The 72,089-nt window shown below is 37.9% G+C and overlaps 1 protein-coding gene and 1 pseudogene across 22 annotated transcripts; one reads left to right on the forward strand and one right to left on the reverse strand.

Annotated features, from left to right (window-relative positions):
* Nucleotides 1-862: 862 nt before the first annotated feature.
* On the reverse strand, nt 863-40,117 carry LOC144373648 (uncharacterized). Of its 22 annotated transcripts, none has more exons than XR_013433243.1 (7): nt 39,966-40,117; nt 21,377-21,547; nt 18,553-18,658; nt 9,500-9,571; nt 6,295-6,376; nt 4,981-5,156; nt 2,048-4,147 (listed from the first exon to the last, which is right to left on the reverse strand). XR_013433243.1 is itself a non-coding variant. In XM_078036678.1 (7 exons), exons 5-7 carry the CDS (start codon nt 9,508-9,510, stop codon nt 3,656-3,658), a joined length of 585 nt encoding a protein of 194 aa, XP_077892804.1. In that variant the 5' UTR covers nt 9,511-9,571; nt 18,553-18,658; nt 21,377-21,547; nt 22,719-22,820; nt 39,966-40,117; the 3' UTR covers nt 2,048-3,655. The 22 variants fall into 22 exon arrangements, 19 of the variants coding, with proteins under 19 accessions (XP_077892813.1, XP_077892818.1, XP_077892821.1 ...); XM_078036678.1 differs by lacking the exon at nt 4,981-5,156 and adding an exon at nt 22,719-22,820; XM_078036677.1 differs by lacking the exon at nt 4,981-5,156 and adding an exon at nt 22,719-22,913.
* LOC144373649 (testis-expressed protein 38 pseudogene) lies at nt 10,792-12,634 on the forward strand (annotated as a pseudogene).
* Nucleotides 40,118-72,089: the final 31,972 nt, after the last annotated feature.

The following is a 72,089-nucleotide window of genomic DNA, read 5'->3' on the forward strand; positions in this document are numbered from 1 at the left end:
GCCATCAATACCATCCCCTTTTAGGGTGTCCAATGATGACCAGTCATTTACATCTTGAGCCATTCTGAAATCCATGTGGATTTTCTCTTCCTCAGAGGTCTATAAAAACATGAATGACAGGTGATGTCACTGAACAACAAAGATGGGAGAGGACAGCTTGAAGAGCATGGAGAGGAGCCAAGCAATCAAGAGAAAAAATAACACAAAGAGTGGAGGAGGCCAACCTCTGTCCAGAGGGCTCTGGGAAGAGCCAGCCTGATTTCCTTCTGGGACCTGCTCTTGGGCACTGGCCTGGGCAGGCACCAAGATGTGGTTTCACCAGACTGAGGTTCTGATGGACTTGGTGTCTGGTGCAAAACTTTAATTCAACTGTTAGCTCTAAAAACAGGAAAGCATATTTCTAATCAATAAAATTTTCCCTTTTTGACAATATTATGGTACAAAATTCTGATGTCTTTTTCAGATTTAAAAATGTAATAATAAAATATAATATTATTACAGCATAATATTTAAAATAACGCAAAATGCAAGCATGGCTTTAGATTTCTCACAAAGCATATTTTCCCCCAGATTAAATTTTTATTCAAATATGTCATTTATATATCTTTATGGAGTATATCATGGCAACTCAATAGACGTATACAAGTTTTATCACGCAACTTTGATATTACATCCAGGAAGTCCCTATAATGAAACCTGAAATTAGATTCATTGTGATGAATTCATACTGTGAATTCATTCCTAGAATTCATACTGTGACAGAGTCTGAGAGACTGTCTCTTCAGGCCCTTCAAGAATTAGGACATTCTAGCATTTCAAGCAGGCATTGATGCAGGAAAGATGAGTCTGGACACCTGAGGAATTTGGAGGAAGCAGATTTATTTAAGCTGCAGCAACCCAGAGGGGATAACACCAAACAAGCTCTGGACCCCAGGTCTGGAAATTCTCTAACATTGCAGTGGGTGGTTACACAGCACAATGTTTAATATAACTTAACTTTGTTCCACATTCATAGGTTGGACAGAGGTTTCACAATGTTTTACACAGAAAACAGAAATTTTCGCACATCAAAAAACTTGGTCGGAGACTATTTTCTTTTAGGATGTAGATGAGCACAATACCTTTATTTTTATGTGGTGCTGAGAACTGAACAAGGGGCCTCACATGTGCGAGGCAAGTGCTCTATCACTGAGCCACAACCCCAGCCCTGCAGGCCTAACTCTTACAAGAAAGAGAAACCTGGCCTTTACAACAAAAAGGAGCTCAAAGCACAATGAGTGCTCTGGAAATTTTGTTGACTTCTTAAAATAATCTCTTCCTGATTAGGAGAGAGACTTGTGTGTTACAATTAAGGTGGGAGTCTTTTGGAAACTACAGCATTACCCCCTTTGATGCTCATTATTTAATCCTCTAAGTCAAAGGGCATTATTATCTTCTTGGCTTAAAGCTTTATATAATGTAATATCATAGTTGTTGTTTCTCTTTTTTAAAAAGGAAACCTGCTTCTATTGTAGAACCACTAGTTTTAATGAAAAGAGGAAACAAACATGGAAGCAATACACAAGTTCAGAGCACAATCCATGCTATGTCAATTAAGCTTTTGAATCCACCAAGAAAAGGAAACCATCCTCCAAATAGTGAGCTTGGATCTCAACTGCAATGCCCTTTCAGGATTGAACTGGTACATGCGTTTGTTTTCTGATATTATTAACTATGTGTTTGATTGTTATCAGTCCTAGAGTCAAGAAAAAACAAAGGACTCTGTATATGGCAGAAGTAAGGGGTGGCAATGACAGTATGAGAGCTGTCTTAAAGAGTGAAACAGTCCATTTTTCCTTTTGGTTAGTGTATCTTTCACCTTGTACATCCAACCCAGAGTGGCTGAAGCAGGGCTGATGTTTCCTCAAGCTTTGGGCACATTCAGGCTAGTCAGCTTCCAGAGTGACTTGAGCAGGGTTGGTGTCCTTCGGATCTTTGAGTTTCTCTGGTGTTTCCTTCTTCCTGATGCTCAGCTTAAGGGGTACCAATTAAGGAGGGAAAGCTGCAAAAGAATGTACGTAAGAATAAGAGATTTTATTTTCAGGAGGTCCCAAAGCAGGCTAAAAGGAACAAAGTATTACATAATGTATATCTCTGCCTATGTACATACATGCGTTGACATATTTGGTGACACTCTAAAAATTAGAGTAAGGGATTGTAGATAGTGCTCTATGTGGGGGTGTGACAAGAGGTGGGGGATATCCCAGGAGGCTTGCACTATGTAGATTTAACAAATTTGAAAACAGCCTATAATTTCACAAGCCTGACCCAACATCGGCCTATGATCTTCCATATATTATTATTTCATCTAAAAAATGAAGTAAATTCAACCGCCTGCTCACAGGTCAGTTGCCTTCCAAAGGTGCACCTCTAAGTGGGTTGACTTTAATCTCAGAATATATTTCTGCATGGAAATCATGTCAAATGCCTTCCTGGCTCCCAAAGTTTAGGTACTGCTCAACAGCTTAATTTTACCCCTGGCTTATCCTCCTCACCCAACTTTACTCTACCAGATGCAAACCCAAGGTTGTACCTAGTTCTGCACCCTGGTCAAGGTCACCCAGTTAAGAGGGATTTAAATCCAGCTCTACCCAATCTGAAGTCTTTACTTCTCCTCAAACCACCCCTTAGCCAGACAAACTTGCTTACTTATGTTTTTCCTTTCTTGATAATCTCTTGGAAGAAGCCAGTGTTAGGCTAAATTTGGTAGATCTAGGAGGGTATTTTCCCAATAGGCTATTTTTCCTACAGGTCCAGGTATGGCCAGTCTGGCTGTCCCCAGCCTGCTGCAATGTACTGGGGCCTCACTCCACTGCCCAGAGACCCTGTGCCCAGATGACCCTATGTCCAGGACACAGAGTCTCCTCAGGGAAGAGTGGAGGAGTAGGAGAAGGAGACACCATGGAAAGTTCAGGAGAAAGAACCAGAAGGTTCTTCCAGGGCTAGACTTCCAGAGCAGCCAAAGATCCCTCGCTATCTTGCCCTACAGGATCAGGTCTAGACCTTGCCAGCAGCTCCCAGGCTCTAACCCCACCCTCTCACCAGTGAGCTGGACCCACCTAGTCCCACCCACTGCCTGCTGTGAGGACTGCAGCCTTTATTGAGAGTGCTCACTTGTTTATTTGGATGAGTTCCCTGAGTTAGAGCCACAACTCCTCTAGGGTCCTGAGGACTGGTGTCTGGTCCTGGGGTGACAAAAGGCAGGCAGCATGCAGTGGAACTTGGTGAGGTGACTGTAATGGAGAACGATCAGTTTCCCAGCTCTTATACATCTTGAGCAGAGAAGCATCGTTGGGGTCAATTCACTGCAATGGCACCATCATGAAATGGTGGCATATGGTGGCAAGAGCAGCATCCAGCTGTTGTGGGCATAGGGCATCAGGCGTCGAAAGTCAGGAGTTGAGTATTGGTGTGAGGTGGGGGCGACTGTGGCGGTGTCAGCATGCAACTCTGATTTAGGGGAGTTCCTTGCTTCCTACTCATGGTGGCGGTGACCGTGGAAGAATCCAGAAACAGTGGTTGTAACAACAGATGCTTCCAGCCATGAGTGTTTTCATCTGCCATAGTGACAAGGGTTTGGCTGCAGTTGCAATGAAGTTGGCCCCAGTACTGAGTGTCACTGTCTAGTATCCACGTTAAAGTCTGGTGGCAGCAGGGTGGAGCTCCAGAGTCTGGCAGGGGCGGAAGCAACATACAGCTGCATCAGGGGTCCAGCCTCTGTATAGGGGTCGGGCAGCAGGTGTGGTGTAAAGTACAATGACATTGGGGCCTTATTGGGCATGGTTGGTGTCCATCTGGAGTTTGGAAGTTTGAGTGCTGCACAATGGTGGTGGCACCATAAGAGTTCAGAAGCAGGGGCAGCAACAACAGGCAGTGTCCAGCAGTGAGCATCTTCATCCTGCAGAAGTAAGTGGGGGCCAGCTGCAGGACAGTGAAAGTGGCATCCAGTGGCCATGTGGGGAGTCTGTTTGGCTGCAGCGAAGAGTTCCAGGCTGGCATGGCAGCAAGGGCATGGAATAGTGGGTGTCAGAGTGATAAGGTAACCAGTAGCTGGGATGTCGTCTCTGGTGGAGGCTCCAGGCCGTGGTCTTGCGCCTGGCCGACTGGCCTGCTCAGGAAGAAGAATGCGGGAGGCAGTCGTACCCAGGCAGATGCCCAGGACCTTATGCTTCCCCCAGCTGCCATGTCTCGCTCAACCATGAGGCCACTGTGTGGCTGCTCACGCCATCCCCTGATATAGCCTCTCTACTGAGGAACTAGGTTGTCTGCTAGGTTGGGGCGGTCTTGGGAGAGAACCTCACCATCCCCAGCCACTTCCTGCGTGGACTGTGGGTGCAGTGTACAAGTGTTGTTCAGTCATTTAAAAGGAATACACATTGTGGTGGTCACAAACATACACCTGTAGGATGAACTTGCAAATATACTAAGCCACATGAATTCTTCACTGTGGTTTGTCAAGATCATCCTGATTCACAAGGACCCGTCTTTTCCCCGCCTTAGAGGGAACAGACCCCAAGTCCTGGAAACTGCCTTTAAGACTCCAAACAACAACAACAAAATAACAACTAAAGATATTTTCACAGGATATTTAAGTGACCATGGACTCTATATGCTGTGCCTATGGGCCAGAAGGATTACTTAATCCTCCCCTTCTAGAGAATCCACTGTCCTGTCTGTACAGGAAGGGGAGGCTTGGTATGCAAGTTGCTAGATAGATTTTATCTACAGCTGTTAAGCCAAGGGCTGCAAGATGTGTTTAATCCTGCAGAATTGGTAGAATCACTGAATACTGAGTAAAAACTTACTGCCAGTGTCTATTCTCTACAACAGTCACTGGTATACACTGTGGTCCATCAGAGTGCCATGTGTGGCACTGATAATATATAATTTCAAAATCACTAAATCAAGAGAGTTAAAATTCTTTATTTCCTAATTTATTACCTGTAATGAAAATGACAAAATCAGAATGTGTCTCTGATGAATTAAACCTTAGTAAGAACTATTATAAACAGCAGTATCAGCAATGTACATGCACGAGCACATCCAAAACAAATGGCTACTTAAAGAGGTCGTGTTTTAACTCCAGCGTTGCAAACCTGATGTTTTAATTTTGAGATCTGGAAGGAAAAAAAAAAATCAATTTTTGGCCTCCTCATGATTGATTCTACTTCAGATAGGCCAACTCTTTCGTCAGGTTCTCAGTCAGCATCTCCAGTTCAGCTCTGGCTAGGGTCAGCCCATATGGCACCTTTTGCAGGACATTGCTGTCAGCCAGGTCATTCTTCTATCTGAAATGTAGTTTAGAAATGCAATACACTGATTTGGACAAGGACACTGTCATCTTCAGGGCTATCTGATGCACAGATCTATGTGACTCTTTTCAAATAGCAGCACTGTAGTGTGTGATATGTGTTCTTGCTTTTGTAACTCCCTTCCTTCTCTCCATGCCTTCCTTTTTTCAGTATCATGATTAGTATTTCAGTTGGAAGGAAGGAAAGAGAAAAGTCATGAGATGATGCTTTTTCAACAGCAATGAATCCCACTAGCACTGTGCATCCCCAGGAAGGGATTCCACTTTGGCTAGCTGTTGTGGCCTTAAAAATAGCAGCCCCTGTATTTGTGCAGTTTCTAATGGTGTCCTAAAAGCAACTGAAAATTAAATAATAGTTATTCTTTTGCTGAATTTTCTTCATGATTTATTCAATTTAAAACATTGGTACTTCTTCAATATATTTTGCCAAGATTTTATAGGCTAAAGGCCATCATCCTTGGAACTTCCTGTGTGAAAATTCTGTAATCCAAAAAGTTTGTATTCCTTATGTCAGGAAGTATGAGATATGGAGGAGGAGATGAAAATATAAAAACAAGTGGATGGATAAAATTTCAGGTGTATGTGTATCAGGAAAACAATTTTTGCACTTAACCCCTTATCAGATACATTATTAGTTCATTGAATGCATTGAAAATTAAAGTTTAGGGCATTGGTAGGGTTATGTTGAATTGTAGGTCATTAAAACTATAGTGATCCATAGACTTAAGAGTAATCAACTTATTTTAACAATGTGTAATGTGAATTATGTTTGAGTCTAAATACTTTTTGGAGTGATCATCCTATTTCCATTTGTCCAAACACCAAATATAAGGAGAATGTGAACTTCAGAAGATTCAAAATATGTACTATCAATGGAGGCAGGAAAACAGGGAATAAGAGGACATGGTAGGAAAGGTAAATTATCACCTGTCTATTCCACTCACTTCATTCTGAATCCCATGCAGCCTATTTTGCATTGCCAATCTGCAAGATGAGCTAGGCATTGCCAATCGTGGCAGAAAGGATCTGGCAAAATAAAGGAAGTCATAGATAACAAAATTCTAATATGCTAGTAGTTTACAAATGTATTTTTGACACAAAATTTAAGTGGTGATGTTAAATGCTGTTTCACTAAGAATTACAAAAAAAAAAAAAGGAAAAGAAAAAAAAAAGAAGTGGTGTTAAAACTATGAGCGAAGGATGCAAAGTAAGGGATTATGGTAAAGCCCTACTTTCATTGTGGGTTCTGAAAACAACCCTTTAAGATAAGTAGTATTATTCTCATTTTATAGAAGAAACTGAGATTCAGAGAATTCACCCAGTTCACATTTGGCAGAAGGAGAGTTCAAAGTCCTGGCTGCATGATGCAAATGGCAGTAACTGAAGAGGCTGTGTACAATCCTAGGTAAGACTTTATTATACTTTAGCTTTTTCAATTAGTCCTTCCCTGCATGCTACTCTATTGGTCAATGTTTCTACCCTTCCTTAATGTTACTTCATTTCTTCCCTTCTATTGATATGTTTTATTTCCTATTGTGGTTTCACACAACTGAATTATGGAAATAAAATGTTAAGTCTAAATTTATCCAGCACCTCTTTTTTTTCCCCAGTAACTGAATAACCTTAAAATGTTTTAATTCTCTAAACTTTTACTGTGTAAATGTTATTATAGTATTATATATCTATCTTTCTGAGTTTTCTTTGAACACACACAAATCAATTTTAAACTAGGACTTTACCTTGTTTTAACATACCCTAGCAGTTACTCATTACTTATGAAATCAAGGCTTACAGTGCATGCCCTATATATTCATGTAAGCATGTTTGTAATTCAGACACCCTTGATGATAGCTTAGCTGGGAATCAAATTCTACTTTGATTACTTTGGCACGGTTTAAGCATACAGTAGAATTTATTCTGGTTTCTACTACTGGTATTGAATAATAAATAATACATTTATGATTTGTTTTTATAAACATATTCTTCTTCCAATTGTTGTAAATTTTCTTCTTCCTAGTATTCTTTTTTTAAATGTCTTTTAAAAAATATTTTTTAGACACTGATGGACCTTTATTTTATTCATTTTATTTACATGTGGTGCTGAGGATCGAACCAAGTGCCTCACACATTCTAGGCAAGCGTTCTACCACTGAGCCACAACCTCAGCCCCCTAGTATTCTTAAATCTATAATATGCCTAAGTGAAGAATTATTTTCATTGATCTTAGTTAAATTATGATTTTCAAACATTTCAGAGTCTTTTTTTGATTATTATTCCCAACCACATTTTTTCTAAGGAAAATTCTATTTGATATACAGCAAGATTTTATTTTGTCCTATAATTTGCTGAACATTTACTTTCTTCCCTTCCATATCTTTATGGCTCTCAACTAAACCATGGATATTTTCATGTATTTTCTAGTTAAACATGTTCTTTGGGTTTAAACCGCTCTTTGGTACTTCCTCCAATTTTCCAATTTTCCTTTATTTTTGTGAAGTTTACCATTGTTAAATATCAAAATCTAAATTGACCTTTTAATTCAACATTCTCATTTTGTTTTCTTATGACTTTTATTCCATTAACAATTTTCCCCTTTAAGCATACTTTACTATGGAATTTTTACACCATTTCATTCTGTAAAATTTTTGAATGTCTGATCCTGATGTCATTTGCCTGCCGATTCTCACTCATGGTGGATTATTTCCTTACATTAAAAAATCATAAGTAAGTGCTCTGATATATTCATGGATATTAGAGCTGACAGTGTAAGAATAACTCTGTATTTTGTGGCTTATCCAGTGTTCATATTACTTTATAATGCATCATTTGTCCATGTTTTTTAAGGATAAGTGGCGTAAGAGAATCTTTTTTTATATTGTCCCTTTTAAAAACAGTAAATCATTTTTAAAAACAGAAAACCTCTTCAGGCTATTCAATAATTAAACATTTTGATAGGGCATAATTCATATTTGATTTGTGTTGACTCCAACATGGCAACAAACACATAACTTGCTACTTTCATATTCACACTTGAAGGGGCTTTAGGGGCACACTAAAATTAACCTTGATTTAGTCACAGACACTAATACTTGATTAGGAAACTTAATCACGATTTCTAAATCCAAATGAAGAGTTCATGGTCAAGGGTGAGAAACATATAGATCAAATTAGTTGTCAAGGATCAGAAAATCCTTCTAAGTTGAAGTAACTGGAATTAAGTGATTTTGCCAAGGTGAACTGAGGATGTTATAGATTCAGATGCAAAACTAAAACCATCATACTATTGCTTCCTGGTTATCACCATGTCAATCACAGTTCCTGGAGATGGATATCTGTGGGCTCTCTCTCACCCAGTGAGGAGGTACATGGTACAGGTTAGAGGAGTGTGTGGCTGTACAGTTGCTAATCAAGACCTTCAGAGACCAAGCAGGAAGCGGGTCTGATTTTATTGCACAGTTACCATGTATATAAACTTAGGCAATAGCTAAGCAGACTATAGGCAGCCACCAATACAATTTCTGTCCAACTGTCCTGGCAGCGACCAGTCAAGGAGGGGCCATGGACCAAGTGCTGGTACTGCAACATGTGGCCTCATGCCTACGGCTGTGCCTATGGGGTGAATGGTATGCTACTCACACGCCTAGCACAGGGGAGTGCTTTGCCTCTCAGACACCCTTAAGGTATGCCATGTATGCAGTACTCCATGCACTTATCCTCACAGATTTCCATGTTCATGATTGTTTTTAACAACAACAACAAAAAGCTGGTGTGTATCTGTTTTTTTCACCACAATGACAGTTAGCTTGATAATTTAAAAATTAGGATGTATGCTCCATCATCTTAGAATCATTCAGGGTGCTAGAACATCAACACTTAGAATCTATTTAAAAGCCTGTGGCCAGTAGCCACACACCCACACAGCACCGTTTACAGTCTTAGTGGCATTTACACAAGTAGGGCAATAAAAAGGGAGGAGTCTCTTCTGAGGCACCCATATCCTAGGTGAAGGGACCCTTCCTCTCAACATCAAGACCACTCCTGCTATCCCTGCTGGGCAGCAGGCTCCACAAACAGATGAGGTCAAGGAGACAGCTGGGATGGAGCCCCAGCCCAGAGACTTAAAAAACTCCAGGATCAAAGGAGTGATACCTGCAAACCATGGACACTGTGTTCTTGAATATCTGTGAATCTCTAAGGCTGAGGAGCACTCCACACAGCACTCTATAAAATAAAATAGGAAAAATTAGATACAAGTCAACTGGTTATGATTTCTTAATTGTAGCAATAATTGATCTTTCCAAGGACCTTCAAATAAAGATTACGTCTCTTTGTTAACTGTTATTCCTACATAGTCTTAATGCATCAGCCCTAACTTTATAGATAGATAGCGAGCTAGATACAGACATAGATATATAGATATATAGATACAGATAGATAAATATAGATATGTGTGTATATATATATTATATATTTATATTATACATATATTATAGACAAACACACATATATATGCACATCTCAACAAGTAATATAGATGTAGAAAATGCTATTAACATTTTTTCAAGAGAAAATTATTAATCAATTTTTAATTGATTTAGGCTTCCTATATTTTTTATTCAATAACTAAATACTGGGTTTCATCCCTAATATCAGAATCTTATATAAATACAATGTATATGTACACACACAAATCCACACATAATTTCTGTTGGATGGATATACCCATTTGTTTATCTGTATATTAGTTGATAAACAGAAGTTTAATTGCTTTGAAAGCAAAGGAAAAACACAGGGGACTCTTGTCCCAGAGGCTGTGATTCTGCACATCAGGGGGAACAGAGGGTTTTTAATGATGTGATTTCAGGTGTGCCCGATCTTCTTCACGTGTTAATCTGGGATATAATCATTTTTTAAGTCTTCTGCTGCCATCCCCAACTCTGAATTTCTTCACTCCCATGGTGGGTGTGTGCTCAAGAATAGATAACTGGATGGGGATAAAAAGTAATCCTGTTTCCCCCCAGGTTGGGGATGGTGAGAGGGGGATGAAAAAAAATATGTCAATTTTAAAATACGACTCTGTGGCAGATCATCATGCTGGGGTTTTTCAGGTTAATTTTTTTAAAATTTAATTCATACTTGACTGAACTTTAGTTGTTCATAGTGGGCGGGTCGTGTTATTTCAAAGGGCACCACTTTTATACCAGTTCAAATAGAGCAATTTTCTAAAAATAATATATTAAATCAGCAGAACACTATGTTTTCCACTTTATACAAATTTATAGTTGTTGAAATCACTTTTATTCCTGTCACTGGGACCAATTTGTTTCAAATTCATCTGCTTCAGAGTTCTAGAAACTGGGAAATCAACTGAAACGACTATTTGTCTCAGAGAAGGGGAGTTGACCACCTGGGAGGATAAGGAGGTGTTCAGTGTGGTGGAAATGTGGTAAGCAACACTCCTGAGTTAGGGAGCGGAGCAAAAAGTCCAGAGGGGGAATAAGCAGGGTCTGTGGGAATCTGGCATGCCCAGGGCAGAAAGGTATATGACGGGTGGGAAGGGAGATGGAGCTGGAAAGAGAAGCAGGATCACATGGGGGGAGGTCCCCATGGGACCTGATGATGCCAAAAAAAAAAAAAAAAAAAAAAAAAAAAAAAAAAACACTTCTTGAAGAAACAAAACAGGGACGGTAGGAGCCAAAGGAGGAGGTTTGGACCACTTGGTTCTTCTGAGAGATGTTTTGTTCCCTGACAACTAGGTAAGATATTTATTGAGGGTATGGCTGTCCAATGCTCACTGTCCTCCCTGCCCCACTCCCCACTGGAAAATGGCTCCCTAACAACTGAAAACACAAGTAGAAGCCCCTGAGGGTGTAAGGGCCCTTTCCTGGAGGCTGCCCTGTGAGTTCATCACACAAAGTTGGGGACAAACAATTCTATGGTGGACCAGTCTTTCATGGAAGACAATATGCTCATGAGATGTCACAAGATGGAGTCCCTTATTCCATCAACCACTCTACAAGCACCAGCCATAGAATCCTGAGGTTCAGAACCCGGAGACCTCATCTTTAGAGAACATTGGGACTGGGCCCTTCTGGGGACTCCCAGTGCTGGGCAGAGTAGCGGGTGGGTTCACTCTTTCATAGGCCTGGTAACCAGAGTGAACCTTATGGATTTGCAAAAGGAGGATCTGGGCCTTCCAGGCCATACGTACACCCAGACTTTGAGTGTGGAGGACAAACTTTCAGGGAAGATCCTTTGCATGCATGGGGTGGTGGCTGTCTGAATGGAGTGCTATTAGTTAAGAGACAGACTCCTCTAGGAAACTAAGGACTCCTCGAAGGCAGAGACCATGTTCTTCCCAAGCAGAAAAGATACAATTGAGGTCCTTGCTCTTCATGAGGCTTCTCAGTCTGAAGGACTGCATGGGGCCTGGACTGGAGCCAGAAGGCCTGACTTGAGTCTGAGAAGGTCATGGCCCCTCTACACCTAGTGTTCCTTATCTGTAAAAGGCTAATGGGGTCTCTTATGTGCCCTGAAAATATAGCTTTGACTGAATCAGGAAAATTATTACCCATGTCTTCAAGAAGGGTGGGAAGGGATGAGAGGAAGAATGAGCCAAATCCAGGAGAGGAATGAGAAACTGTTCAGGTCCCAAGCTGGAGCTGTCAGTCAGCTTGCCTCTTTCTTTTTTTTCCTGCCTCAGTGTGGGTCCCATGGATCTTCAGATTGTTGGGGCTCTGCACCGTGATAACTGGTGGCTGCATCCTCTTACTACGCTGGAGGAAGAACCTGCAGAGGAGGCAGCGTGCCCAGCAGTGGGTGGAGGTGATGAGAGCTGCCACCTTCAGTTACAGCCCACTGCTGTACTGGGTCAACAGACATGGGTCACACAGACATGGCATGACTGCCGCGATCAGAATAGGCCCTCCTCAGGCTGTTGCCAATATTGACACTCAACTCCAAATTCCGGATCTTCCATCAGAGCCGCACCTCCATGAAGACAGGCATCATGCCTTCAGAGGCAGCAGCCCCCAGGCAGAAGCCCCTGTTCCCCTGCAGCCTGCTCTGGTGGTCCCACAGCAGCCCTCACCTAATGGGATGCCAGAGTGATAGACCCCATCCCCCTTCCCAATTGTCTTTCGGGAGATCCCCTCTGCCCCAACCCTCTGCAGCCTGAACTTTTCTCCCATACTGGACCATTCTGCCTCCTACCCCTTTCTTGAGGGTCCTGAAAGCCATGTCCACTTCTATTCCCTTTCCACACTGACCCAAGGGGTGAACTGACCCAATGTGTAGACTTTTGCTTGAGGGCTGTAGCCTCCTCTCACTGAAAGTGACAGTTTCAGGTGCCAGGTATTAGAAAAAGGAGCCAATCTTGATCTTGACACACAGGTCAGAGCCCATTTAGAAGTTAATTAATGTCAGAGTCATTTGCATCTCATTTGCCAGGAGAAAGGCAATCTCCTTCCCCAAGTGTGATGGTGGCACAAGTCTCACCAATACAATGAGGACTGGAGGCTGGCTCTGAAGAGACACATTGAGCCAATATTTGTGGATGAGCAAAATTCCCTCCAACAAGTATTCAATGTGTTCAAGACCCTGGGCTAGGTCCCCAAAGGCACTGCTGTTCTGCAGGATGGGAAGTAAACTTGCCACAAGAGTAACAGTGCCTGAGGGTACACATCCATGCCAGTCCACAGTGACTAACTATGCCACTTGCCAAACAAGTCATCATGAGGTCAGTGAATCTCACCACATTATGAGACTTGGTGATACCTATGATTTATCAATTCTTAGCTGATTGTTTCTCTACATTATTTCTGACAGAACAACACGGCAAAATGGCTATTATGATTTTTCTTTTACTGATGAGACAGGTACCAAGGGCATATGCCATTTTCTTCTTTTTTGTTATTTTCTCTGAGCCTCTTCTCCCATTTACATCTGCCTGGCATTACACTTTCTGGTCTTTCCACCCCATGGTATCCCTTCCCTAATCATGTCTTCTTAAAACATCCTTGGTGAATGAATGCTTCACTGTGTATGGAGTGTCATCAGCTTGGTCTACAGATTTGCTTACTGAAAGGGCTGGTGGTAACCACCTAATATTATATGGAGTAACACATCCAAAGCATGTATCTTAAGATATCCATGGCTACACGAAAGTTGAGTCCCCTGTAATTCTACTACATGGGAATATTAATAATTTGTATACTTTCTGGAAAAGGTCCAAAAAGGAGACACAAAGATAATTATGAGATATTTGGCTCCACTTTAAAGATAAGAAAGCCTGATTCTGTCACACAAATTTTTCCCATTTATTTTGAAAATGAACAAAACAACTAACCATATTTGATCTAAACTTTTAAATGTAGATGTCCTGAGAGAATTGCCAAGTTTTGCCTATTTTGTGGAGTGTGGTGTGTATGATGGTGATTCTCAAAAGTAAGTAAACATGTAGAGCCGCAGTCTGGCTGGGCACGAATAACCAAGCCACCACAAAGCCTTGTAGGTTCAAAGAGCAACTACTTTATTTCAACTCTCAACTGCAACTACTTTATTTCCCTTCTCCCGCGACACACCACACACCAACCGGAAATCCCTCCTCTGAAAATCCCCCCCTCCGGCACTTCCCCAACCAATGGGAACTCTCCCCGGGAATCCCTGGAGAACTCCAAAGTAGCAGGCCCAGGAGGACAGCAGGGATCTAATTTATGATTGAATACACAGCTTAACATAACCATTATCATCTAAATGGCTTGCTGGCATACCTCTCAACCACTCCATTCTGGCAAAAATGCAATGCATCATTCCAACTCCGCTATGGCCCTCAGCAATGTAGTTCATTTTTTCCCCCTTGTATGGGCTAAAGGGCTTAGGTCCAGCAACTGCAAAGAAAGCCTGTGTCCTATCTATATGACCTCTAGCAATATATTTTAAGCCATTTTCTTTTACTTTTTAAAGTTATGTGGAACCATTTTTTCCTTGTGTAAACATGATCTTATATTGTATCAAAATACAAAGCAGGACTAAGCCCATCTTTTCTGGGAGAACATGGGCAGAGATTCACTTCTCCCTCACCTTGCCCCCTCTTCACCTTGCCCCCTTCAACCCTGCAGAGACCTAAAGCCCCTGACCTATAGTCTTCATTTCTTCACAACCAATAATACTCTAATTCTGAAGGTAGATTCTAGAACACTAATTTTTGGCCAATGATCAGTTAGGCTCAGCTTTCAAAGGAGGATAGAAGCCATAAACATAGGAATAAAAAGATTTTTTTTTTCTCTTTAACAACCAAGGGAGGGGGGTGCTTTGTAAGACACAGTGAGAGAAAAACAAAATGTTTTATTCAGATTAATTAAAATGGCTGCCACTGATATGAAATGAAGCCCAAACTGAGTTGAATTCATTCCCTAAACTGAACCAAAATTGCTTATATGTTACCCAAATAGCTCCACTAGAACAAAGTAGATTTGCATTACTTCATAAGAGAAAATAAGGTAGGTGAGATTCATATAACAAAAAAATGCATGATCTATAAAATTTCAGGATACCCAAATGTGTTCTGGTTTGGGTATGAAAGAAACCAAAACCAGTTTGTGTTGGTAAGCAAGCCTATGAGATACACAGCAAAAAAAAAAAAAAAAAAAAAAAAAAAAAAAAAAAAAGCTGTCAAATAAAAAGTACTTGACAGGCCATTGACCCCATGGGAGTTAAAATTCTCCACTGTGACCAGCAGAGCCACCACAGGAGGTTGGAGGGGTTATGTGCAGCAATGCAAAGAAAGGAAACTGCTGTAGAATGCAAAACAGCCAGGAACAAAGGAAAGGTGTCCACTCCTCAGCTTTGTTGCCACAGACCCATTCTTGGGTGCCAGGTATGTTGCAGCATCTTGAAGCCAGGCACTCTATTCCTCTGGGAATTCTACAGGACCTGTTGCCTCTCTGAATAATGGAGAGGCTCTTTAAACATTATGATGCCAGGCATATATCAGTAGAATAAAAGGATTAGGAAGCAGTACTTAGGGAAACTAAAGAATGAAGCAGTAGGAGCCACCACACAGAATAGCTAAAGCATTGCAAATGAAAACCAAATTCAGACCACTACCCAATCTTTCTCAGAGAGCTGAGAATGTGGCAGGTGAGGCTTGACTACAGCTCAACACAAGGACCAGGTTGGGTAAGTGAGGACCCCATACAAATATAAATCCCACAAGAACACTAAGAAATTGGTTCCTGGGGCTTGTAAGCTGGTGAATCTTCTTGACTAGAACAAAGGAAGTTGAGATAACGACCTGTGTCTGTGAGACATGGTAGTCTCTCAGGCAGGATGACAAGGGATTACAGGCCTGAGTGCAGAATCAGTGCATCTGGCAATGACCCAGCAATTCCATTCGTAGGCATATATTCAGGGGAAGAAAACATAGCTGCAAAACCCCGCACAATAATATTCTCACCAGTATTATTCCTAATAGTCCCCATATGGAAACAATTCAAACAATAATCAACACATGCTTGGATAAATAAAATGGGCTGTGTCCATACAATGGAATTTTACTCAGCCAAAAAAGAAATGAAGTACTGATACATGCTACAATATGAACAGACCAGGACAACATTACACTACAAGAAGCATACACGCGCCCACTTATTATGATTCCATTCATATAAAATATCCCAAACCCAGTAAGGAAGCTAGGGAATGAATGATTGTTCTATAGGTACAGAGTTTCCTACTGGGGTGACAAAAATTTTGTGGAATTAGATAGTGGTAATTGTCGTGTAACTCTGTGAATATACCAAAAAGCACTCAATTTTACATTTTAAGAGGGTGACTGTTATGTGAATTTGAAATTAACCAAATTTTTGGTTAATTGAAATTAACCAAAAAAGAACTCAAAGATTGAATATTTTAAATTTTGTTGTTGCTGTAGATGAACAGCATTTCTTTCTTATTTTCATTTTTATATGGTGCAAAATTTCCAACCCAGGGCCTCATAAATGCTAGGCCAGTGCTCTGCCACTGAGCTAAGGCCTCAGCCCCAAAGACTGTATCTTTTCAAAAGTATTCTCTCTCTCTGCACTCCTCCACACTCACCCCTTCCAATTTTCTTTCTGGTAGTTAAGAAACAGAACAGTGCCACCAGATGATCTGTATCTTTTTCATTCTCAAGGCAATATTTCAGCCAACAGGATTAGAGAATTTCTACCAATTGTCTGACATCTAAAAGGACTTCATTTTGTTCTCACAGTCGAAGAGAGGATTTAGTCTCCAACACTGAGGAAGATCAATGGAAAAACCAGATGGAATACTGGTTTAGAATGCAAGTTTGGTTGCAAAAAGTCTCAGTTTGAATTCTGCCTTAACTAGCTCTCTAGGGCTCAGAATTAGACATTTTCCCTATCAGTAAAATGGGCTTAATGCATGAATACTCATGTTCCCAGGACAGGCACCAGGAGTACATGAGAAAATACATAGCAAGTGTCCATAGGAAGTACTCGATAAATATTAGATGCATTTTTCATAAATTAAAAATCATTAAAAAGGTATTACATTACACATTCCCACAATTATCCCAAAGTATAAAAATTTACTTTCAACACTAGAGATTCCTGGTAAGAAGACAGCTGCCTTAGTTGGGAAGCTTTCTCAATTTGGTCTCCAAGGAATTCTGAAAATTTTGGCAGTGCTGATGTCTTTAACATGAAACTCTGTATTCATTCTGTAACAACCATGTGGTTTAGTGTGATAAAATCTAATACCCAAGTATTAGTATCAAGGGTCACCTTGTAGGGCAATTTCTATATATTTAATTTAAGAGAAATATTTGAGAATTAAGTAGCATAGTGATTATGTGAAATTCAAGGCTTGGACTGAGATGTCCATAGACAAGTGAAGTGAATCAAGGTTACATTAAGTTTTCAAATAGAAATCCCACTGGAATATGTTCAACAGGTCGAACATTCCTAATTAAAAAATCTGAAATACTCCCAAATCTGAAAAGTTTGAGTGCCAGTCTGATATGACAAAGGTAGAAAATTCCACATATGACCTCCTGTGATGGGTTGCAGTCCCATGAAGGTGTATCCAGCATGGTGACCCATTCATTCCTGTAGATTCCTGCAGCTCAGGAGGCTGAGGCAGAAGTATTATGAGCTCAAGGCAAGCCTCAGGAATTTAGTGATGCCCTAAGGAATTTAGTGAGTCCCAGTCTCTAAATAAAACATAAAAAGGGTTGGGGATGCTGCTCAGTAGTTAAGCATCTTTGGGGTCAATCCACAGCATCTACCAAAAAAAAAAAAAGTTTCTAAAAATATTGCATAAGATTATTTTCAGGGGCTGGGCATGTAGCTCAAGGCAGAGTGCTTGCCTACTCCATGCAAGATCCTCAGTTCAAGGCTCAAAACAGCAAAAACCAAAACAATAGGGAAAAAATTGTCCTCCTCTACAACAACTTTCATATATGCGTATAGGTTATATATGAAACATAAGTAAGTTTCATGTTGAGACTTGACTACTAGTATCCAAGACATCTCATTATCATATATAACACAAAAATATTACAAAATCTGAAAATCTGAAACATTTCCAGTTCCAAACATTTTGGATAAGAGATACTCACATCATAGCACAATTTAGCATTATATATATTTAGATGGAAAGAGTTTAAGCAGCCAGGTGACAATAGCATAGAAACGGGATATTGAAGATCCTTAACATTCTGAGAGATGTACAATAAGCTTCATCTGGGAGTGCCTGCTACAAGATAAGATGGTGCTAAAAGAGTGTTACCATAGATCATGTAGCACCAAATGTCAGGACAAGGCCTTTCATTCTAGTTTGTTTCCCAATGAAAAGAATCCAAGGGAGGTTTCACTGCTCTTTCACACTTGTTAGAGGAGGGAAAACAGACCACACAGTCTAGTGCCTTAGTTAAGTCCATAATGGAGGTAAATGCATCTGCTAATACCAATTAATTATCTCCCTACCCAAAGTTAAGCACCCTACATAAAAACAAAAATCTTAATAGACCAGATTACAAATCAGGTACAAAAGGGGCTTTTTCTAAAAGGAAGCAAATGCTCAGGCATCCCTCACTTGGTTCCATCAGTGCTGCTGAAACACCTTTCCCACTCCCTATGTGGGAGCAAGCAAACTGATGAAGCCTTTGTGAAATATTCAGAAGCCAGCCCAGTGCTCACCTTTGTCTGCAGTCTCTGGAGACCTGTTGCTCTCAGGTTTGAGAGAGCACTGATGAGCTGCACTCTCTCCCCTAGCTTGGATACCTAAATTTGGACCATCTTTCTTCTGCAAAAAAACAGAAATCAAAGAAGATTTAAGGTGGAAGTCAGTCCTCACCTGAGTCTCCACTAGTACCTGACACTAGTAGAATGGACTGGTCATTCCTACATGATCTATTTCCACAATTTCTCAGTAGCACTAATGGTGTGGGACTCTCCAAAATCTATTACATGCATAAAGATTCATAGCTACCTTATGGGAGAACACAGGCTTTCCTGTCTTTCTGTAACAATCTCAGGAAGGGACATCTCTAAAACTGCTCCTTTACCCACAGTGTGGAAACCCCACTAACAAAGACATTAGCATAATCTGTCAGGGGGGAGATGTTGAGAGCCACATTCAAGTGGGAATGATGCCTAGCATTTTGCCAGAGGGAGTGGTTGAGAGGTGCTGCCAGCAAGCCATTGAGATGATAATGGCTAAATTAAGCTGCATATTCAGCTGTATATAGACAGCCTGCTGTCTGCCTAGGTTGCCCAGGGCCCCCTGCTACTTTGGAGTTCTCCTGGGGATTCCTGAGGAGTTTGTGTTGGTTGAGGAGGGATTTCCAGTTGGTGGTGTTCCTGGAATGGCACTGGGAGTTCGGGCAATAAAGGACTTCCTGTTTGTACCTACAAGTGCCTCCTGGCGGGTGGGTTATTTTGTGCCCAGCCTGACTGTGGCACCACATGTTGCAGCATGCCCCTACAAGCTGTGACTTGCCCTACAGATGAGACCCAGTAGGGTCCCCACACTGGCGTCTCACTCAGACCACTCTGAGGAGATAGAAACCATGGATCTACTTAGAGAAATGACCCATGAGGGTCCCAAGGCCTGGCATCTCCCTCAGGGTGCTCTGAGAAGGTGTCCCTAGAGATGTGACCCATGAGAGTCCCCACACCAGGCTTCTCCCTCAAGCTGCTCTGAGGAGAAAGGGGTTCCTGGTGATCCTAGAGACAAGACCCAATGGTCCCCATCCCTGGCATCTTCATCAGGCTGCTCTGAGAAGGAAAGCCTAGGCGACCCTAGAAATGTGACACACAAGGGTGCCCAAAAGGGGCATTCCCCTCAGGCTGCTCTAAGGAGAAAGGAGCCCCAGGCATCCCTAAAGTCAAGACTCACAAAAGTCTCTAAGCCAAGAGTCCCCTGCGGCTGCTCTGAGAACAAGGGAGCTCCCCGTGGAGGCGTGACCATGAGGGTCCCCAACCTGGATGTCTCTCTCAATCTGCTCTGAGAAGGGAAATCTGCCCTGTGAACTAGGGCTCTCCTGGGTTGATCCTGAGGGGGAAGCCAGCTCCTCACTCTGAAGGAGGTATCATTGAAGATGATGGCAAGGCCCAGCCCCTTTGGCCACAGGCAGTGCAGGAGCTGCTCATGGCTCAAAGGCAGGGCCTCTCCCAGCTCCCTGATGAAAGTCAGTGCCTTCTTCCACCCTTGGCGGTTACTGAATAAAATCTGTTCCCACTGCTGTAACTAGGTCTGGCTGTGGCACCATGAGGAGTGGAATCTCAGGAGAGGAGAAATGGAGTCCAGGAGACCCCTCTCCCTGCACTCCATCAGGCCAAGTGCTGCAGCAGCCTGAGCCAGGCAGGCAGAGGCAGAGAGGAAGGCAGCTACAGGGAGTCTAGACCTTCACTCACACTTCCAAGGACAGAGGTCAGAAACAGACCACCACAGGGACTTCTGGGACATGTAGTCTTTGAGACAAGAGTGACTTAGCCAGGGACTGCTCTGTTTTAGAATCAGGGGTTTTAAGAAAATCTGACAATTCCCAGCCCAAGGTGACCACTGTAGGAGAGCAGAAGAACCTGAGTTCAGACCAAGTTCCCAGTAGCCTCTGAGAGCATTCTATGTAATTCACTCTGTCCTGCCTGTCCAGCTCTCACCATGGATGCTCCTGGGAGCTGTAGGCTATGCAGATTCAGGGTTCTCAGGGATTCTGGACAGTGTATCTGGTGCTCTGCCCACACAGTATTTGCCCTTCCGGACCATGGAAGCTGTGTGCCATGTGCTGGCCCAGGCATCCTGGAGGGCGCTGACAGTGGACTCTGGTGTTGTATTCATGCAGCCCTCACCCTAGAAGCCCAGGGGCTGCAAGTAGCACATTCACCTTCATACCCCCAGGACTCTGGGTAATGCAGTCTTGTATTCTACAACACAACACAGTGCAGAGGTCTCTGTGAGCTGCAGCCTACTCAGGCACCCCTAGTGATTCTGAAAACAGTGTAGTCTGGCATTCTTCCCCATTCAGCCCTCAAACCAGAAGCCTATGTGGGCTTCAAGTAACACATTCACCCTCATAACCGCACCAAAGATTCTGAGTAGTGTAATCCAGTCTTCTACAATGCAGCCTGCACTGCAGAGGCCTCTAGAAATTTCAGGCTACACAGTCAGAGGCATACCTAGGGATTCTGGACAGTGTAGTCTGGTGTTCTGCCCATGCAGCATCACTACAGTGGATTCTGGGAGCTGCAATCCCCAAAGGATCATGGGTATTACAGCCTGGTTCTATGTTCAACTGTACAGTGACTACTTAGAGCTCGGTGCCCCCAGGAATTCTGAATATTATAGTCAGTTCTACTCAGTCAGCCCTGACCCAGAGGTCTCTGAGAGCTGTGGGCCATTGATTATCCTGGGTAGTGCAGTCCATCCTACCTAAGTGGACTTCACCATCAAAGCTCTGGTAGCACAAGCCTACCTAGACACTCCTGGGGAGGAGTCTGTGTCATGCAATACAAAACTTACCCCAGCAGTACTCAAAAGGAAGGTGTGTGGGAAATGCAGGCCCCCAGGGATTCTGGGTAGTATAGTCTTGCCTTCTGACTCCATAGCCCTCACTGTGGAAGCCTCTGAGAGATCCAGGACACATGGACACGCAGTTCTCACTATTGCAGATCCTGGAAACTGCAATCCATCCTGAGGATTCGGATAAGGCAGTCAAGTGTTTTGCCTGCATGCCCCTACTGCAAGGGCCATGATAATTGAAGGCCACATGCTTGCCTTGGCACTGAAGACCTCAGTGTGGAAGCCTCCTGAAATTGCAGGCAGCACATTCACCAGTGTGTCCCCAGGAATTGTAGGTAGTATAGTCTGACCTGCATAGTGCACAGCTCTAACTTGGGAAGACCCTGGGAATTGCAGGCTGCATACTCACCTGGGAACACATCTCACCAAGGACTCTGGATACTGTAGTTAATCCCTCAGTCCAACAGTCCTCACAACAGAGGATCCTGAGAGCTGCTGGCACCAATATTTGTGGGTAATATAGTCCTGTGTTTTTCCTACTCACTGCAGAAAATTCTGAAAATTAAATTCCCCCTTAGGTTTTGTGGGTAATGCAGTTCAATGGTTTGCCCACACACCACAGATAATTCTGGGAGCTGTAGTCCCTGAGAGTTCTGGATAATAAAATCTAGTGTTGTGCCTGCACAGTCTTGCTGAGGATCACAGGAGCTGAAGACTCCATGCTTTCCCTGATACCTTGGAGATTCTAGGAAATGTGCTCTACCAATACAGCAATCACCACAGAAACCTCGGGGACTTACAGGGTTACAGGGTGTGTAGGCATCCCCAGAGGTTCTGAGCATTGAAGTCTGATATTCTGCCCTTGCAATTCTCACCCCAGAAGCTCCTTGGCAGAGTAGGCAACCGAAAGTAATTGGTATCATAGTTTGATGTTTTTGTCAGTACAGCCCTCTCCACAGAGGTCTCTGCAAGTTGCAGGTCCCCAAGAATTATGGGTAGCACAGGCTGCTATTTGACTCATGCTTCCCTCACTGCAGAAGGCTCTGGTAACTACAATGAGGATTCTGCAGTTACCCAGGATTCTGGGTAGTGCAATCCATCATAATTTTTGCCTCTCTCATCCTAGAGGCTCCTGTGAGCTTCTTGTTGCCTTTTCATCAGCCCTTACCTGCAGGCCCCAGTGAGACTCCAGGCACTGGGCCCTCCCTGCACCATCTTGAGGGGGCATTTGTGTCTTCAGACATTCAAGCCACACAAAATTCATTGACATACCATGATATAATGAGCAGCCAAAGCCCCAGTAAGAAATACTGTTGTAAAATAAGTTCTGCTAAAATATTACCTGAGAAAGTAAAGAACATAGCAGAAATAATCCTTCTCAGCACAACATGCAGTGCACAGGAAGCTTCTTCCTCATATTTTCCTCACATGGACCTCAGTCATCCTGAATCCACAATGGAGTCTCCATGAGTAGATGCCAAGGAAAAGGAAGTTTCCTCTGGTCCTCACCACAGACATATCCACCAGGCCATGGTATCTTTCCAGGTGTGTCCCAAGGATTAAAAAAAAAAAAAAAAAAAAAAAAAAACAAAACTCTCGTCTACACCTTTGATAGAGCCCCTAGGAGTCCCTAGATGTGGCATCTCTCAGATGGGTCCCCAGGAGAAGGAAGTTCCAGTAGGGCACAGAACACAGCCCCCAAAAGCAGTTGATCAGAGAAAGTTGTTCTGAGTGCCCCCTGCTGGCCACTGTGGTCAGTGCAGAATGCTGGGTGTTCACTACTCAGAGCTGCACCCCCTTTTGCTAGGCACAGTGAAGCTCTGAAATTCAGAGTTTTGACTATTCCAGGACAGGATTTTGGAAATCACAAAGAAATAGAGCCTACCATCCTATGTCTTGATCAGAATGGATGGAGATAGCAAGCAGCAGAGTGCATGGCCCATAGACAAAATTTCATTGATTTCCTATATTTCAGCAATCACGTAGAGGAAACAGTGACATTTATAAATTGGAATAAGAAAAATTTTAAAGCATTAATATTTAAAATAGAGATCCCAAATTTGAAGTACTTTCATGTAAGTCTTGAAGTACAACCATACTTTCAGAAAATCTTGCAATGTTTTGAAAGAAATAAAAGGAAATATGGAAATATAAATAAATGCAGAGATATTCTTTGTTCAAGTTTCAATATAATTAAGATGAAATTATCTTGAACCTGATCTGAAGATTCAGTGCATTCCAGAAATTTCCAACAAGCTGTTTTTAAACCTAGACTAGACAGCACTGACTGCAAAAGGAAGCCACACATCTAGACGCCAGAACCTATCAAAATACTCCCTAGACTTGCATTTAAAATGTGAAACTGTAAAATGCTAGAAGATGTGCATGACCACATGTTTCATGATGAGGTTTTAAATACAGCCCCACAAAAAAATCCATGAAAGCTGGGGATGTGGTTCAGTAGTTAAGCACCCCTAGGTTCAATCCCTGCTACCAAACAATCACAACAAAAAATCCACGAAAGAAAAACTTGATAACATAAGACTGTATTAAATTACTCTGTAAAAAATCATATAAGGAAATAAAAAGAGAGGTCAAAGACTGGGGGAAACTTTGGAAAGTATATGTCTAAAACAAACCTGTGTACAAAATATAGTAAGACTCAACAATAAGACAACATAATGGGTAAAGATCTGAAAAGACAACTGACAAGAAAGATATGAGATGGCAAAGAAGCAAAGAAATGATTCTTTGCATCACCTGTCATGAGGAAAGCACAAACTAAGACCCCAAGGTGCACTGCACACCTTCTAAGCTGCTAAGGTCTTTACTAAGTGTAGTATCAACCATGAGGATGATGAGCAGCCACAGGTACTCTTGTGCATTGCTGGTAGAGCACACAACAGCTCACCCCTATCAAAAAACTGACTATTTTTCCCCAAAGTTTTAGACATGGTGTCACCACCATGTTTCTAAAAATATAGACAACTGCCTCAAAAATGTACATGCAATTACATACAGTAGTTCTATTCACAATGCCCAATACCTTAAGCAATCAGGATGCACTTCAATGGGTGAACAAACAGCATAACTGCTATGAATCCATGCCATGGAGGCCCTGGTGTCTCTCAGCTCCCCCAGGCCTCTAGTCTGGACTCTGGACTGCCCTGACCTTTGCACACCTCACAGAGGAAAAAATGAATTCTGAGTAGAAACACCTGTATATGCAGCTGATAAACTCAGGCTCAGTATGAAGTTGTTGCATATGGATAAAGAGATTTAAAAGTTTTGGATGTGGATGGTAAACTCAGAAAAATGCAAGCACAACAACCCAGGCCTGCATCTTTGTCCATAGGAGCTTCCTGGGGAACATCAGGCAAACATGGAGGCAACTCCAGGATCCCCACAGAACCGCATCTAGGGGAGAACCTGGAGGTGACTGCCATTAGGGCCTCTGTGACCCACCTCTGATTAGCTTAGAGGACATTATGCTACAGCTTCATACCCCCATCCCAACTTTTAATTTCATCTCTTTCCACAGGTTACAAATGCATCCCGAGCTTAGATTCTGTTGATTTATTAGCTTGTTTAGTGTTGCAGAGAGAGCTGTGCCACTACCTAATCCTGATGCACAACCTCTGAAATTCACGATTCTAGTTATTCAACATACATTTGCATATTTTAGCTAAAGTAGAGCAATCATCCCATGTTTTGATCGAAAAAAATGGTGCTATGGTTTGAATATTTTCCACCCATATTTTATGTCCCCAAAGCCCTGGAGCCCAGAAAGTCCAGGGCTGAACAAACCACCCCTTATATTCTCTTTCAGCTCCCCTGTTGTCATCCACACTCTGGAACAGACAAAATATCGCTTTTAATCTCAGCAGGGAGTCCCTCAGGAATGTACAGTAGATGATACTCCACTTGGTCATGGTGTCTCACCTGTGCCCACTGGGCCCAGCTGGCCCTTCAAGGGAGTGAGCACAGAACAAGCTGGGAGCCACACCCATAAGAGTGGTGCAAGACAAAGTCAGATGGGTGGAAGGGAAGGGGGCTGACTGTCAGTATACTGAGAGTAGACACCTTTCCCCATAGGGGCTGAGCACAGGGACTAAGGAGAGAACTCCTGCCTCCATCCAGATGACCTCTGGACACTGCAAAGTTACCCCTTCCCAGGAGGTCCTTTCCTACCTAGTCAAGGGTCAGCTGCAGGCACTTGAATCCATTTTCCTCAAAATGGACATGATGAGGTCAGATAATGAAGTTCCAGGGTTCTGGAAATTTCAGGACAGAACCCACTGCCTGTTTAACATAGGAAGCAAAAGGACCTTGAGGGTCATCGCTCAGTCCCTGTCTCTAATTGACCAGCTCCTCACAGGCTTCACCCTACTTAAACTCTAGACCCTCCCCCATCTTCAGGAAAGGCCACAGGCTGAGGCTGGGATGAGCCCAGGGCTCTGAATGTTTCCTGAGAGGGCTGAGAGCTGCTACACCCTATACCAGCCTAAAACACAGTAGTCACTCCCTCTGCCCTGACTCTGGGAGAGACTTCCTGGTGGGGTCACAGGGGCCCAGTGCAGCTGTGGAAAGCAGGCAGAGAGCTTTCCCCCAACTCCACACACCCTGCTGAGCTCAAGGAACCTGGGAGGCCAGGACTAGTGCCCTCCTCTTCCTCCAGGATTGAGGATTACCTGGGGCATGCCAGGACATAGGTGAGAAATGTGATGGCCTCCCAGAGGCTAGACTCTGAGGCTCCCTGTAGGGTGTTGACACAGTTCTGGGTCAGCTATGGTCTCAGAAAACAGGTTCAGCACTCACTCCAGGGCAAGTAGAGATCCTGTCTCCAAATAGTCACATTCTGAGCTACTGAGTTAGGATTTCAACAAATGCACTGTGAGCCTGGAGTTAGCCCATCACACAGATTGGGCTCATTCCTCTCCAAACACTGGACCACTGTGAGAAGTTACATGATCCAAGCCATGAAAATTGCTTAATCTATATCAAAATGGTAAGGCCATTTTGAATTATGCCAATACTGTGAAAAGATTTTAATCAATACCAATCCAATAAGGCAAATTTAATCTATACCAAACCAGTAAGGCCACTTTAATCAATACAAATCTGGTAAGGCAACTTTAATCTATAATTGAATCTATAATCCTGTGAGGACTTTTTACTCAACACCAGTCCTGGGAGAATAATCCCATTGACAGGAGTCCTTTCATCAAGACAATGTGGAAAGGACATTTCCCCTGTACGTGGTTGAACTGTTCTGCTCTAACTTCTCAGGATAATACCAACATATGTCCAATTACTATGTGATAATTAGGAATAAAATTACTTTTATAAGTTAAATCAAAAAACTCACTTAGGATGTTAAGAAAAAGACAAACTTGGGATGGGGTAGTGGCTCAGTGGTAGAGCCCTTGTCTAGCATGCATGAGGCACTGAGTTCGATCATCAACATCACCACATTTTAAAAAAATATTAAATAAACAAAATAAATGTATTGTGTCCATCTGCAACTAAAGATCTGGGAAGGAAAAACGGACTTAAGGGGAAACAATCCTCCCCAAAATAGGAAAGAGAATCTCAGATAGCAGCAGTGGACTTGACTGCTGCCACCCTCTGAAAACTAAGTCAGAGTTACCTGTCTTCTACACTGTCAGCAGCTACACAGATGGTTCCTAAGCAAAGGAGACAGGACTGCCCACACCCTGGCTAGCTCATAGCTGGCAAAGTTGCTGTGCTTAGCCAGGCCTGCCTATGAAACCTCCTCTCCAAGCATTTTTTTTTTCCTGGTCTAAAGGGCAGGCTGGGTGGGGCTCCTTTCACAGGGAGTACTCAGGGACCCCATATTCTAATGCAATGGTTGTGCTTTGCAAAGAGTGAGTCTCTGATTTGCTATAGTCCACAATGTGGAATAATTCTCCTCCTCCTCCTCCTCCTCCTCCACTCCTTTTTTTTATCTTCTTTCACTTTCTCTTACTGTTCCTCCTCCTTCTCTTCTGTTCCTTCCATCCTATGACTTTTTACTTTTCTTTCCTCCTCTTCCTTGTCTTCTTTCCCTGCCTCCTCCTTTCCCTCCACCTCATTCATTTTCTCTTAGAAGTGAAATAAGAGGAAGAATCCATTGTGCTTTATGTCTATGAATGTGGACACCAGACATTACCCTGGGATTTCTTCTGCTAGTTCACCTCTTTTTTGACTTCTGGTTGCTTCCCTAAGGAGCTGTGCCAGGCACACTAATGAAACTGGCATTGAGAAGAGAATTTGCTGTCAGTGCTCAGCGATGCAGGATAATCAGAGGAATGACATTCTTCCTGGGGGCAAGGCCTTCCAGAGGCTTCTTCAGGTCTTACTCCCAAGCTCTGAGGCTGGTGGGTGTCCCGATGGCTATACTTTCAAGGAACCAAGGTGCCCATCACTGCTCTTGAGAGGCCTCTGGCCTCACACCACTTACCGGCAATGTCCTTAGCATAGAAGGGCCTATTGTTAGTGGTTGAGGATCTGACATGTCCTTGAGACCACAGATCCTGGGCACCCAGCACACCATTCCCCTGCATCTATTCTACCCCCACCTCAGACAGATTGGTCTTTTTTCCACAGAGCAACCTCTACAGTGAGGATGGCTTTGGGTTGGCAACACACAGCACAATATACTGTCCTGTCCTCCTGTCTTCCATGTTTCTCTCAGCTCCTAAGTCATCTGTCTCCATTCTGCATCCCTGCCCCATGAGGGCCTGGGTGGCCCTTAGGGACTTCTCTTAGGAAAGCAGGCATCCATGATGTCCAAATCACTTCAACTCCCCAGAGTCCTATGAAATAGCCATCAGCCACGTGAAATTATTTTCATTCTAAATAATTAAAACCAAAAGTCTATTTCTAAGTCTCCCCAGCCACAATTCACAAGCTCAATGGCCACATGGAATAGACACTATCCAGGAAACCAAAGCATGCTGGGCTAACTCTGCCCAAGACCCTAAAAAGACAAATTCTCTAAAAATTGTCATTTCCTCTGACAAAATATTTGACCCTTACCCCGAGATGAGGTTTGTGCTTCTCCATCACTGCCACTCAGCTCCTGAGGGTGCACGGATTTTGCACATTCATAAATAAGTGGTTGACAAAACAAAATATCACAATGACTCATTCTCAAAAATTCAGCTTAATGAAAAAATTTACAGAGAATTTAAGCATATTCATAGATTTACTACTACTTTAAAGGGGATACATTTCTAAAAAAAAATCTGAAAGGCATTTAAATGTACTTGTGTCACTCTAGAATTTTGAAATTCAAAAAGGCCTTGAGATATGCTTTAAAGATCTAAGGTCAAACAGATCAGATTGGTGGAACTGAATTCTCACTAAGTGGAAATGGAAATTCAGGAAATTCAGTATTGGGGGTGGAGTGTCATCCTCTTGCACTTTAGCTGACCAAAGTCAGAGGTACTCAGCATGTGCACAAATAATCACCTCAGGGAGCAGAGCCTAGGGGCTCAGGCTGTAATGCAAGAGGCTGCTGACAGCCCATATAATCATATATGATGCAAAATTCTAGGCAGAGTTGGGGAGAAATCACTTTGAGTAATCTTAGAGTGTGGAAGATGAGATGGAGTTACATTACTCTAACCAGAATGGGACAGGACTAGAGCTCCCAGATGACACTTTGGGTTATCCATCTTCAGGGAAGTTGCCAAGAGGGGCTGTCCTCAGGATTGATTGGAAAGCCAGGAAGAGGTGCTGAGGGTAGAAGAAGAGGTGAGGAAAATTCAGGGACAAAACTGGGGGAGGGATTATGGAGAGTCAGAGACAGGTGGTCAGAAAGGTCAAGCTGCCACTGCACTTTGCTCCACATTATATGGAAAGATCTCCCAGTACACAGGCAGGATAGCCACCTACATGTGGAGTAGGTAGCCCCAACACAGGGCTTGCCAGAGTCTGACAACCAGTGTGGTCAGGGCTGGTACCCTCTGAGGCTTCTCTCTGAGCTTGCAGATGGCCTCCCTCCCTATGTCCTTATATTGGTACCTCTGGGAATCTGTGCCCAGTTTTCTCAGCTCTAAGGACACTGCTTGCATCTGAATGGAGCCACCAGAAAGCCTCATTAAATTTAATAATCACTAAAGAAAAACCCTGTCTCCAAATACGGGCATATTATGAGCTACTCGGTTAGGACTTCAAAGTAAGAATTGTGAGGGGCTAGGAATCAACCCTTCACACAGACAGGGCTCATTCCACTTCAAACAAAAGGCTACTGCAAGAAGTGATGCAATCCTATCCCTGTGAAGACAGCTTAATCAATACCAACATAGAAAGATCATTTATATATATATATATATATATATATATATATATATATATATATATATATTATACATACATACAAGCCTGTGAGGACAGTTTAATCAATATGAATCCTGTGAGGCCACATTAATCTAAACCAATCCTATAAAGACACATTAATCTTCACAAATCCAATAAGGAAATGTTAATCTATGCCAATCTAGTAAGGCCACTTTAATTTGTCCCAATCCTTTGAGGACTTTTTAATCACCACCAGTCCTGTGAGGACAGTTTCATCTACATGAGTCCCTTCACCAAGGCAAAGAGTGGAGGTCTTTGACCCTGTACATGTTGATTAAACTCTACTGCTCTAACTCCTTTGGATAACACCAACATATGTCCAATTACTATGGGATAATTAGTAATAATAATGCTTTTACAAACTAAATTTTAATACATTAAGAAAAAGAAAGACATGAGGGGAAGAAAATCCTCTTCAGGATAGGAAAGAAAGTAGCAGTGGCCTTGACTACTGCTACCCTCTGAAAATTTGGAGTTGAGGGCATGGGCCTGCTAAGCTGCCCAGTAGCTCCTCAGATGGTCCCTAAACGAAGGATCCAGGTCTAGCACTACACCGAGGCTGGCTCATGGCTGGTGGAGGGTGCTGTGCCTGGCTAGGCCTGGTCATTCTGCTTTGTTTTCCTGGTCCAAAAGGCTGGCTGGATGGGGCTGCTTCCACAGGGAGCACTCAGGAACCTCATGTTCTTATTCAATGGTGGTGCTTCCCAATTATCAGGTCTCCCTGACTTGCTTTCATCCACAACGTTCTTTTGTTAAAACATGAATTCTCAAAATAATTCTCTTTGCTTAAAAGGAAAAATACAATTTTGGGGAAAAAAATTAATTTTGAGGGACCTGTGTCCTGGCAAAGCAGCTGGAGTTTCACTATGGTGCTAGATGTCTGTGTAGACTTTATTCTTACCTCCTTCTCTACCTCTTTATAGTATTGTGTTTGAGAAGAATGAGGAAGCTGTTTTCACCAGTTTCACACTTGCTTCCTGTTGGTGGAATGGGAAGCAGTATGGAGGTTCCTCAAGAAATTAAAAAATAGGCCTACTATACGACCCAGCATTCCCACTTATGCTCAAGTCAAAACATCATGTTACCTGCCTTAAATATACACAACTTTTACTTGTGATTTACACATGAGTTAAGCTAGAGAACAGAAAGTTGGTAGAGAAGCAATAAAACAATGCATGATTGGAATACTTCCATGCAGAAATCTCTGAACAGAAATGAAGGAGGAGAAGGTCCTGCTGCTTTTAGACCTTCCAGGTGTCTTGTCCCTCATCCTGAGACTTGGGGGAGAACTCCTTTGTTTCTGAAAAAAATCTCTGGTCCCAGGCATTGATGGATGCCTGCAGCTTTGGTTCAGCTGGAAGCCAACTTTGAGTCTTTGGGAGTCTTAATGAAGATGCCAAAGAAAGAAAATAAAACTTCCCAGATGGTCTTCTGTCTAAGTATTTTTGGAAATGTAAGGAGATAAAAATCTGAGCTCTGTATAGCCCTGGATGGATTCTGGGAAATATCACCTAAAGGAGATGCAGTAACCTAACCTAGAAACAGCAGGCCAATGTGTTCCATTCTCAAGTCTGACATCTCTTCTGAGATAATGTCCCTTTTCTTCCTTAAGAAACAAATAATATCCTTTTCTTTACTGTCTTTTCAATACTTTGGTCATTAAGTCACACTTACATGGTGGAGATAGCATTCCAACGGAATAGAAAAAATGTTTTATTCAGCTTTTTTTGCTGCTGTGATTAAAGGACCTGACCAACACGATTATAGAAGAGGAAAAGCTTATTCAGAAGCTCATGGTTTTAAAGGTCTTAGTTCATAGAAGGCTGGCTCTATTTCCCAGGAAGCAAAGTGAAGCTGAACATCATGATGGGAGAGTGTGGCAGAGGGAAACAGCTCACATCATGGTGATCAGAAAGCAAAGAGACAGACTCCACTTTCCAGATATAAATAGACACTAAATCCTTGCCCTAATTCCCACCTCCTGTAGACATACCCTACCAGTTCAGTTATCACTCAGGTAATCCCTAGCAGGGGATAAAATTATTGAGTTAAGACTCTTACCACCCAATCATTTCTGAACCTTCTTGCATTGTTCCACATGTGAGCTGGGGGACACCTCACATCCAATCCATGACAAAAGATGAATGACAAGCACCTGGAGATGAGGTGATAAATTATTCTTGGGAATTAAACTATCTCACTTATACGTGATGCTTGAGGCAGCAAACCTACAAGGAATTTACCTAAATAAAAGAATCCCACGAATACAAATGACCATACAGTCAACCTGAGTTGAGTCAGGCACTACAGAGAAGTTTAATCTCATTTAATCTTCATATCAACCTCAACATGAAGGGAGTATCAATAAATTCATTTTCCACATGGGAGAAGAGGGCCAAGTGGAAATTAAGAAATGAAAACGTGATCCCACAGAGGTCACCATTAGCAAAGCACATGCTAACGCTAATAAAGAGAATCATTTTGATATCTTCTGTCTCCCTTCTTCATTTAGGAAAAGCAAATCTGGAGGTAGCAGATGAGGGCCTCTGAGGCATGGGATAGTTGCTCTCTGCTCTGAATGATGGGACAATTGTCAGGCTCAGCATAACCTGAACAAGATATTCATCACCTCCCATCTCGCTTTCTTTTATAAACTCATGAACCAAAAAGCATCTGCCGTCTGTGTGGAGGAGACAGAATCAACCAGGAGACTACTGCCAAAGTCCAGATGAGAGATGGCAGAGGTGGTGCTTATTTGAAGAGTTTTGTTATGAGGAGAGATGAGACGTGATTCTGTGGGTTTGGACTTCAAGGACTGCTGGCTTATGTTGGACACAAGAATAAAGTTTGAAACTTGCTAGATTTGGATGCCTATTTGAAAGCCAGAGAAGTACTCAGTAAGAAGGTGGGTATGGAACACTGAGGTAGAGGTGAGATACTCCCATGTAAACTTGAGAATGATTAGCACATCTCTGGTATTTAAAGGCCCAGAGTGGAAGAGATGATTTGGAAAGTGTTGATTTTAAAAAGTGTATAGGAGAAAAAATAGGAGAGTATTGTGAAGAAGCTAATTTAAGAACAAAATTGTTTTTACAGGAGTGAATGAATTATAGGAGTGTACTGTATTGTTCATTGCAGGTAGTAGAACTGCCCAAAGATTTTGATAACGTCATATAATTTGCAATGACCTTAGGCAAATGATGTTAGTTGACAGAAATAATCAGGATTGATTTTCAGCTTTTCTAATGCTTTTCTTGACTGTCAAATATTTTGAGTTGGCCATAGTAGCTTTTCCTGTTTCAATTTTATGGCCACATTTAATTTTCAGAACATTTTCTAAATCTCAAAAATGTGCTAACCATTGGAGGGTGTTAACATTGAACAATGAGGAAATAAAGGAAGGATTATATATTATATATTCAAAACTTCAGAAAGCCATTGCAATCTTGAGTTTGTTAAAATTGACTCAGGGTGGATATAGTGCCCTGGCAACCCCTGAGAGGGTTCTGGTGTGATCACATGATTGTCTTCAATCTATGTTGAGTGACTGAGTTAACCCCAGGCAGGCCTACCTAGTTAGGTTGAACAGCTTCTTCCCTTGAAAGGGACCCTGGAAGAAGAATGAGCCCTCTATCCCCTGGAATTGGCCATTTCCCTTTTTATAGTCCTCTCATTTTCTTTTCCCAGATATCTCTGCTCCCAACTAGAACAGATACCCAATGAGTGAAGAGCAGTCTAAAAGACTCCACCAGTTAATAATAGCATTTAGAGAAGAAGGATAATGTGTATCCTCTTTGGGAAGAAAACCAGGTTGGTGTTTGGCAGATAATAGCTGCATGACAAATGGCTATGGATTACTAATCCAATAACCTTTCTTTTGCAAACCAAATGTACTTGCAGCTTGAAAACTGATTCCTGCACTCAAGCATCCATCTGAATTGGAACCAAGAAGGTTCAAGAATGGTGACAGTTGAGTGAAGGACATACTCCCCCACTTCACATCCATTTCTTCTTTGGGCTAAAAACTAATCTGGATTTATATACTTTACTACATACATGGGCATGGGCCCAAGAGTATCCAATTTCCAAAACTAAAGCACCCCATAATATTTATCACATCCAATTTTTACGAAAAATCGAGATTTTATTCTTTTAGTTATTGAAGAGAGGAGAAATTCTTTAATTCTGGAAACTTCTATATAATTCTACCAGGATTTGGGGATATAGCTGTGCCAGTTACTTGCAGAAGATGTCCATATTTCACAACATATGCCTTAAGGGGAATAGAAATTATCCTAAATATTAAGAGCCTTTATGTGGTTTTAGGCCTGAGATTTTTTACTTTGCTTTTGCATCCAGTTTAGGTATCCTAACCCATTATAAACATTGGGGAGGATGACCAATATAATTAAATTTGTGAAAGAGTTTCCACTATAAGCTTTGATTTGAGGACACTTGAGAATTTTTAAATAATTCCCCTTTGGTTAAAATTTTCCATTTTCAGTTTTTGCGCAAAGGTAATTTCTTTGTTTTTGTTTGATTTGGAAAAAAATGAGGGAATTTAACAGTGAGGGTTTGAATATATTTACTTATGATTAATTTTGATGAATACTTTTATAAAGTATATTCTAAATGATGTAAATTCCCTGAATTTGAAATTACAAACTTGGAAAGTGAAATGATCATTAGAAAATTTTAAACTATAGTAAATAATTGTAATGAACATTTGACTTAAGAATGATCATACACACACAGATGCATAATTTTGTATTAAATATAAAGAATTTAGGTCAAATGAATTTCTACTCACATTCTGTCTTATACCTACAAAATCTGAAGAATGTACCTTCCTGAATTTAATTAAAATTCCATAAGAGAAAATTCAACCTTATTCTGTCAACTTCCCTATCTCATTATATTAGAGTAAGGAAAATAATCTCTTCCTCTTAAATATTAGTTTTTGATTTTTGATTAAAAAACAAAAACAAAAACCTGTCCTCCCTGCATGCTTCCAAAGTAAATTTCAGTAGTGGAGATAAGCGTTTTTTGTTTGTTTGTTTCTCGTTTTTTAATGAATCTAAAGATGTCAGTTCCTATATACAAAGATCCTGTATTTTGTCATCCCTATTTTACAACGAGGAAAATCAGATTACAACTAACAAATAAACTCCAATAATTTTTCTTACACACACATCAGAAAAACAAATTTCCAGGGCAAACTGCCTCCCCCAAATCTGAAAAAGCCAGGGATTCAGAGAGTCCCAACAGAGACTTTGTTGCCCAAGATCTGAAGCAGAGGTCACTATAGCCATAAACTGGTGGAGAGATTTCAGTAGCAACTTTGAGAAACTGCTAGAGGCTTAGTGTGAACTATCAGGAGATGACTAACTCCTGGGAGCTGCAGCCTGAAGGTTTGGGGTTGTACCTCTATGTTTTCTATGAGGTTCTCATGGTAAATAGAGCCAGGAAAATATTTTGAAAAAAATCCTTGTGAAATTACCCTAGAGTGTTCTCCCTAACAACAGTCTACTCTTCAGGGACTGGAATGGCATGGGGTTGGTTAGAACAGAACAGAAAATGGAAAAACTGTCCTTGCCACAAAATCTCAGGTAGAAGAGGAGCACTCTCTCCATTCAGCCCCTTTGACATTACTATTGCACTTTACAGAAGAAAAAATAGTGTGAAGGTCAGATTTCATGGATATGGACACACTCATGACTGGCACTTAGTTTTGAGATTAAGGATTCATTACCATCACAACAACAGAGCTCTAGTATAGTGGGCTACAACTTAAGTTATTGAAAGATCCAGACTCCCTGAACAAGAATATTCAAAAGAGGTCAAAATCAAGACAGGATACAAAGGTAAGAACCAAGAAGTAACTTAAACTCCTTGCATGGTCAGCGAACAAAACTATATAAATTCCAAGCCTGAGAAAGACTAGCAACAATTTTCACACTATCTGCCTTATGTACATTAAATCTATTAATAAGTGTTCATCATTCAATGAAAAAATGTATAATAAGGATTAAGACAAGAAATAAATAACAGTGTGAAGAGAAGAAGCAAGTAGCAGAACCAGATTCAGATACATCAAAGCCTCTAGTATAAAAGGCAGAGAACAGAAATGCAAAAACAGACAGAGCATGGAGATGTGAACTCAGAAATTGTTATGGTTTGGATGTGAGGTGTCCTCCAAAAGCTCATGTGTGAGACAATGCAAGAAGGAAATGATTGGGATATGAGAGCCTTAACCCAATCCATGGATTAATTCCATTGATGGGATTACCTGGGTGGTAACTGAAGGCAGGTAGAGAACGAATGGAGTAGGTCCCTGGGGACATGTCTGTGGGATATTATTTTGTATCTGGCTACCAACATTCCTCTCTGCTTTCATCATGTGAGCTACTTCACTCTGCCACACTCTTCTGCTATGATGTCCTGCCTCACCTCAAAACCTGAGGAATGGAGCCAGCTGTCCCTGGACTGAGTGCTCTGAGACAGTGAGCCCCCAAATCCACTAATTGTTCTTGTAAGATCTTTTGATCATAGCTGCAAAACTGCTGACTAAATCAGATCTCAAAAATTCTCCCTCTCTCTCTCTTTCTTATATATAAGCAGAGATGAACTCCAGCAGCCAGATACAATATCAAATACTTTTCACCTACCTATATCCACCTCAAACTACAGAAAACAAAAGACAAGGAGAAAATCTTGAAAGAAGTCTAATGGAAAAAATACTGCACCTATGGACAAGCAAAGTTAAGAATTATAGGGACTGGAGTATAGTTAAGAATTATAGCTCACTGGGGTATAGAATACGTGCCTAGCATATCTGAGGCCCTGGGTTTGACCCTCAGCATAACTTAAAAAAACCAGATGAATTATTTCAACTTATTTCTTCTTTCATCTAAAATTATATGCAAGCAAATGAAGAGTACAGTGAAACATCTAAAGTGTTGCAAGAAATCCAAATTAGTTTCATATCTACAGTTAAACAAAACCTTCCCACTGTGTACAGTGACTTTCTTCAAAATATTGAATAATGGATTAGGATTTAAAAAACAATACTGTTACACCAAAGAAGCTATATGTACCACTCATATATGATATATGAAAATGACACTTTATGTCTGAGATTTTTCTGGTAAACACCCACAAACCTGACTTAATCATGGGAATATAGCAAGAAAATACCAGTTAATTGACATTTTGAAATAATATTTGTATTATGAACTCTTAATACATAAAAATGTATAGATCTGTACTGTTCAATATAGTTACTTCTGGCCACATATGATAATTGAATGCTTGAAGTGTGACTAGTATGAGTTAAGATGGACTATACATGCAAAATAAACCACAGGTACCAAAGAATTAATATAAAAGAAGGGATACAATTAGTCATTAAACACCGATTATGTACTGAAATAATAATTTTTATATTTGAGTCAAATTACATTAAAATTAAATTTGTTGATATTATTTACTTTAAAATGTTTAATCAGCACATAAATCTATATATATTCAGGTATGCAAAACGATCGTATGTATACACACATATGTGCACATATCACGTATTGATCACCATGGTCTAATTAATATAGCCATTACCACTCATAGTTACTATGATTTCCAGCATTTTATATGTAGTAATTGGAACATTTCAAATTACATATCGTCCATGTTCCATCATGGACCATATCTATTTGATAGCTTTATACCTAACTTATAAATCTTAATTTTCCTTACCATGTTCATCCGATCTTTATAGAAATCTCTTAAAACATCAATCAGTATAAATGTAAAAAATATCAATACCTTAAGCATACCATATTCAAACTGTGGATAACCAAATATAAAGAAAAATAAATTGAAAGACGTTCTATTAAAAAAAAAAAAACACCTTAGCTCTTTAGGAGAAAGCATGGAATTTATCAGACATTGTTAAGAAACCTTACAAATAAAAAAACACAGCAACATATTTAAAGCTTTGAAATATAAAAACCACCCAAATAAAATTCTGTATTCAGTAAAATTATCCTTCAAATGTGAAGCAGAGATCAAGACTTTCTCAACAAAAATTGAGGTACTCTTTGATAGTATACCTTGCCCTGCAAGAAGTATTAAAAGGAATGCCTCAGAGGAAAAGAAAATATCACAGCTCAGAAAACAAATCTACATAAAGACATGATGAGTATTAGACAAAGTGAAAGAAAAATGCAAAAACAATTTTTTCTTATTTTTAATTAGTCTGACTCCATTGTGCTAATACTAATTAGCTGTATTTAATTCACATATATACAATTATACATTTTGCTCTCCAGCTCACATGAAAAACCATCCAAATCAAACCACATTCTGGATCATAAAATACACCTTAACAATCATACAAGTAGAAATTACACTGCCTAATCTCAGATCACAATGAATAAACTAGAAACTGACAATAGGAAGATAGTGAAAAGCCCTGAATACTGACTGGAAGGGTAAAAAAAAAAAAAAAAAAAAAAAAAAAAAAGACTTCTAAAGTGACATGAGACAAATATGAAATCTCAAGAGAAATTTAAAACCATTTCAAAATAATCAAAAATCAAATTACAAGTTATAAAAATTTGTGGGGAACATTAAAAACAGCAGGAAAATTGGTAATGTTGAATGCATATATTAAAGAAGAAAGATCTGAAATCAATAACCTAAGCTTCTCTCTTAGGAAACCAGAAAAAGGAAGGCAGACTAAATCTTAAATAAAAGGAAAAAAAGAAATAATTAAAATTAGAGCAGAACTCAATGACATTGAGAACAGGATACCAAAAGAGAAAATTAATAATAAAAAAGATGGTCTTTTGAAAAGATAAAATTTGTAAGAATCTAATCAAGGTAGCTAAAAGGAGAGAGAGAGAAGGAGAGGAATAATAAATTACTAATATTGGAAATGAAAAAGAGGCCATTCCTAAATATTCTCTGAATGTTAGAAGGATAATAAAGTAATATTATGAATACTTATGTAATCAGAAATTTGAAAACCTAGATGAAATGGAATAATTTCTTGAAAGACAAAATCTACCAAAATGCCTACTACAAAAATAAGTAGATGATCTGAATGGTACTGTATATATTAAAGAAATTGAATGAATACCAACAAAGGATTATTGTATTTTAAAGTTAAAAACAGTATATTTCTTCATTTTTTCCATGTCTAACCCCTCTCCTCTATGGATCAGCATCCACTTATCAGAATATTCTGCCTTTGGTTTTTAGAGATTGACTTATTTCATTTAGCACGTTACTGTCCAACTCCATCCATTCACATGCAAATGCCATAATTTTATTCTCTTTTAATGCTGAGTAACTTAAATTGTTGAGGATGGGGATATTGCTCAATATCAATATCCAATAGAAGCCAAGATCCTGGAAAGTAAGAAACTGCATAGACATCTACCTTTCTCAAGTGCCACAGGTTAATTTTATCTTTGAAACTATCAAATCTTGGTCAGAATGGCATATCCCATTCATGAGAACCTTATGTGATAATTCAATCAAGTATTTGAAAAAAAATTCCTTCATGTTCTCAGAATAATAAACTAAATATGAAGTAAAGGCAAATGTAAAAGACATGGAAAGAAAATGATGAAATGAATAGATGAAACAAGGAGGAAAATATTAAAATTATTTCTAGCAAAATTAGTTAGTCGTTGATAAGTTCAAAGCCAAATAAGATATACTTTAACTTGTGAGGAAAAATGGTGATAAAACTAGATTTAAAATATTTGGATTAAATTTTAATCATATGGTGTTTTGTGTACAAGCACATGTAAATCAAGACCTGACAGGTTACATTTTTCAGGGGTTCTTTTTGTCCTTCCCTTCATATTTTTTCCTGGTTCCTCCTGAACTTAGTACTAGCTACCCAATGTTATCTTACATTAGGATCCTGAAGCCTAACTTTCAGATACCTCAACGATGGATATACTGGATTTTGGGAAAAACAATTTTCACAAGACAAAAACATCGTTTAGATTTGTCAATAACAAGAACAACTACAAAGAGGAAAAACTCACTATAAGAACATTCAAGACTTGGGGTGGGGGGGTGCTTGGGTTGTGGCTCAGCTGTAGAGCCCTCACCTGGCACGTGCTAGGCCCTGGGTTCCATCTTCAGCACCGCATAAAAATAAATAAATAAGGTATTTTGTGCAGAGCAGCACACCCCAGCAACTCACCCTCGACGTCTTTTTCTTTTAAAGGTCTTCTCCCACAAACACGAAGAATGGAATCCTCAGGCCAGATGGACCAAGTATTTGTTGAAGATCAGTGTAGAAGACTCGCAGTTCAACACACTGCATCTTCTCTGCCCTTGTCTTCTCTGCCGCCGCCGCCGCCGCCGCCGCCGCCGCCGCCGCCGCCGCCGCCGCCGCCGCCGCCTCTGCCGCCGCCGCCTCCTCTGCCGCCGCCGCCGCCGCCGCCGCCGCCTCCTCCTCCGCCGCCGCCGCCGCCTCCTCCTCCGCCGCCGCCTCCTCTGCCGCAGCAGCAGCCGCCGCCGCCGCCGCCGCCGCCGCCGCCTCCTCTGCCGCAGCCGCCGCCGCCGCCGCCGCCGCCGCCGCCGCTTCTACCGCTGCCGCCGCCGCCTCCGCTGCCTTCTCCTCTGCCGCTGCTGCCTTCTCCCTTCTCCTCTTCTGCTGTCTTCTTCTGCTGTCTTCAATCTTCTGAGAAATGTGTCTGGCACGGGGTCTTATATAGCCCTTGGGTTACTGTGATTGGCTCAAAGTTATGCTAATTAGGGTTCGAAAAATGTACCAATGCTATTGGTCCAGATTTTGGCCAATCAGGTTTGGAAATGATCTAATGCTATATTCCCACCATTCATTCATGTCTGCCCCACTTCCATTTTCTCAATGGAGGTTGAGTAGTGGGAAGTTGAGGTTGTGGACCCAGCTGCAGTGATGCATGGCATGGGCTTCTGCAGCAGGCCTCCCTGCTGTGCCAAGGCCTGGCTGCTGCAGATGACAGGTCTGACAGGTCAGGGAGCCTTTACTCCCTAGGCACTGGCTCCAGGCAGCAGCAGGGCCGCTGGAACTCTGACCCACCCAGGCCAACACCCCACCTCTCTTGCTTCTTGGCAGGGATTAGTAGACAGGCTGTGTGACTTTGTAGCCAGGGCCATCAGTGCTTAAATACACAAATAAGAGAGACTTTAATGGCAGGGGGAAGTCCTGATAAAACTGGACTTAAAATATTTGGATTAAATTTTAATTATATGATTAGGTGTATACGCACATGTAAATCAAGACCTGACATGTCTTGCAGAAAATGAGCAACAACACTGAGGACAAAGCCAGGCACAGTATTGGTACTCAATAAATTTGAGCTATTGGGTATGCATGTGTATCTGGAATGTTTTCCTACTAGAGGAGAATGTTACAGTCAGCTCTTGCTGTGTAACAAGACAACTCAAACATCCTGTCCTCTCTTCCTGAAGTAAGGTTAGCACTCCTGTCAGTAATTATAAGTCTGGTACCTGGCACCTTTCAAACATGGAAGACATGGAGTACAGGGTCATCTGTGAAGGACTTCATTCCCAGATCCTGATTCAGGGCCCAACACCATAGAAATAGACCACAGATGTCATCATCAAGAGTGTTGGCTCTTGTGTTGTAGCCTCACCTTGTTCCCTTCCTCCTGGTATGGGCTGGAGGTTGCAGATTCCCCAGGAAGCAACTACTGGGATGGACAATGTTCAGGACATTTAATGGGATGGGAGGGAGGAAAAGGATTGGGGCTGGAGGCTGAGGATGTCACTCAATGGCCGAGTGCTTTCCATGTGCATGAGGCCCTGGCTTCTGTACCTAACAGCAGGATCCCTAAAAAAAGCAAGTATCATAGTGAGAGAGACTGGGCTGTGATGAACCTCAATAAAGCCATCAGCCAACCCTGTGAGGACTCTGAAGATGGGCCATCACTCTGAGTGTGGCCAGGGTCTGTGTTATTATTACCAGGCTTTACCAGTCTTTGGAGGCCTGCTGTTTTGGAAGAAGATGTAGCCTTGAGCAGAGGGGGCACTTCAGTGGAAGCCAGTGCCTGGAGAGAGCTGGAGCTGGAAATATCTCTCTGACACCATGAGTGCAGTGGAATATGTCCTTTGTCCTGAACTGGATCTGCACAGCCTGCAAGAGTGACACTGGTCTAATATCTCTGGACTTCCTGTTGTATTTCGGTGATGAAGAGAAAACCAGTACACCTTCTTCCCCAACTCCCAAGAAGGTCTTAACAAATAAACCTGGAAATGCCACCAAGTTTCTTGGGCTGCTGTGCCAACATTTACACAGACAGGCTTGGGAGGAGGCACTGCTGCTCCAGGAAGGGACACCACACCCTACAAACATGAGGGGAAAACACAATATTATCTTGATGGGAAGCCCCTGTGCATGGGTTCAGTACCCATTCTGGGTTCTCCAGGCTGACAGATCACAGTGGAAGAACTGAGCCTCCTGCTTTCAGATCTATGAATCCTTGCTAAGTCTTCTGCTTCTAAGACAATGATATAGCCAAGGTGCTTTGGTGGATATTTGTGTGACAGTGACAATGTTTCCTGATCACCAAGATCCCAGTGGCTATTGGGCCATTCCCTGACATATCTATCCAGGCAGCAAAGAGAATGAGAAGTTTAGATCATGGGGAAGAATCTGGGCAGGAAAGGCTTGTAAGAGGCCATCCATGGGGGATCTGTAATAATGGCAGCTTTCCCAGGCTGAGACCAGTCTGTTAATTTTTAATGATCATGTGCTATGTACCAGGCTCTGGGCAAAGTCCTTCAAGTACTTTGCCTTGTTGAATCCTCAGTACCTTCCTACCATTTTGCTGACAATAGAGCTGAAGCTCACATAACCTCACCAGTGGCAGTGACTTCAATGGGATTCAACTTTTGGAGATCTGGATCTACAAAGCCTAGGTTAGCTCTCAGTCACTAGATGCATCATGTAGCCTGGCTAACATCTGTACATTGAGGAAGTTCTAAAGTGAACTCGGCCCATCTTGTCTTTAACTGGCTGGCCATGTAAAATGACAATAGCATTGTGACACAGATAACAATGCTATACATGTTTCCCCTTCTTCCTGCACACTCTTTCCTCTGTCTCTTACTCTCTCCCTCTCTTTCTTCTCTGCTCATTGATTGAAGGTCTATGTTATGTGAGACACTGCAGATATACAGAAACTGAAGCCACTTGTCCTCTCCTCTCTCTATCTTCTGGGAGCTGCAGCCCTAGGAAAACCAGACACACAGACAAATGTTTACAAAGCAGTGAGAACTGTGAGAATGCAGAGATTCAAAGAGAGGTCCTCAGGAACATGCAAAGGCAACTTAAGTGCCTGGAAAAGCTTAAGCAAGGAGCCTCTTGAACTTTGACTTGACCTGGGTAGACAGAGAGCCCACTGGAAAAAACAAAGGAGTGGGGGAGACCTAAGCCAAAGGAAGGCCCAGTACCACAGCAGGTGTGCATCCATGTAGAAGCAAAGGAACTGGTAGACTGGGGAGATCTGGGCTTGGGTGAAAGTCTCAGATGTGAGGGGAAGATGGCAGGGCTCCAGAGAAAGCTCTTCTGGTTATGACAGGTCTGGAATGCCATGCTCAGGTGACCAGACATAGGACTGGTGATCCATGACAGATATTTAAGTGAGAAGGGATAAGATGGGTTTCATGGCTTGGAAAGATTAGTAAAGAGGTGTGTGTAAGCTGAACAGAGGACAGGAACAAACTGGGGAGAAACTGGAGGCAGGGAAATGAAGCCAGAGATGGCTCAGGTGGAGGGGGGGGGTCTTCTGTTCCCCATGGCCCTGGCCTCTGAAAATCTGTGTGTGCCAATGGGTTCAGCAGGGCCTGCTTTGCCCTCTGCAAGCACTTGCCTGTGTGAATAAGATGGGGCTAGGCAGCCCTGGAAGAAGCCATCCTAGGGTGGGCTTTCAGGCTGCCCAGTCCATAGAGACGTTTCAAAGTTCTTTGAACACTCTCAGAGACCACCATGTCTTCCAAGCTGACCTTGCCCAGGTTCTCTGTGTATTTAGCTTTATTTCCATCAAAGACCTTCACTAGAGTCAATAAACAGGTTGGGCCAAAATGGAGGCCACCCCGTTATCTTATTGAGCAGCCCCATAGCTAGTTTGTCCCCAGCAGAGAAGAAAGTGTCTGGCAATAGTTTCTCTCTTCCACCCTGAAATAAAAGTCAATGTGGCTGGTTTTTTTCTGCTCTCAATTTTTCCAGCCACCCTCACAAGCCAAGCCTCAATCTATATTAATACTATTACTCGGGATGACATTTTCTCCTACTGTCCTTCTGTCTTTTTTGTCTTCCTCCTTCATTCCCTAATTTGCCTAATGTGCATAATTCAAGCCTGTGTATCAAGTCATCCACAAAACTATCACATTACTAAGTTCCTTCCTCTCTATCAACCCCATCTCTGTCTCTCACAGAAATTAGAGGGAGGTGACTGCAAACCTGCAAGGGCAGGAAATAGAATTATGAAATGTGTTAATTGGGACATCAAGTCAGCTTTTATTCCAGGCACTTCCATCCCTAAGCCACTTTGAAGCTTACCCTTGTGACACTGATTCTCATTAGATGGTGCTGTTAATGGTGAGTGGTGTTTACACATGGTATACATATGTCATGCCTAGGCCGTAAGACTGGTGGGTCCAGATGATTGGTGGGTCCAAGAGGAGGACAAAGACAGCCAAGAGGGTCCACGTAGTAAAGGGCAGAGATGGCAATGAGAATGGGCATTAGGGAGAAAGCATGCTGGGGAGGTGAGGTGCGGGCTACAGAGATTCCACCAAAATACATTGTTTTAAACTTTCCCCTTTGCATGAAGTTCAGGGTCTGCAAGTTCATTGGCAAAATACATTACTTTATTTTCCTCCTTCTTTTGTGTTCTCCTCATGCTCTTCCCAGCCAGACATGGACCTGCTGCCTGCTAGGCTTCTCGGGAGTCTAAGCCAACACCTTGCAAAGTGGTTGAAATGAAAGTTTGTGCACATTGCAGTGGGTGGGGGGTTTCCCATGGAGCAATGGGATATACAGTCAGGCATAGGATAAAAGCCTTTCTCTCTGCCTCCTGGTAGGGCTTAACATTAAATTTATCTGTTACACACAATTCAACACTGCCCAATATTATTATCATTCTTCTTGTGTTTGTTTCTTTTTTAAACTTATATTTAATTTTTTGTATGTAAGAAATTATACCATATTGTTTCTTGTAGACTATATTTACATTTTGAATATTAAATTCAATAGCACACAATTATTATAGAAATTTTAATGAATTAAAGGGAAAATTACACACATTTTAAGTTACTAAAATTACATGAACATTGGATATTTTCAAGTTCGAATTATAGAAATTCACAAAAGATTTACTATGGAGACCAAGCTAGATAAATTGAAAACTTATTTTAAAAACATATTAGGCAATAAAGAAACCTCCCCAAACTAAATCAATATTTACTTTTTTATCTGAATGACAGATTAAATACAACAGATCAAATAAAATGGAGGGTAAGAAGGAATAACTGACATTTTAATTACTTTTAAAGCTTAGAATTCTGGGGGGTCCTAAGTACAGTCCACTAACCCTAATCCTCAGTCCATTATTAAGTTTATGATAATAATTTACTAAAGAACAAAATAATTAATTCATATTCATATCCAGGTTATCCAAGGACTTCACAAAGTATGACACATTATCTGCTTATGGGCACAGGCAAGAATACCAGATTCTCACGGAATAGGGATCCACAGAATTTGAGAAGGGTAGAAGAGAAATTAAAAGTATTCATTAAAATAAATAAATCAAAGTAAGGAAACTATCTGGGGTTGTAAGGGTAACCTAGGCCCATTTGATGAAAGTTTTAATGACCTTCAGGATATTTCAATGGGAATGATCCAAAATGAACTCAAAGAGATAATAGGAAAAAATATCTGAAGAGATAATAACCAAAAGTATCTCAAGTTTCCAAGACATATCAACTCACAGAATCAGGGAGCTCAAAAACCTACAACAAGATAAAACAAATATGACAAGACAGACACATCACAATAAAATGGTTAAAAAATAACAAAAAAGCAGCCCAAAACTAAAAACATGTGTTAGGTAAGAAGACAGTCGGTTTCTCAATCCAAATAATGGAGAAAAAGAAAATGAAATATTATTTTTTTTTAATTGATGAAAGAAACCACAATAAAAAAGACTACCTACAAAAAAAGAAAATACCTAGAAGCTATAACAAAGAGAGATTACCTTCAAATAAGAACAAATAATTTTCAACTGTCCAAATCCAAAAGAATTGTCAGCAAAACTAATTGTCAATAAGTATTTGTAATGCTGAAAGTAAATAATAGCTAGAAGCCTGAACCTACATCCAGAAAATAAAATAATATCTCATTTTGTGAAGTCTCTTTTGTTTTTATAAAATCAAATGAATAATTATGGCTAGTAATGAAAATATAAAATGAGTAAATATGGTACAGATTTTTAAAGTAATCTAATTACAAAGTATCTGTTTCTGACCTTCTGGAAATTCACTTAAAGACCCAAGATCTGGGTCAATTTCTGCAAAGTCTTTGAGGTATCAGTATCACATGCTATATTTTCATTTGTCTATCCATACTTGGATTAAAGTATATTATTCATTTAATTAAAATTAAAGTATCCTATTTATTTAAATAAAATCTTATTGCATTTATGACTGTCAATCTGTTATATAGTAATATTTATATATAAATTAGTCTCAGATGACCAGCTAAAACATGTAATATAATGCTCCAGGGAATACATAAATATATCAGTTGTTTGACATGATAAATGAAAATTAAATTCTGTCACTGCTTACCTTTTGTTGAAAATATATTTTATACTGAAGACATTTTGATCAAAGACGCTAAACAGAGTTAGGGGAAAAGATAAAAATGTCATTGTTTTATATATCAGAAATACATTAAATAAGGATATGTTCTCATTAATTTATGTCATTTAAGTACACTTAAAAATAATAATTGATTTTTATGATTTATATTTGTTCTACATTAAATCTGATAACAGGACACCTTTCTTTAACTCTTGTTTCAGGGACTAAAGTGTACATTTGGGCATCTTATTTCACATTTTGAAAGCAGCACTATTGAAACATTAGGGCAGATTGTCACTCTAGAAAAATGGATTATTTATCCAGGTAATTGTGTCATTCATCTAGATTTGAGATCTGTTCCAGTGTTCAGAAGATAAGGACCAATTTATTTTTTTCCAGCATGAACACCAAACATCTGGATTAAAACAAAGAAAAAAGTGGATATCAACTCAGATACATCTAAAGTTAGGAGCATTTAAAAAATTCAGTGTTATTTTTTTATTCAGTGTATTTATATTTTAAAAAATAATTTCCTACTTAAATTAATTGAAATTTTAGTATTTATTTGAATATTGTCAACTTCAGAAATTAAAGTACTATAGAATGAATTGAAATAATAAGATTTCATTGAAAATAGTTGAGATCATAGGTACTCATGTAGTCTTCTGAATATGCTTTAGTCTTATATTGTGCCATATAAAACAACATGTGCCACTTAACAGCCTTATGTTAGCTCTGCCAAAATCTGAGCTTACTCTGAAACTAGTATCAGAAAATATTGTCTTCAATAACTATTTGGTTTAGATGTGATAGACGAAAATACATATAATGTAAGTTTTATCTTTATAGTTCATAGAGTAGCTGCTAGTTCTGAATTTTTATTAATTAATAATATGGACTAAAGGAATTTGCTATCTAGTATTTTCAGTTTACATAGCTGACCTATATTTTACACACACATCAGAGCATGTGGAAGTATCATGACCTTTGCAAAGCTCATTCCTACTATTTCAGGTGACAGCTATTATCATTTCTGCTATCAAGATTTTATAAAATATACTTGTTAGGTAGAATATTGACCCTCAAAGATGCCCAGACCTAATCCCTAGAGACTGTGAACATGTTACATTATGTGGCAAAGGAGAATAAAAGTTGTTAGACATTCTTTAAATTGAGAGATTAATTTGAATTATTTATTGAGACACAACATAAAGAGAGGAATTTTAAAAGTAGAAGGAGGTAGAAAAGAAGGTGATAGTGACACAATGTGAGAAAAAAATGACTCGGCTCAGTGTATCTGACTTTGGGGATGAAAGAGCTGGCTGAATTGGTGTGACCTCCAGTGACCTCTGGTAACTGGAAAGGGCTAGAAATGGATTCTTTGTTAGACCCTCCAAAAGGAACACAGCCCTGCAAAGACCTAGGTCTCAGCCTAGCAAAATCCATTACACATATTTGACTCACACTGTTATTAGTTAATAATTTGTTTTATTTTAAACAATTAAGTTTTTGGAACTATTAAAGCATCAAAAGAACACTAACCGAACACCTTACATTCAGTTATGAAAGTCTGCAATATTTTCTATTTTTCTGTTTTAGAAAGGCTAAAGTCTTTTCTCTATAAATTGCTGGTAGCTCTGAAATAAACAGATTACCTTTGCTTTACCTTCATCTTTTCATGTGCCTTGTACAGAGCAGGCCCTTAGCAGTTGTTTTATTATTATTATTATTATTACTATGTACACAATGTGAACAAGAAACTAGATAGAGCCTACAGTTATGTAGTTTAGAAATTATTTTAATGACACATTTGTCAACTGTGCCTGAATTGAAACAAATGAAATACAAACTGTAAGTCATAATGTTAAACCAGTGCTTTTCCTTTCCCAGAGGGTGGAGATATATATATATATATATATATATATATATATATATATATATATATATATATATATATTCACACTTGTATTATGTATTATGATATTAAATAAAATAGTTTCCCTAATATTGCATCTTTATTTGTACTTCATCTTTCTATACATACTTCATAAATAAGAATGCTATTATTTGTTGACTTACTTTTAAGACTCATACTGAAAATTTGTATGCAGCATGAGGAAAAGCCATGAGTTAATATTAACCATAATATATTTATTTCTCAATTCAATACTTTCAGTTGGTTGACTGAGTTTTTCTCTAAATATATTTACATAAGCCGAATTTAGTTTCAACTTAATTGGTTTTATTCTGCCCCAAAAGTATGCTCTTAGGTAGTTCAAATGCAACATGCATTAATTTTTATTGTGATCATTTACCAAAAATCTTTCATAAATTGTTGTTATTCATAATCTATAAAACCAGAAAAATAAAATAACAAGAACATTACTAGATTGCCTGACTAAGGTACCACTTTATCACTATTTTTCTCTCTGCTTTGGCAACTCCCTCCAAATCTTTCTCTTTCATTTCTGTATCTCTCCTGCCTTAGTTCTTTCAATTTCTATAAGAAGATACTATAAATTGTGTGGCTTGTAAACAATAAAGACTTACTTTTAATATTTCGGGAGGTCACGAATTCCAGCTCAAGATAGCAGATGACTCAATGCTGACTCACTTTCTAATTCACAGAGGGCTGTCTTTTTCATAATTGAAAGTGCTATGTGAACTCAAATCTTGAAAGGTGCAAGGGAGCACTATGTGGTCTCTATCATAAAGGACTCAATCTCATCCATTAGAGCTTCATGTTCATGACCTTGTCAACCCCCAAGGCTCAAATTTCCATTGCACAAATTCTTGGGGTATACAACCATTCACTTTATAGTACCCCCTAATCATACACAACTCTTTCTTTCACACTTTTAACATTTCATATTGCATGATTTTTAAATCCATTTAGAAAATAGCAGAATGGCAATTATTTCATCACCATCTTTTTTTAAATGGAACCATGTCAAGATCACATTTTCTTTGCCTACAAAGAAAATAATTCTATATTCTCATAGAAGGAATTCAGTAGATCAGTCAAATTAGAAACAAACATGCTACATTACCTGTTATGGTATGCCAATTTTTTTCCTGAAATTGTACTCACACAATCATGGGCATGCACATGTGTACACACACACACACACACACACACACACACACACACACGTACATATTCACTAACAGATTTTGAGGAATGGTTGAGCACATGGAGGTATTATTAATACACTCATCAAACCTGGGGAATATAAATTGATTTAGAACATTATTGTCTTTCTTTTTTCATATACAAATATTTAAGCAGTTACTTTTGTTAATGCATATGAAATTATAACCAGTTTAATGTAAAGCTGGAATAAAATTTAGGGTTGTTTATTAAACATAATTTGTTTAATCTAGTCCATTTTCTTAGTTGTTCTTGTCTTTGAGAAATACAGGAAATTTCAACTAAGAACATGACTCTTCATTTGCAATTGTGTTTTGGTAAAATAACTTTTTTTTACATTAACTTTCTGAGTGCTCACAATAGTCAATCAATTTTATCTATGCTACTTAGAAGCACATAAACTGATTGGCTCTAATAGACCAAAGTATCTATATTTAGTGGGTTTAAATCCCTTTTACTTCTCCATCTCAAAACTTTATTTTTAACATGGAGGTAATAATGGGTGGATCATATAAATTCCCTGTACTCATCTTCTGCTTATTGACCACTAAAACCACTAAATTCCTTTACTATCATGCACAGTTCTATAAAAAATGATTATTTAATTCCAGGATTTAACTAACTTTATTTAATCACTATCAATCTATTAAAATACTTAATCACACTTGGCTATTCACTAAACCTTCAGGATACAAATTGATTCCATCAAATTGGTTACCAGCCCTCTCCAAGAGGGTACATTATTATACAATTTGCTTACTCCCTACTTTTGGCATTTGCTGTACTTGTCCTATATTACCTCATTATTCAGAATTTTAAAAAAAAACACACCACCTGTGTGGCTTCAGTGATATATGATCAATATAATTATGTATTACTTCTCTTATGTGTTCTTGCTGTTCTGAATTTATTAGTTGAATTTCAATCCAATGTCTTAATTTCTTCAACATGTGTTTTGATTTGGAAATGAGGTGTCCTCTGAAAGTTTCTATATTAATGCAAGAATATTTTTAGTAAAATGATTAGATTATGATATCTGTAACCTAATAACTCTATCCTTGTTTGAATGAACTGACTAGGTGGTCACTAAGCAGGTGGGAGCATGGCTGGAGAAGGTTGGTGACTTGTGGCAGGCCCTGGAAAGGTGTGTCTTCTCTGTGGTGCCTTCCCTATTCTCTCTATCAGCTATCTAGTCCTGCTGTGAGCTGAGTAACATTTCTCCACAGAGTCCTTCCCCCAGAATGTTCTGCCTTACCTTGGACACAGAGTGATGGAATCTACTGTCTATGAATTGAGACCTCTGAAACCATGAGCTCCAAATAAACTTTTCCTTCTGTAAGTTATTCTTTTTGGTGTTTTGGCTATAACATAAAAAAATTATTAAAACAACATTTTTTGTAAACAAAGACAATATGTTGTGTGCATGAGCAGAGAAAATGCAAGCAATATCTCTGTCATTTCTTAAAAAATCTTTCACTTGCAATGGCTATAGCAACTTATGAGAATAGGACTTCATGGCATTCAAAATGTGTGGAAACTCAATAAGTCTGAGAGTAGTATGAGGCACAAGAGAGGCTACTCTTTCCATGTAAGCCATGGTATTTTTAAATACGAAAAATGATGACATTCTAACAAATATGAATCCTGAAACAAACAAGGACCTACCCATGTCCTTTCTTATATTACTTCCATGTAACAATAAACTATATGTGTTAAAAATAATAACAAGTAAAAGAAAAGATAAGGAAACTCATTATTTTGTTTTGTTTTTATCCTTTCCTAATCATCAATAAATTTGAAGTAGAGTGTTGGTAGCATATTCATATATCCTGAAATGATATAAGAATAGTTCAGCTTTTTTTGTGGAGCATTTTTGTCTTTTGGTAACTATAAAGTAGATATACTTGCATAATACAATACAAATTGTATCTTTGTGGTGATCTTTCATAAAAATTAAGTGTTTTTTATATTTGTCTTTTAAAATTGTGTAATTTAAAGATGACCAGAAAATTCATGCTAATAAATATAGTTTTAATTTTTTTTTGCTCAGAATAACTTGAAATCATAGATAAAACACTATCATAAGTTAAGAAAGAGACCATAGAAAAAATAAAATTTTAAAGTTTCATATCCATAATGATATTATTCCTGCTTTTTGAAAAAAATGCCACATATATCCAGTTCATATGTGTTCTGAAAATTATGTAGCTTCCCCCGAAATGGCAGTATACTAGAATGAATGGAATTTGATTTTCAAAATACTGAGTTTGATTCCTACTTTGTCTCTATGGTGAATACATGGATAAATGTTTGAATTTCTATTATTCTTGAATCTACATGATTCTTGAAATAGAGATAATGTTGTCTTTCTTAGAGTCTCTTTACTGGTAAATTAAGATGAGTAACTCCTCTAGTAGAGTATACAGTAGGTAATCTTAACTGCATATGTCTTTTTACTCTGTTTTCTCTTCTCTGGGTCCTCTGAATGTTATTCTCTTAAGAATTAAGAAAACATAATCAAATTTTCTTATATTTATTCAAATTAAAATAGACTCTGTAACATAAGCTATCATATAGAAATAATACCTGGGAACAGCCGCTTATTCTCTATTTCCATAGAAATGCTATACCTTCTATTATTAACAAAAATAAAAGAGCCAGTTTTACATCCCTATTTCTGTTGAGTCTCAAGACTTTTATTCTATTCTATTTGTAAATTTTCATGATTCTTGTGTAACAGAACAAAGAAAAGTGGTGATTTTTCTTGGTCCTAAGGTGTTGGCACCAGACACAGGTAGATTTTTCGTGTCAAATTTCTAAGAACGATTTTTCAGTTTGAAACCTTGATGATAATTACTTTTATTCTCCAAAATTTGACCCCTTCACATCACCACCCTCTTTTAGGGCTCATCCAACTTTAGGACTGTGTTTTGTCCCTAAACAACAGTGTGCTTAGTTTCATTGACAATGCCTTTTACTGCAATAAAATAGCAATTTCAGATCTTTAAAGAACACAATAAGTCAAAAAAAATTTGTTTCTTATCAAACATGTATGAAAAGTACATTTAGAACATACACAATCTGGCATTGCTTTCTCCATATTGCATGGATTTTCAACTGTTGAAATCCTGTTAACTCCAAATATGAAAGTCTCCTTAGGAAGTAGGAGTTGACCTCATTAGAAATACCTGTGGTGGAGGTGAGACTGTGCCTCCTAAGAAAATGAGGACAAGGTTGTAAAGTTGCAAAACTGTAATTGCTTAGGTAACCATGATCTCAGAGAAAGAAAAGCATTTTATTGGTTACCCAAACACAGTATATATACATGTTGCTGTTGACAATATATAACCTAGTTATTTTTTTAAAAAAATATTTTGTTTTTAGTTATAGATGGACATAATACCTTTGTTTTATTTGTTTATATTTATGTGGTGCTGAGGATCAAACCTGTGCCTCAAATGTGCTCGGTAAACACTACCACTGAGACACAACCCCAGTCCTGTAACCTAGTAATTAAGAGTAAAGAAAGGTAGGTATGAAGACATCAACCTAAGATTAGAAATTTTATTTTTTAAATTTGTTCTAATTACTTATGTAGGACTGTAGAATGAATTTTGACACATCATATATAAATGGAGTACAACTTATCCTCTTCTAGTTGTGCACAATGTAGGATCACCCCATTTGAATAATCATATATGCACATAGGGTAATATTGTCTCATGCATTCTACCATTCTTCCTACCCTCATATCCCCTCCCTTCCATTCACTCCCCTCTGTCTAACCCAATGTAGCTCTATTTTTCCCTAGCCCCCACCTCTTATTGTGAATTAGCATCTGAATATGAGAGAAAATATTAGGCCTTTGATTTTCTTTCAGATTGACTTATTTTGCTTAGCATGATATTCTCCAGCTCCATCCATTTACTGGCAAATGCCATAATTTCATTCTTCTTTAAGGCGCAGTAATATTTCATTACATTTATATATGCCACATTTTCTTTAGCCATTTATCTGTTAAAGGGCACCTAGTTTGATTTCATAGTTTGGTTAATGTGAATTGAACTTCTGTAAACATTGACATGGCTATGTCACTATAGTATGCTCATTTTAAGTTCTTTGGGTATAAGCTGAGGAGTATGAGAGCTCGATCAAATGGTGGTTCCATTCCAACATTTCTGATGAATCTCCATACTGCTTCCCAGAGTGGTTGCACCAATTTGCAGTCCCACCAGCAATATGTAGGTGTACCTTTTTCCCGATATCCTCCCCAGCATTTATTGTTGCTTGTATGCTTGATAATTGCCATTCTGACTGAAGTGAGATGAAATCTTAGGATAGTTTTGATTTGCATTTCTCTAATTGCTAGAGATTTCAAACATTTTTTATATATTTGTCTATCAATCTGTGAACTGTTCATTTCCTTCACCCATTTATTGATTGGGCTATTTGTTTTTATGGTGTTCAATTTTTTTGTGTTCTTTATATTCCTGTAGAGTAGTGCTCTATCTGAGGTGTGTGTGGTAAAGATTTTCTCCCATTCTGTAGACTCTTTCTTCAAGTTATTGATTATTTTCTTTGCTGAGATTTTTAGTTTGAATCCATTCCATTTATTTATTTATTTTTTGTACCATAGATTTAACTCAGGGTCACTCAACCAATGAGTCACATCCTCAGCTCTATTTTGTATTTTACTTATAGACAGGGTCTCACTGAGTTGCTTAGTGCCTCACTGTTGCTGAGGCTATCTTTAAACTTGTGATCCTCCTGCCTCAGCCTCCAGAGCTGCTGGGATTACAGGCCTGTACCATTGTGCCCAGACCCATTTATTGATTCTTGATTTTACTTGCACTTTAGGAGTCTTGTTAAGGAATTCAGTTCCTAAGCTTACATGGTGAAGGTTTAGGTCCACTTTTTCTAGTATTAGGGTCAGGGTCTATGTTCTAATGTCTAAGTCTTTGATCTACTTTGATTTGAGTTTTATGCAGGGTGTCAGGGATTTGATTTCATTTTTCTACATATGGATTTCCAGTTCTCCCAGTACCATTTGTCTGTTGAAGAGGCTATCTTTTCTCCAATGAATGTTTTGGCCCATAACTGCATTTATGTGGGTTTGTCTCTGTGTGTTCTGTACCATTGGTCTGTGCCAGTTTTGGTGCCAATACCATGCTGTTTTTGTTACTATGGCTCTGTAGTATAATTTAAGGTGTGGTATTGTGATGCCTCCTGCTTTACTATTCTTGCTAAGGATTGGTTTGGCTATTCTGGGTCTCTTATTTCTCCAAATGAATTCCATGGCCTTCCATAGACAAACTTAACAATGTCAGAGTGGTCATACTACCAAAAACCTTATATAGTTTTAATGCAATTCCCATTAAAATCCCAGTGACATTTTTCCTAGAAATAGAAAAAGCAGTCATAAGTTCATTTCTAGAAATAAAAGACCCGAAATAATCAAAGCAATCCTAAGCAAGAAGAGTGAAGTAGGATGCATCACAATACCAGAACTTAACACTGTACTACAGAGCAATAGGAATCTCTTTCTCTGTCTCATTTCCATGTGTCCTACTCCTCTCCACTCTTTGAAGTAACCTCAAGCAAGAGCACAAAAAGCAGCAGGAATTTCAGGTCCATAAAGAAAATTATTGGGGATGTTTTCTTAAAAACAATACTAAACCATAATTATGTCCCCTTTGTTACTATATTTCTCTATTCATCACCTGGAATGCCTCTCCATATCAAAGTAAAGAATAAATACTAAGAAAGTAGAATAAGACAGACCTAATTAACATTTAAGTATATTATGTTTGTTTATGTTGTGAAGAATCAGGGTAGATATTTATCTTCAGATAACACTTTTCATATACGATCTCCTATAAGGACAATATAAAATGTGATGATAAAAGAAAGAACTTTCTTTCTTTCAACTTACAAAAATCAGCCAGATCAATCTATGTAGTCAAATAACATACTTTGAAAGGGCTACTAAAATTTGATTTTCGATCTTTAAACATAAGATCTTGAAAATCTTGAGTTATAAGTATATATTCATATAGATACATTATACAAAAATAAAATTTGATTTCATATTTTAAATCATTTTATTTGTGCATATGGTATTCTTTTTTTCATGTAAAAAAATTTAACACACACAGAATTGAACTTGCATGTAAGAAAGAAGGCTCACAGTACAAGTTAGGTTTTATAAAAGTGTATCTTTCAGGAACACTGCACAATTTATTCCATGATCTTTAATTAAATCAGCAACAGATATGTTCTCAGATGTTAATGAGCCTGAGTTTCTCTTATCTTGTATTCTGACCTCCAAGTAAGATTTTTTTCCCCTTTGGAATGTCATTATGAATGCAGATGTGTGAAGACACTTAATTTTTAATAAAATATGTCAAAATGTATTTTATTAATTTTGTCTCTTTCTCATTTTAGGAATGATCTATTATTTTTAAACAAAAGAATAATAGGTCATTATTCCTCAACATATCATTTTTTGTGCTTTCTATCAGGATAAAAGTATGGAGTATCAGCTTAAAATTTGAGTGACAAAAAGTGTGTAAATGATAGCTCAAATCATCAAGCAGATTTCTATCTTGTATGAAATTGGTATGAGTCAAGTACTTTTAGAGAAAATATGAGCTTTTCAATCAGACCCCTTTCCTACTTAACCAGAATATGGCTGTGGTTACTTAAGAAATCTCTTGACATTCATATATCAGCTTATCAGTTTAAATTTTAGCAAGGTTCTCTGAAGTCTAGTCAAAAGATAAAATTTATCTTCAATATCAGACTTATATTCTTAATAATATCCAGTTATTTTTCTCTTATTTTCTGAAAAAAATACAGTTTTTTTTCATGAAATTGAGATTGTCTGGAACTATATAATTGTTCTATTAACAAGTTTGTTAAATTGTTGTTAAAAAAAATTGCTTTTCCTCAAGTTAAAAGGACTAGCATTGACTGGAAGGTAGAATATTTGAAAAATAAGGATAATTATTTCCTCAAAGACTTCAAGATAAGCTAACACACTTTAATTTTGCACAATAGGAAACTGAGCTAAAAAAATAATGTAATAATTTGCCAGGCACTGTGGCACATACCTGTAATCCCAGTGGATCAAGAGACTGAGAGGGGGAATTATGAGTTTAAAGCCAGCCTCAGCAATGGCAACAGGCTAAGCAGCTCAGTGAGACTCTGTCTCTAAATAAAATACAAAATAGAGATGGGGGGTGTGGCTCAGTAATTGAGTACTCCTGAGTTCAATCCCTGTATGTATGTATGTATATATATATATCTCCCAGGCAAATGTTATCATGCTCAAAAAATGTTTGTTATGAAAAAGTTATTGATTTTTATATATTTAAAACAATATACTGACTACATTAGGCATTCTGTAAACTACACATAAAAAAAGATAATTCCTAGAAGGATATGGTATTCATGTAAATAACACAATATTTAGTCACTGAGTAGACATTTATTGGGTATTTGCAAAGTAGCAAACTTTGCATGAGTTCATTAACTCACTGAATGGTAGTGAACACAGCAATCATGTACATTACTTTTCATAATTTAGAGTCCATTGAGAGAAGTTTGTTAGCAATGGTTTTATCAAAAATGTCTGTACAAATGATGGTGATTGCTATGAAAGAAACAGAAGACATTATGAGACAATGTATTAAAGGGAACCCAAATTACATAGCAGTTAAGGAAATATTTCCCTTAAAAAAAGGTTGGAGTAGATTGAGATCTAATACACAACAAAAACAAATATGAGTATTATCCTAAAACATGAGTAGATATATGTGCTTGAAAATTGCAAAAAGATCAATGTGGCCAGACCTTAGAGAAACATGGAGAGGGTGACGCAAGTTGGTGTGAAAAGGGACATGGGCAAGGAAAGTTTACCAGCAGCATGACTTCAGCATCGGTTTTGATCATTTTAAATACAAAAAAGCTGGTAGATGTTAATCAGAGTTTAATTTTGTTATTTAAAAATCTTCACTATTTCATATCATTTCTCCTTTTTAAGCGAACTTGGGAAAATTTACCACAAAACAATCAAAAGTTAAGAATTATCCTTTTATTACTCCATAGATCTATACTCTCAGATTAAGTGAAGCAAGACAAAAAGAAGTTTTACCTTTACCTTGTAATTATGGACAGACCAGCTCTACCGACTGTTATCTCAGCCACATCTTTCAAGTTTGATTGATACATCCATAATCTCACACAAATTGATCACACAGAAATTGACAAATAACAATAATATAAGTATTAAAATTAATATTATAATTGATAATGTGCCATATAATGTACTAAGATCAAATTGCCAGGGATACAAGAATCTTGCATTAGTTGGATTACCTGTCTTTCATATGAGATATCTTAAGAAGCTTTAAACACAATTGATGGTATTTTTAAAGTATCAGTCTATTATTTCTTGGCCTCAGTTCAACATTCCAATGTGAACTGTGATTTAAGCTTTGATGGAGTGCATATGTTAGGGTGATGCCAAAATTTACACTATCTGTCTGAATAACTGCACACCCAGATCATGTTTATTATATATGAGACTGATACCTGCAGACATGGCATAACAGGATGTTTATGTAAAAAACAAAAATCTATGGAAGGGAACAGTTATTCTACTATTTGCCAATATCTGGTACCTAAAAACTCCAAAATTTAAAAATAAAATGTTGTCAAATGTGACCTAGGAGGAACAGGAAGTAGAACTGAATAGATTGATTTTGACAACTCTCCTAGAAGCCTGTCTTGGTGTACCACTTATTCTCTCTGTTAATTCATTTAGGTAAAATCATTTAGCTTTCATTTACATACTGTCAAGGCCTGTGTTTATGCAACCTTCAACCTTCAATATACTTATGAAATTATCAATATAATGTCATTATCAGCCCCAAATATTTTATTTTTTGTACTTAAATTAATTTTAAAAGTGAGACTTATCATAAAATCAGTCAAAAACTTCATAAGGCAAAAAATCAAAGTCCAATTTATTTACCACTTGTTACCAGCCCTAAATGCATATTATATGAGAATAAAAACTGTAAATATTTTGATATATGACTATACTCTACTTAAAAACTTTTCATATATTTACAAATATGTAGCATATGTATTTTTATCAATATTTTACTACCTAACATTATTATTGACACATATTAATATGACAAATTAATAGGATTCACTGATATTTCCACATGTGCACACCATATATTTTTATGCCTATAACCTTCTTCTTTCTCTCCCATCTATTCCCTGTTAATAACTCATTTTTCTCCCACACAGGAGACACAATACACAATACTATATCTTGCTTATTTTGCTTAACACGATGTCCTTCAGTTCCAACCACTTTTCTGTAACTGACAGGACTCCAGTCTTTCTTATGGCTGAATAATACTCCACTGTGTATATGTACAACATTTTTTCTATCCATTCTTCTGCTGAGAGACATAAACTGACACCATATCTAGGCTTTTGTTAATAGTACCACAATTAGCATAGTTACGAAGGTCTCTTTTTTATGTTGACTTCATTTCCTTTGGATATATATCCAGGAATCAGAAAGCTGAATCATTGGTAGTTTAATTTTCAGTTTGTTGAGAAACCTCATATTGTTTACCAAAGTGGCTATACTAATTTATATTCCCATAAACAGTGCATAGTGTTTCTATTTCTCCACAAATTTCCCAGAATTTGTTTACTTAATTGCTTTTAATGTTTTAATTAGTACATTACAGTTATACAGAATATCGGGGCTTACAGTGATATAATTACACAATTGCATAATATAATTTCCTCCAATCAGTCCTTAATACTTTTTCTTTCCATTCCCTTCTCCTTTCCTTTTATTCTCCTCTATTGATATTCCTCCTATTTATTTATAGTTTATATTTATTTATATTTATAGATTTTTTAAAAATAGTACTTTATAGATATACATAAAAGTAAAATTCACTGTGGCATGTTAATATATGTACACAGCATAATTTGATTAATTTAATTCCCCTGTTCCTTGCTTTTCCCATACCACATCCCTTGGCAACAATCCCCTTCTGATGCTCCATTGATCTTTCTTCTATTTTCTTAGTATTCTCAACACAACCATTATTTTCTTCTTTATTTTAATCTATCTTCTGCATATAAGAGAAAAAAATCTGACCATTAACTTTTTTTTCTTGGTACCTGTTATTGAATCCAGGGTTACTTACCCATTGAAAGCTGATCCCAGTTCTTTTTATTTATTTATTTATTTTCTATTTTGAGAGGGAGTCTTGCTAATTTGCTCAGGGCCTTGACAAGTTGTGAGCCTGGCTTTGAAATTGTGATCCTCATGCCTCAGCCTCCCATATCACTGGGAATATATGAATTTTCCACTGCACCTGGTGGATCCTTGAATTTCTGAGTATAACTTATTCTAATTAGCATGATGTTCTCTAGTTCTATCCATTTACCAGCAAATACCATAATTACATTCTTCTTTATGATGGAGTAAAACTCCATTGTATATGTGTGGGTATATATATATATATATATATATATATATATGTGTGTGTGTGTGTGTGTGTGTGTGTGTGTGTGTGTGTGTGTATGTGTATATCGTATTTTCTTTTTTTTTTTTTTTGCAGAGGGCAGATAAGGTGGCAACAAATGGAAATGTGTCCCTCTTTTTATCTGTCACACTGAGACTTTTATGCAATCATCTTTCATTGCAGTTAGTGAAGGAACTCAGGTCCAGAGGGTATCATATTTTCTTTAGAAATACAGATTGATTGTTAAACTTTTTTATAGCCTAACATATTGTCTATATTTGTATTAATTTTCATCATTATGACAAATACCTGAGAAAAACAATTATAAACACAAAGGTTTATTTTGGCTTATGATTTTAGAGGATTTTACCATAGTTGGATGAATCCATTGCTTTTGGTCTGAAGTGAGGCAAAACACCATGAAAGACAGTCATAGAGGAGGAAGGCAGATCACCTCATGGCGAGAGAGAGAGAGAGAGAGAGAGAGAGAGAGAGAGAGAGAGAGAGAGAGAGACAGACAGACAGACAGACAGACACACAAGGGAAGGGGCCAGGTATAAAAAAATACCCTCCTTTTAGTCTGTGTACTCAATGGCCCACTCCCTCCAACTAGGTCCTATCTTCTAAATTTTCTATCCCTTCCAATGCCTTCAGCTCTACTCTATCAATTGATAAATTCATCAATGAGGTAAGAGTTCTTTTGATCCAATCAACTCCAAAAGTTCTCCTATAAACATTCTATATTAGGAACCAAGCCTTAAAGACATGAACCTTTCTGAAATTTTCCAAATCTAAACTATAAAAATGCTAGCACAAGTTCCATATGCTCAAGAAAAAAAATATTATAATGTTTTTGGGTGGAATAACCAGGAGGTGTCAAGTCTATGTCATCTCTAGTGTGGTTTAATGCTAATGCTTTTTTTAAACTAAATTTTGTCTGGATCATCTCTCTATTGGTGAGTGAAGTATTATAAGGTCCTTTCATTATTTCATTATTGGAGACTTTCTGTCCCCTTAAGTCTACTGGTATTTGTTTTATAAAATTGAATGTTTGACAATAGGTGTACATAGATTTATAATTGTCATAACTTCTTGATGAATTGACCTGTTGATCATTGTAGAGTTATTGTTATGGTTTGGATACTGTGTGTTCCCAAAAAAGTTCCTGTGTCAATGCAGGAATGTTCAGGAGTGAAATGATTAAATTATAAGAGCTGTCAACTAATCTGTGAATTAATACATTTGATGTAGTGACCATTTGAATGGACTAATTGCTGCTAACTGCAGGTAAGCAGCTGCTTATATGGAAGAAGTGGGATACTTACATGTCCATGGATTACATATTTTGTCACTGGCTCACCTTTTCTTTGTCCTTTTCTTTCACCATGATATATTGTCTCACCTAAGGCCCAGATCAATGAGGTCAGCTGACCATAATCTGAGACCTCTGAAACTATAAGCCAAAAATAAACTTTTCATTCTCTATGCTGTTTCATTTCAGGTAGTTAACATATATAGAGATGGAAACTGACTAAAACAGTGATCTCTTTTGTCACTTCTATTGCTTTAAAAGTTTATTTTGTTAGCTATAAAGTAGAATTCTATTTCCTTTGAGATTCCATTTGTTTGGAATATCATTTTCTTTTTTTTAATTTTATTTTTTTATTGGTTGTTCAAAACATTACAAAGCTCATGATATATCATCCTTCATACGTTTGACTCAAGTGGGTTATGAACTCCCATTTTTACCCCAAATACAAATTGCAGAATCACATTGGTTACACACTCACATTTTTACCTAATGGCATATTACTGACTGTTGTATTCTGCTACCTTTTCTATCCCCTACTATTCCCCATCCCCTCCCCTCCCATCTTCCCTCTCTACCATTTTCAACTTGAAGTTTCAGTTAGTTTCTGTCTTCACTGGTGATATGACTTTCTTATAGACAGTCTACTATTGGGTCTTTCTCTTAATCCATTCATCCAAGTCTGTAACTTTTAATGGAAGAATTTAGATATTTTATATTTAGAGTGATTTGGGGGAAGTTATGGATGTGTGTTTGCCATTTTCTTCTAGCTATTTCAAATTTTCTTTTCTCATTTATTTGTCTTTTATTTGTTTTTGTGATTTGATGACTCACTGTATTCATAATGTTTTTTTTAAAAACTTTGTTTTATGTATTTACATTGTTAGTGAAATTTATATTCTCAAATGTTATTATTATAATAGTTATACTTTGTCACTTCTTGGTGTAAGACTCCCATAAACATATTTTTAAGTCTTGTCTGCTGGTTATGAATTTTGTTGGCTTTTTTCTTATCTTAGAAAGTCTTTATGTCTCATTTTCTGAAGATAGTCTTACTTGCTATAATAATCTTGGTTGGCAGTTATTTTCTTTAGACGTGACAAATCTTTTTTATCTATAGGATTTCTGATAAGAAATCTGCTTATTAGTGTAATGATATTGCCCACAAATGTGACTTGGCACTTACAGAGTTTAAAATTCTTTCATCATTCTGCATTTTGACAGTTTTACTATAATATGCTGTGGGGAGGATCTTTTATGGTCATGTATATTTCAAGATCTATATACCTCCTCTACCTGGCTGTACATCTCTTTCCCAAGATTATATAAGTTTTCTGCTATTACTTTATTGAATTATTTTCTATGCTCTTAATCTTTCTCTTTTCCCTTTACATTATGCCAGTGATGTGGTTATATGATCTTTCAATGGTGTCTCAAAAATTTAGGAATGCTCTCTTCATTTTTTCTATTTTTTTTTATTTCTATGAATTTTCTATTTCCAAAGACCTGTTTTCAAGTTCTGTTATTCTTTATCCCATTTGATCTACTGTATCATTGAGGTTTCAAATTAATTTTTATCTGACTTATGGTCTACCATTTCAACATTTTTCATTGGTTGTTTTCAAAATTTATGTCTCTTTACTGAATTTCTTCTTATATCCTGTGTTGTTTTCCTAATTTTATTTCACTGTTTATCTACATTTTCTTTATATTAATTGGGCTTTTTTTTTAAAGAAAAGTCTTATGTGTAGATACATACTGAGGTGAGTGATATACAAGGACATCAAATTCTACAAGAGAAAAATGGAAACTTTGTGAAATTCAGAAATGTGGGACAGGAGACTAGCAAGGAAAAAAATCTCAGTACCTACTGCCTCAGCTACATAGCTGGAGTAGTAGGTGTTCCACTTCTCAGGAGTAAAGGTGAAAGAGAGAATCTCCTCCTTCAAAATCCTCCTTCAAAATCTATTTAGGGAAATACTAGTAATCATACCTTTTGGAAAGTTTCACAAACCCTATAGGCTCTCTGTTTAAAAATAAATCTTACATCTGCATAATATCCTGGCTTTGGAAAAGAAAATCATCTCAATTCCCAATAATATTTCTCTAACCAGGAATAATCTTTAATAAAAAGACAGTGTGTCTGCAAATTGGTGCAGCCAATATGGAAAGCAGTATGAAAATTCCTTAGAAATCTGGGAATGGAACCACCATTTGACCCAGCTATCTTTGGTCTACCCAAAGGACTTAAAAACAGCATACTACAGGGACACAGCCACATCAATGTTTATAGCAATACAATTCACAATAGCTTAACTATGGAGCCAACCTAGATGTCCTTCAGTGGATGATTGGATTAAAACTGTGGCATATATTCACAATGAGATTTTACTCAGCAATAAAAGAAAATAAAATCATGGCATTTGCAGGTAAATGGATGGCATTGGAGAAGATAATGCTAAGTGAAGTTAGCCAATCCTAAAAAAACAAATGCCAAATGTTTTCTCTGATATAAGGAGCCTGACTTATAGTGGGGTAGAATGGGAGGAATAGATGAATTATAGATAGGAATTATAGTGGGAGGGGAAGGGAGGAGGCAGGGAATTAACAAGGATAGTGGAATGTGATGGACATCATTATCCAAAGTACATGTATGGAGACACGAATTGGGTGTCACCTACTTTATATACAAACAGAGATATGAAAAACTGTGGTATTTATGTGTAATAAGAATTGTAATGCAAAAAACCCCCACAAAGTACATGTATAAAGACATGAATTGGTGTGAACACTTTTATATACAAAGATATAATATGTTTAATAAGAATTGTAATGCATTCGATATTGTGTATTTAAAAAAATAAAATCAATTAAAAAACAAAACAACAACAACAACAACAACAAAAAATAGTCAAAAAACAAACAACGACAAAAAAGAACCATGAAATAAAAAATACAGTGTGGATTTTGAGTGTCTTGGGTTCCAGAAACCATAAATGTTACCCTTTCTGGAACCCTACACATTCCACTGCATTGGCTGAGGGTAACTGCCTAATTCATGAAACACAGTTCTTTAATGTGACACTGATAAAATTTAACTTAAAGTGCTGCACTATAGGGAGTGGGTGTTGCCACACAGAGGGGAATAGAGGATGCTGCCTTCAAAAACTGTGGGATGGGGAGACAAAATATCAGTGTTCTAAAGAAGTAAGTGGTCAAAGGATGCCTATTGATGAATTTTGTAGTTCTTAAATTATCATCAAGTCAACATCTCTAAAAAGTATCAGATTTTGACAAGATGGAAAAAGTTTGGTCTCCTCAGTGAGTCATAAAAAATCAGGTAAGCTATAAGTGGAATTCCAGGTTAAATATTCCTTCCTCTCTGAATTTTTTTGTCACACAGATTCTGTTTTATTCTTCTTTATCCTTTCTTCACACTCTGTTCTTTCATAATGTTATGTAATTTCATTAGTTCAGCATTAGAGTGAATTGGTTATATGTATTCCCTTAAGGAATACAAGTAAAAAATTATAGAACTTAAAAATATAAGCCTATATAACATTAGTGAACCACCCAAATACATTTAGGATTTCCTATATAATATAATTAGTAACTACTATTTAATACCTCTTTAGAAAATTAATTTGGTCTATGAAATACTTATATCGAGAAACTAATTATTGGGTATATGTATATTATTTGATCATTTATTATTTAGGAATAACACAGTAATAAATTCATCACTTTCCTGGAATTGTTTAAATCTTTGCTTTACATGTTGTCAATAAAATGTTACTTTTTCTCAGCATGACCACAAATACAAGTCAGAATTAATAGGACAGTTTATTTTGGATACTTTAAGTATCCAAAAAGGACATTTTGGGAATTCTGTTTCTTACTTTTTATATAATTATACATGATATGGGGAAGATTTTTATATCTCCAGGTACCTATGTTTACCAAATATGGGCAAGTTATAAATTGCAACTTTAAAAGGAAGTCTCAGTAATATGAAAACTTTTGCAAATTTTTTCCATGCCTTTAGGGCACTGAGAGTTAACAACAACAAAAAAGAGTTGCCTAGTGATTTCCAAAAACTGTCTCCAACAATGTGATCTAATTTTATTAACTATTTTCTTTACTGTATTTCAATAACAGGTAGTAAAAAAATATTTTAAATTAAAAATTGTTATACCCAAAGTATAGAATAGCATGAATAGTAATATACTTGAACCTCTTTATTATACAGCTCAACAGCAACAAGATACATATTAGTCTCTGTTGAAAATAGGCTTTTCAAAGAACTGAAACATGGTCTCCTGAGTCTCAAGCTTCATCACGGTGTATCTCTACTACCTGTCACTTGACTTACTGTTTAATTTAGATGGCTGCCAGCACTTACTAAAATCCTAGGTGAACACAGTATAAGGAACATCCCTAGAAGTAACATAATAACAGTAGGTTCTAAAAATATGCAAGCTAACTAGAAGAAAAAAAAAACACATGTAAACACGTTTGTAATGATTCTTCAAATTGTCTTTCAAAGATAGTTATTCTTTGTTGATTGATTTAACTACACATTTCTTAATGAATTAAAAAATGCATCTCAGTTATTACAGATAATAAATAGTGAACTGAGCTTATGTTAATATTAACAAGACACACAGTAAATGTCACCCTGTCTGAAAAGACAACACTGTCTTGGTAATAGAGATGCTGAAACCGGGACTCAATCCAAGAAAGACTAGAGTAGTGACTGTAACAGAATTTTCTGGCAATAGGATGATGATTTCTTATTTACCTGGAGCAGCAAGCATTTTAGTAAATCCCCAATTTAAATTACTTTACAATGTAACTGAAAAGTTTAGTCTATTTATTACTTGTATGTGTGTGATATGTGTGTTATGTGTAAAGAAAGAGAGAAAAAGTGCAGGCAACATAATATAGCCTGCCTCTTTGTTAAATACAAATGCTAATGACAACAAAAATAACTATATGCATGGCCTGGAAAGAACTACTTCTGGAAGAATGTAAAACAACTGAACAGCTTAGGATTAATGGTTTACAGAGACTGGTATTTAGGTTTGCAATCCAAAGATATTCAAATTCCCACCAAAAAACTCTTCTCAGGATTATCCTTAAAATAATATTAAAATAATAAAATAATATTTCCTATTTTGAAAATTTTCTAAGATTCTGTAAATGTAGTCCTTACCCAGATATAATACATTGAATAAACATTGCTTTATTGCTTGATTATCATTTTTCTGGATTTTTCTTCCTGTTTGCTTGCATATATATGTATGTCCACATGTTACATACGACAATACTGAACTATTACTCTAATAAGAACTAGTATTATAACTACACACAATATATAAAATGCCTCTAAATTGCCACAGGAAATATCAAGTTCTTCATCTCTTCTATCCTGTCATAAAACCTATCAAAAAGGCACTAATGCTATAAACATTTTATAGATGAGGAAACTTAAGTATGTAAATGTAAATGTGATTACCACATCAGGATTGTGTGCTAGAATTGCTGGCCAAGCTATTCAACTTTGAACTTCCAGTATGCTAATATTCACATCCAATTCCATGAAGAGACATGGAATAGCCTGAAGCAGAAGAAAATATTAGTAATGAGATGTGACTTCAATTACATTTTTGGTATTTTGTTAATCACGAATATTTTTATTGATTTATAATTTCAAAACTACTGTACTAAAATATTTATCTTGATTACTGTGTTTAACACATCATTAAATTTTGTGCCCAAGGCACATGTCTTATTCATTTCACTTGTCCAACCCTTGACTTGGCTCTGTGACATATTCACATTCACTATCATTGACACTGCAAGAATGAAGGAAACTGATTGAAATGTCTGACCAATCACTGAATGATTTAATGAGCACAAGAGTCTCATGTAACTTGTCTAGAATTCAATTATTTCATCTCAGAATAGCATAGTTATGGATATTCAATTATCAACCTATAAAATGTTTTATAGAGATTATTTAAAAATTATTTGCTATTTTAATTAAATTTACTAATAAAGTAAAAAGAAATAAAGAAAGATATATCAAATGATCATCACCCCTTACCTTTTAATACTACCTTAGAATTTACAAATACTTTCAAATATGTCAAAAAGCAGTTTTACCCACCCAAAACCCTGTTGGTAAGCTAAGTTTTGTTCATTTTATTGCTGAAGAAAATGAGACGTTCAAAGGTAACAAAATTAGTAGTTAGGTCACTTTCTTCTCTCAGTTCATTGCTCAATTCTATTCTGCTATTGCTGTGCCCCAATCAACCAAAGAAAATATTAACGTGTTGAAAGGTGAATTGAAATTGCTCCAATTTTATTGTAAGAACAGGATTAAGCTTCAACTGAAACAAGCAAGCATGTACACAGACAAAACACTACTTGAACCTTTTTATTTCTATAACCAACAGCTTGTAAATGGTTGCAGAAGCCTGTGCTAGATAAAATTGACAATTTATTTTGCTTACTCAAGATAGTATCATTGGGGAAAAGTGGTTGTAGGGTACATACTAAGTCTACATACTATATTTGCAACTTTTAAAAATCTTAAAATATTTTGAAGTTACTTGAATTTTTTATAAAATGATGAAAAAAGGATTGTGGTAAATTAGTGGGAGATACAAGAGTCTTTGAATGATTTTTAGACAAAACATATGTATGAAACCCCTGTACACTTAGTAATCTTCAATTTTAATAGAAAAAGGATTTTAGCAGAAGAGGAATCTTTAAAACTTTTTTAGAAAAATTTTCACCTTCAGAACTGTAAATTGAGTACAAAGTGAGTTAGAAACAAAGTTTACACTGTTAGAAGTAATGTTTAGGTAGACAATACATATAATCAATAGTATATACATTTAATTTAATTTATGCATTTAATTAATGTTTATATAAGATTGAGTTATGTACATAATACTTCATTGTTTGATCATCATTTTTTTCTATATATTTTTCTGTATGTTTGCATATGTATGTACATAGTTCTTGAGAGCATCCACTAAGATTTATTAATTTTGCATACAGGAAAACATCTTGTGTAGTGTGAATCAAATCATTGGTTTTAGCACTAGAGACAGTTAACATAATATATATATTCTCTACCTATACATTTTCATGCCTATAACAGAGAAATGGAAACATACATTTGAATCATATAACAAAATATGAGCAAGAAAGACTGAATATCAAAAATAGTTTGTTTAGTTCTAAAATGTATCCCAAAGGCTCACGTATTAAAGTCTTAATCTCCAGCCAGTGGTTATTGGCAAGTGGTAGAAACTTAAGGAGGTAGAGCCTAGTTGGGGAAATAGGTCATTGGGAGCATGTTTTTATAAGGTACTTTTTGTTGCTTACCTTTTACTCTCTTTCTCATTTTTTCTCTCTCTGCTTCCTGGATACCATGGATAAACAGATTTGCTTCACTGCACTCTTCATACCATAATGACCTGACTCACATTGGTATAGAATCAGTGGAGCCAAGTGACATGCACAGAAACCTCTAAAACCATATATATATATATATATTTCTCCTCTACATCGATCTTTTTCGGAAAATTTTTCACAGCAACAGAAGGCTAACAATATAAAAAATATATATGTATTAAAGAATTAATTTTTCACCAAGAGGAATTGAACCAAATAAGGCAAATCTTTAATTCTAAGGAACTTAATAATTCACATATCAATTTATTTTTACTCATTTAAGAACCAAATTATAATCTAATTTTAGAACATTTTCATTACAATAAAATAAAAAAAAATCCTCATTAGAACTTCCTAAACAGCAGCACAAAAAATACCATGGACTAGTTCCAAAATAAAAAATAAAACTGGTTCATGTTATGAAAATAAAGAGAAAATCAATCACTTAAACTTTCTGAAAATTGTTGTGAGGAGAAACATCAAGTGAATAAGTGATTTATTCAAGAAAACAGGTTATGAGAGTTGGGCTCTGTGCCTTCAAGTCATAATCACTCCCTATCTTCTTTGGGAAAGGTCAGCTTTGGGTGGATATGGCCAAGAAGATGTAAATGTATCTGCCCTAAGTCTTAGGTTCAGGGCTGCAATGTCTCATGGGAAGAGGCAGGCTTAATATATTTCTTATCTGCTGCAGCTGTATGTTCTAAAGATTAATTTACAGTATAGTTCAAAGAGGCATGGGAATGCCTTTCTTCACTCAGTTCCCCGGTGGCACAGGATGTTTGTGATATAGCATGCCAGTCCACACATAGATGGGCACCAATTTTCTTGCCCAATTTCCTCATAAAGTAAAGTTGTGATGTAGGGAGAGACAGATTGATAAGACCAGATGTTTTCTCCCTAGCTCAGTACCCTGTTTGTGCAACAGGGGTGTGTCTTTAAGAAAGATAGGCCACTGTTCTTGCTGTTCTTTTAAGATGTTGAGCTCAGAGGCTTTGCCTTAAAGCAGAGAATATCCATAAAAAAATAGAAAGTTCTGAAGATTTTCTCAATGGTATTCACTTTATTTAAAGTAGAGTGAATGTTGGAAACTTAAGCCTTGGGATGGACTCTGAACAATGGATATTTTGTTCATGGAAAGTAAGAGAAGAGATGGGTAGCTTCATGAAAGCAAGAAGCTTAAGTATAACCCAGTTAATTTAAAAAGAAAACAAGGAAAAGAGATATCTGAGAGAGTTACCCCCATGGCCAGAACAAACTTCAAAGAAAAGTAAAAAATTAACCATAAAAGGTGATTTGTATGGGTACCACAGGTGTATGACTTTAAGTGAATCAGACCATAGATTAATTTATACTCTCATCCACTGTCAAACAATAGAACAATCCATTGGTAATTAGAAGAACCCAAGAGTCATTTGCAATTTCAAAAAAAGAAAGATGGCTTAACAGAGAAATCAGTGAGAAATAAAGTCAAAGGGAACCCTAATAACAAGATAGTCATCTCTTTGTAAAAGTGTGCACATGTCCAAGTCTATATTACACAGGGTAACAGAAGACATTTCATTTACTGGTGATATTGTTTTCTCTAAAATAACCCAGCAAATATACTAAAGAAAAACAATTTTTAAGCATTACAGTAAACTGTGGAGTTAGCCTACTCCGTATTTAGAGGGATTTCAATCAAAGATGACCATATTTCAGGAAAAATAATTGAGACATGCAAAGGGATGAGAAACTACAGCCATAAGTAAGAAAAAACACACAACAAAAACAACAAAGCTAATAATAACAACAACAACAGCAGACCCAAACAACAGAGACTACTTGTGAGAATATGTAGATGATGGGCTTGACACACAAAGACTTCAAAGTAGCTAATATAACTATTAATTCAAAGAATTAAAGAAAAATCATGCTTAAAGATTGAAAGGAAGTAAAAAGTTTGTGATCATATAATGAAATAGGAAACACCAATGAAAGGAAAAAAATGTTTTTTTAAATAGTTAAAAATTCTGGAGTTGAAAGTTGCAATGATTATATTTTAAAATTAACTGCTAAGGCTGAATACCTGAGACCTGAAAAAAGTCAGAATCTGTTCAATTGACCATATCAAGAACTATTACTCAATTGGAATAAAAAAAATGAAATGAACAGTCTCTGAGAAAGGTGGAACACAATTGTCTATAACAACATTAGTTTAATGGAAGAATCAAATGTTCAAGCTTTGGAACTCTTTAATTAAGCCCAATAAAATCTACAGCATAGATTCCTTATCTGATGCACTGAAAATTGTTTGTGCCAATACCAATTGCAACATACAATAATAATCAGTAACATAGTAGATAAAAATAATGTTATATTTTCTAATTTGTTCTGATAAACATTTTTCAAAATGGCACTATCAACATATTGTACTAGGTAATTCTTAACTCTGGAGACTCTTATACATTGCATGATGTTTAACAACATCACTGATTTCTACTCATTCAATATCAGTAGTAAAACCAGCCATAGTCTTCAAAAACAAAAATGTCTCCAAATATGGCCAACAGGCCCCTACTAAGGGCAAAATTCCCACTCATTGACAACCACTCTGCGATGTATCAGGAAAATTTTCATATCCCCAAATGTGGTATATATGAGTTTCTTTAATCATTTAACATTTCAATAAGAGAACTATTTACCTATCTCAATTAATTTATGTAGGATTGATTGTCTCAAAAAATGTCTTTTAGGATGAAATAACTTGACATCTTTCTTATCATAGAGTTTTACACGTATAACTGTTGTAATTTTTAGTCATGTTTCCAGAGGTTTAGTCCATTGTCAGCAGACTCCATAACTCTGGGACTGAATAAGGTAGAAATAACCCTGGGTTAATCTAACCTGGAGTCCATAGCAAACAATTTATGTGAGGCTTCTATAATCTGTATGAAACTCTTTTCCTTCCCT

The sequence above is a fragment of the Ictidomys tridecemlineatus genome, unplaced genomic scaffold (genome assembly GCF_052094955.1).
Source record: "Ictidomys tridecemlineatus isolate mIctTri1 unplaced genomic scaffold, mIctTri1.hap1 Scaffold_450, whole genome shotgun sequence".
NCBI lineage: Eukaryota > Metazoa > Chordata > Mammalia > Rodentia > Sciuridae > Ictidomys > Ictidomys tridecemlineatus.

Excerpts from the sequence above, each read along its gene's own strand:
- LOC144373648 (XM_078036682.1), bottom strand. Across the intron at positions 4,148-6,294 it reads TGCATGGGATTCAGAATGAA|GCCAGTCGGCCAGGCGCAAG; the intron begins GTGAGTGGAATA and ends CTTCCTGAGCAG.